Source organism: Nuphar pumila, chromosome 8, assembly GCF_984573655.1.
Source record: "Nuphar pumila chromosome 8, dmNupPumi1.hap1.1, whole genome shotgun sequence".
Lineage (NCBI taxonomy): Eukaryota > Viridiplantae > Streptophyta > Magnoliopsida > Nymphaeales > Nymphaeaceae > Nuphar > Nuphar pumila.
This window is the reverse complement of record NC_143256.1, coordinates 51,160,137-51,232,225: the sequence shown is the minus strand read 5'-3', so window position 1 is coordinate 51,232,225 and position 72,089 is coordinate 51,160,137. Positions and strand designations below refer to the sequence as shown.

Sequence of the window (72,089 nt, the reverse complement as noted above, 5' to 3'; positions counted from 1 at the left end):
TTGAATATGTGAATATAGCATGCTCATATGTGCTCTAAGGCAGGCAAAGCCAAAAATTTTATATGTGATTCTATCATAAATGATATATAACATGTTCATATGTGTTCTAAGGCAGTTAAAAAACTCTATATGTTATTATAGCATGTTCATATGTGTGCTAAGGCAGTCAAAAAACAGAATATGTGATTATAATATGCTCATATGTGTTCTTAGGCAGTAAAAAAACTGAATATGTGATTATAGCATGCTTATGTGTTCTAATGCAATCAAAAAAACTTTATATGTGATTCTATCATGCTCATATGTGCTCTAAGACAGACAAAAAGTTAAATATATATATATGTGATTCTATCATGCTCATATGTGTGCTAAGGCAGTAAAAAAATTGAATATGTGATTATAGCATGTTCATATGTGTTCTAAGGCATCTAGAAAAACTCTATATGTGATTCTACCATGCTCAGATGTGCTTTAAGATAGTCAAAAAAACTATATATATGATTATACTTGAGAGGGACCTGGAATCGAAGATCCCCTATCCTGAACAGCGGCCTTGATCTCATTTCGGAGAAAGGGGGCGACGGTGTATTGGAAGTAGTTATTCAGTGATTCATTAATGATCTCGCGTACATCATCACCGGAAAGAATAGTCGGCTGCTTGGAGCTTATGTCGGCGCAAGAAGTTGGTGAGCCGTAACTGGAAGAACCAATAACTGGTGAAGTGTTCATATTACTCCCAAACCCGAACACGCGACCTTTTTTGGGTTCACCTGCTGCAGTCACCCATGCTGTAGGATCAAATGATGGATGCTGAGTAGCGTCTTCACCATATCGCTCTACCATTTGTTGCTCATATGCCTCCTACAAAATAATGTTTAAAGTATTCATTAATAATTAATGATAACATTATGATGACTTGCATATATATTGCAATGATTATTAATAGAATTAATACATACCGTTGTCGTTCTCGCCTTCTCTGATACGAAGACTCCCGTGGTCTTCCGTTTATGTGTTTCTACAAACACATCCTTATATGGTACACTGCCTCCTTTTTCTGCTTCCTGCGAAGTTAAATGACAAAAGATTTAGTACACAAATTTGCAACTATACTTATAAAATTAATATTATATATTGATGAGTTACCATTTTCTTTAGGTGGCTCCCAAATGTCTTAGATCCACCTGTGTGTAGATGGGCTTCGGGCATCTTCGATCGATTTTGTGAAGCCTTCGCAGAGCGATTTTTAAATGCATCTCCCGCCCACATATCGCACATTTCATCCCAGTAATCTCTCCTGATAGTAATAGGACCATGGCCCTTCCACAGTAATGGATCATCTACTACGCCAGATGCTTTTTTTGCTGCAGTCTTCATAGTGTGCAGCATGTCTGCAAATCGATTGGCAGCCACCTTCTGCCACACCTTCCTTGCATCATTTTCTTCCACCGTAGTTGCAAAGCGATTCGAAGCCTACAAATATTTTCAGAAAGTTAGTAGACATTGCTTAAATAAATTAAATATGAAACACATTAACTATGAGGAACAACTGTATACCATGAATGAGGACCACAATCTGTCTAATACCTCCTTTGGGTACTCTTTCCATTGAGCAACTGGTCCTGGTAGATGTTGAAGAAGTGAATTCCTAATCTCCCGTACTACTTCTTGTGGCTCAAACCTCGTGCTGCACATGAATTGTTACACAGTAAATATCAATATAAAATATTTAAAAGATATGCAATAATTGAAAACAAAATACTTACGGTCGATTATCGATATACACTATTCGAATGAGTCTTCTTGTGCCAGCCTGTGAAGACCCTGTTTCCTGTGTTGGCTGTTGACTTGTGCGATCAACTGGTGTAGGTGGGTCGTATACAGGCGCAACATCATCTGTAAAAAAATACACACCAAGTTCTCAGAATGTGCATTTGAACTAATCAAGCATCTAATTAGTTATATGATATACCTATCACAGGAGCCCGTGAAGATGAAGGTTGAGCCTGGCTACTACTGGATGAGCGACCACTATAACCTCCACGAACCATATTCTAACAAATAACATATGTCATACAATACATTCAAATAATTCACATCAAGTATTACAATGCATTCAAGTCATTCACATCAAGCATTGCAATGCATTCAAATAATTCAAATCATTGACATCAAGTATTGCACTAATTCAAATCATTCGTTAATTGCATAAATTATAATACATTCAGATAAATTACAATGCATTCGAATCATTCGTATCAAGTATTACAATACATTGAAATAAAATTTTTAATCATTCACACCAAGTATTGCAATACAACTCACATCAAGTATTACAATGCATTTAAATAGAGGTTTGTAGTATAAGATTTTTTTCACTAGCTTGAGAATTCTTCCTCGTCACTAGTTTGACTTTCTTCTTCTTCTTCTTCTTCTTCTTCTTCTTCTTCTTCTTCTTCTTCTTCTTCTTCTTCTTCATTGTTTGCCCATCCACTTGGTACATCATTTGGATCACATTCCTCTATGAATGTTTCATCAGCCAATGGAGATATGACATGCATATCATGCGCAACATCGTGACCATAAGCGAAGTCACAGACATCATCTGATTGATAGTAATCACTGTCTTCAGCTAACTCATCTTCTTGTAACTGATCATACTCGGGGTATAGTTTGGATTTCACCTTGCAAACTGCCCACCATTCATTTCTATCTGACTTTTTTATACTCGGATATGAAGTATAATAAACTTGTTGAGCTTGCGAGGCTAATATGAATGGTTCATATGTTCCAAACCTGGATTTATGATTCACCTCCACAATGCCTGAAGCTTTGTCGAGTCTTGTTGCAGTTGGATCAAACCAATGACACTTGAATACCGTAACCCTGTTATTCATGCCTAAGTAAGTCAACTCCATTATTTCCTCTATAACACCGTAGTAATCATGTTCATTTTCACCGTAGCTGCTACCCTTGACACACACGCCACTATTTATCGTTGATTTGTTTATACCGTAGTCTTTTGTATGGAATCGATAACCATTTACGATATACCCGTTGTAGCATTGCACAACTTTGGTCGGACCATTTTCTAAATCACATATTCCTTGATCTTTAACATCACCATGGCGAACCTACGCACAGACATAAACAATTATTGTGATCACGATCAATTAAGTAACTTAGTGTTGTTTATAAGTACAAAATTTATGTTAGCTTCTTTACCAACTGTTTCAACCACTCCACAAACTTAGTTTCACGTTCTTTTTGTACTTCTGCATTAGTGAGATGTGAAACTTTGCTTTGCAACTCCAGATCAAATCGTCTGCAAACCACAAATACTTATATTACCGAGCCATGTATCCACATATAGAACATAAAAGGATTTATAATTGAGTTGCATATACATATACTTACTCGATGTATGGGTCGATCGCTGAACAATTAAAAAGAATATAGATGTGTGCTGCATCTTGCTCTCGATCTGTCAATAGCCTTGATCGGCAACTACCAAATGCATGCCCAAGTCGTTGAAATATCAACAGCTTGTCAGCTACAGTTACTTGTTCTCCATCATCGTTACGGGGCGGGCATGTGTAACGTGTTGAAATATGAGGTTCGAAGTACATAGATGAGAAATTTGAAATCTCTTCTAAAGTGTACGCCTCACAAATAGAGCCTTCTACTCTTGCTTTATTACGAACCTTTTTTTTTAGGTCGAACATGCATCTGACAAGAATATACATTTCAAATTTTAAATATCTGTCATTAAAGAGACAAATATAAAAAAACATATACCTTTCAAATGGGTACATCCATCGATATTGCACAGGGCCACCAACCCTTAGTTCATATGGCAGATGTATGATCAAATGTTCCATAACATCGAAAAATGCTGGCGTAAATATCTTTTCTAACAGACAAACAGTGGTGATGACAGAGTCCTCGAGATTCTTTACATCTGATACAATGACCTCCGATGCGCACAATGTTCTGAAAAATCCGCTCAACTCAGACAATACCCCCCATATAGGTTTGTCTAACATATCATGGAATGCTAGGGGTATCAATCGTTGCATAAAGATATGACAATCATGGCTCTTCAACCCATATAACTGTCCATCGTCAATCTTCACAGCCCGAGCAATGTTAGAGACATATCCATCTGGAAATCTCAGTTGTCTCAACCATTGACATACATGTTTTATTTGATCAGGTCCGAGCACGTACTTCGCCTTTGGTTTCAGTACTTTGCCATTATACTCTTTGAGTTCCAATTCTGGTCTTTTACATATTAATTTTAAATCCATACGGGCCTTCGGATTATCCTTCGTTTTTCCTTTAATATTCATTACTGTATTGAACACATTATCAAACACATTTTTCTCTACATGCATCACATCCAAATTATGTCGTATCAATAGGAACGGCCAATACGGTAGTTCCCAAAAAATAGATTTTTTCGTCCAATTGTGTTCCTTCCCAAATCCACGGAAGGGTGTAGGACTGCGGGCATCTGTTAATACATCTGGAAAGTATCGCAATCTTCTTAAAATCTCTATGCCAGACAATCTTGAGGATGGACCTTCCATTTCAGTTGTGCCTGCTGTAAATGCATTCTTTTGACGTCGGAACGGATGATCGCTGGGTAGAAATCGACGATGGCAATCAAACCAGCAAGGCTTCCTTCCATGCCTCAATCTAAAAGCTTTGGAATCCTCCATGCAGTACGGACAAGCCAACCTCCCATGTGTGCTCCAACCAGATAACATACCATATGCAGGGAAGTCACTGATTGTCCATAGAACAGCGGCCTTCATGTTGAAATTTTGTTTTTTGTGGGCATCATACGTGGTAACACCGTCATCCCACAGTACTTTTAATTCATCAATCAATGGCCTTAGATATACATCAAGATTTTGGCCAGGTGAGGTCGGACCAGGGATCAACAGAGACAAGAAAAGATTTGGACGTTTCATACACAAGCTTGGTGGAAGGTTGTATGGAGTTACAAATACTGGCCAGCATGAGTATGGAGTTGATCTACCCCCAAATGGATTAAATCCATCTGTACATAGACCGAGTCTAACATTTCGCACTTCCATTGCGAAGTTCTGATGAGTACGATCAAAGTGCTTCCAAGCTTCAGCGTCAACAGGATGCGTGATCTTGTTTTCATCGTGTCGAACTTTATTTGCATGCCATCTCATGTGTTTAGCTGTCTTTGAAGACATATACAATCGCTGCAATCTAGGAGTGATAGGAAAGTAGCGGAGCGACTTGTATGAAACTTCCTTTGATCTCGTGCTACCATTGCCTCTTGTCTTTGGCTTGAACCGAGGATGCCCACATGACGGGCATGATATATCGTTTTCCTGCTCCTTGAAATACAACATGCAGTGATTTGGACAAGCATCAATCTTTTTGTAACCCATACCTAGAGCGTTGACCATAACTTTCGCACGATAGAAATTTTGTGGCAATTTCTCATCTTTAGGCAACATACTCTTCACAATCATGCACAAACGGTCAAAACATGATTGACTCAAATTATACTCGGACTTCAAATTCATTAGTTGAAGAACTGCAGACAAGATAGTGTGACTCTCACAACCGTTCCAAAGTGGCTCATCAGCATCTCTAAGTAAATCATAAAATCTACTAGCTGCATCGTTTGGTGATTCTTCATCTACGACAGTTCTTACATCACTAGAACTCATAGCAGAACCCAGTTCTGTTCCTGCAGCATCAAATATCAAATTCGTATATGGATTATCGTGCACCACATTCACCCGTGCATCAAAATCGTTTCTAAATTCTTCTCCATGAAACGTCCAGTTCTGATAATCACTCACAAAACCCTTCCTGTATAGGTGATGTCTAACGCCATGAGGTTCTACAAATCGATTATTCTTACAAATCTTGCAGGGACACCTAATCCGACCTGTGGGATCTACCGTACTGACACTTGCCGTTGCAAATTCAATAAAACTGTCGACACCATCCATATATTCATGCGATAACTCATTGTCTACTATCCTACGGTACATCCATTCACGGTTTGCAGTCATTCTGTCGTATGATGTTACGAATAGTATCCTAACCAGTTAAAAGAGAACCATCAGAATACTATGATGAAGAAAATATCAAATTTATCATGCAATATATGATGTCATACAATCACAAGAATTATGATGCATGCATTGATAACTTAATATTTTCATGTGCAAACTATTCATGACACGATACATTCATTTGAAGCATGCTTTCAGTATACAATTTCACATGGAAGACATAATCAAATTGAAAGTAACTACATGTAAGCATGGATACAATCACATCAAACATTGCAATACATCGAAATAATTCATATCAAACAAATATCAAACATGTACCTGCAGCAAACACACTTCAATATCCCACTAACTACTACCATGCATAGCATGGACTCCGTACTCCAAAAATAAGAACACTTCCATATTCATACATTAAAATCATGCTCAGCATGATCTCCGAACTCCAACAAAGTAGTCATAGATATCAACAACTAAGTGAGTGTGTGAACAATAAAGTGTTATATTCAATAAATTAAATAACATGTGATGCGCTTGCATCACTTACTCACCACGGGTATTTACCCGATTTGCATTGTTTTTGTCACTTACTTACCACGGGTGGCGGGGCACAAGCAAGTTCTGTTGAGAAATCTGCAAAAAAAAATGATGTTTTAAAATGAAGTCACCATGAAATTATTCGACCATATTAAATCATAAAACCTTAAAATACAAGAAAATAAATTATAAATAAACCAAAACATCATAAACTATAAGAAAAATAAACCATAAAATTAAATAAAAAAGCCACAATTTAAACCTTAATCAAACAAGGAAAAAACCTGCCCAAATCAAATACAAAAAAATCCTTAATCAAATTAACTAAAAAGTATTAATTAAAAAAATGTGATTTAAATCCCTAATTATAGAAAATAAAAATAAAAACTCTAAATAAATAAAAAAAACCTAATCAAATTAACTATAAAAGCCTTAATTAAAAAATTTTGATTTAAAGTCCTAACCAAATTAACTAAAAATCCTTAATTAAAAAAATTATGATTCAAATCCCTAATCATAGAAAATAAAAATAAAAGCTCTAATCAAATCCAAGAAAACCCTAATCAAATTAACTATAAAATGCCCTAATTTTTAAATTTTGATTCAAAGCCCTAATAAAACAAAATCAAATAAAAAACCCTAATTAAATTAACTACAAATAGCCTTAATTTAAGAAATTTGATTCAATTGCTTAATAAATGAAAATCAAAATAAAAAATCCTAATCAATGAAAATCAAAGAAAACTAAACAATAAAAATAAAATAAAAACCCTAATTTCTGAAAAAAGAAAAAAAAGAGCAAGAAACCAGGGGGTCGACCCCCGGCCGGACATCAAAAGGGGTTGACCCCCTGCCGGACAAGGCAGGGGGTTGACCCCTGGCCGGAGACGGCAAGGGGGTCGACCCCGGCCGGACAAGGCAGGGGGTTGACCCCCTGCCGGACATCAAAAGGGGTTGACCCCCTGCCGGGGTTGACCCCCTGCCGGACACGGCGGGGGGTCGACCCCCGGCCGGACATGGCGGGGGGTCGACCCCCCCCCCCCCCCCCCGGCCGGACACGGCAGGGGGTCGACCCCCTACCAGGGTTGACCCCCGGCCGGACACGGCAGAGGGTCGACCACCTACCGGGGTCGACCGCCTGGCAGAGTCGACCCCCTGCCGGAAAACGCAGGGGGTCGACCGCCTGGCAGAGTCGACCCCCTGCCGGAAAAAGCAGGGGGTCGACCTCCAATCCATTTACGTACCTGCGGTTGCTCCGGGCAGCGACGGCGGCAGCGGAAGGTTGACGGAAGGAAGAGGGCGGCAGGAGGGAGAGGGTGGCGGGCGGGAGCAGCGAAAGGAGAAAGGAAAAAGAGGGCTGGGATTAGGGGTAATGCGACATATAGCGACGGCTTAGCGACGGATTAATTCCGTCGCTAAGCCATCGTAATTCAAAAAACAAAAAAGGCGACAGAAAATATTTCGTCGCCTAGGCCGTCGCTATGTTGCGACGGAATCTTAGCCGTCGCTAACTGTCGTATTTATTGCGACAAAACATTCTCTCGCAAAATCCGTCGCTACTTAGCGACGGATTTTGCGAGGGAATGTTTTCTGTCGCTAGTTTCGTAAAATTCTACAAATATAGCGATGGATTCATTTCTCTCGTTAATCTGTCGCTAAGTAGCGACGATATAACTCCGTCGCTAAATTCCGTCGCTAATCAACTATTTTTTTGTAGTGGCAGGAAGGCTGAGGGTTGCTGTTCGTTGGGGCTGAGATGCTATGGCTGGAGTGAGAGTGATGGCTGTCAGGGAAAAGAAACAGTTGCAGCAAGGAGGGGAGGAGAAAGGGAGAGAGAGAGAGAGGCGTGAAGGGATGGGAGTTAGATAGCAGCCGTTGTGTTCCTTTTTATTTTTTTTTTGCTAACTTAGGTTTTGATAAAATTAAAACCTAAGTTTCCTCCACTATGTCATGGGTAGCCATACGTAAATGGCTGCAGCCTTGTGCCTTTGAAAGAAAGGGAAAGGAGGTAAGGAAGAAAGGGGAAAGAAGGAAGGGAAGGAAAAGGAAAGAAGAGGGGAAGAAGGAAAAGAAAAGAAAGGAGAGGGAAAGGAAGGAAGGCTGGAGAATGCCATACGTGAGTGGAGGGGGAGGAAAGAAAGGAGTAAAGAAAGAAAGAAAAAGAAAGAAGAAAGAAAGAAAAGAAAGAAAGAAGGAAAGAAAAGAAATAAAATAAAATAAAATGGAGGAAAAAGAAGAAAGGAAGTGGGCTGGAAGGTGGGCTAGGGTGGTCGACCGCCTTGTGGGTCCCACCTTAGGAAGAATAAAATAATTAAAAATAAAATAAAATAAAATAAAATAAAATAAAACAAACGAAAAATAAAGAAAAAGATTTTTTTTTCTTTTCTTATAAATTAAAACAAGAAAATTCAAATGGATGGGCCATCTCAGAGCGGGTCCAAATTACACTTTTGAAATTCATTTTGATGATTAAAGGAGTAAAATAGTCTTTTTAGAAAAAATTCCAGACGAAATAAGCTATTTTTGGCAGTTTTTGAAACGAGCTCGGATTTTGAAGTTCAATACCTCGTTGCGAAGCAAATCCAGTGTAGAATTTGAAAATTTAATTTTGAAAGAAATCTAGATTGATTTTCTCAAAAAAATATTTCCAAAATTTTTTTCAGACGAAACAAGCTATTTTTGGCAGTTTTTGAAACGAGCTCGGATTCTGAAGTTCAATACCTCGTTGTGAAGCAAATCTAGTGTAGAATTTGAAAATTTAGTTTTGAAAGAAATCCAGATTGTTTTTCTCGAGAAAATATTTCCAAATTTAGACTCCCAGTGGTAAAAATGTCAATTTTGGAAATTCAGGGTTTGAAATTGATTTCTGAAAACTTTTAAAACTCAATTTGGATTGAAATTTATAAAACTGGAGTTCTGGACTTCGAAAATGAAATGAAATGTGATGAAATGTTATGAAATGCTGAGAAATGATATGAAATGATATGAAATGATTGATAAAATTGATAAAATTGTACCAATTCAAAAAGCATTAAAATTGATAAAATTTGCAAAATAGCTCAAGAAATGGTTTTCGGACTCTACTGGGTTAGAATGACACTGGAAATTAGGGTTCGAGCTGGATTGAACTGAGATGAGCTAGATTGAGCTGGGTTTTAGAGTTTTAGAACTCTAATGAGCTGACAATGATACTAACTCAACTTACCTTTTCGACTGAATTTTCAAGAAAAGCTTCCATTTTTAGAGAAATGGTACGAAATGATCATTGGAATAAACACTAGCTCAACTGACTAAACTCAGCTCAATTTCAGCTGAAAGAGCTGAAATGGACTAAAATGGGCTCCTAGACACTTAGAAATGGTTTTGAACTGAAATGGGAGCACTTGAACTTCTAGTGAGCTCAAGTTAGACTCTGGGGAGTATGACTGACTATGAATGACTGACTCAGAGACAATTGGCTTGGATTTGCACAAGAAATGAGCTCATTTCTAAAGAAATGATCCCATTTTGGCAGGAATTGTCAGAAATGAAAATGGTCTTCTCACTGTGAGCTCAAATGAGCTTGGAATGACTGATATTGTAAATGTTCTGAACTGACCAGTGAGCTTTGTTGACTCTAACTGACTGAGGTCTGGGATGACCTAGGGGTAAAATGGTAATTTTCCTAATTAAAGTTGGTAAAAGGGTGATTTTCTGAAACTGACTGGAGGGTTGACTCCTACACTGACCTAACAAGGTTGACACTGCACGAGGAGGGTTATTTGAGAATGGATGTGAAAAATTTGGGGTGTTTACAGATGCTCGTCTTTGCTACTAAGTCGGTTTAAGGCCGAGCTTAGTGGCAAAGAAAAATACACCAAATTTGGGCTATAAAAATGCCCCAGTTAGAAGGATCTGACTGGTTGTGAAGAGGTTAGCACTGATGAAAATGGTAGATATGAAATGAAGAATAAAGAAGAAGAATTTTACCTCAAATGAAGTGAGATTCAGGTTTTGCCCTTAACCTGGATGGGACAAGAAATACATCATGTAGAAACGAAGCTCAGGTTTAACCCTTAACCTGACCGGGAAATGAAATACCTCATCAAAATGAGGCTCAGGTTTAACCCTTAACCTGATCGGAAAATGAAATATCTTATCAAAGGAGGCTCAGGTTTAACCCTTAGCCTGATCGGGAAATGAAATACCTCATCAAAGGAGGCTCAGGTTTGTACCCTTATCCTGATTGGGCGGAAAATGAAATACCTCATCAAAGGAGGCTCAGGTTTGTACCCTTATCCTGATTGGGCGGAAAATGAAATACCTCATCAAAGGAGGCTCAGGTTTGTACCCTTATCCTGATTGAAAGGAAAATGAAATACCTCATCAAAGGAGTCTTAGGTTTGTACCCTTATCCTGATTGGGAGGAAAATGAATGGAATCCTCGAAGGAAGAAACCATGATGGAACCTTCGGATCTCCGCATAATGAATCCGATAGGGGTTTTGCAAAAGGATGAAATTGGGGTCCCTAAAGCTTGAAAAGGGGTTTGATTTTGGGCGCCTCATTGCTGAGACTGAATAACTTTTGAAATTGATGACCTTTTGCGAGAAAATGATTGGTGGCTTAACCTCAAGCGGAAATTGGACTGTCTTTGGTGGGACAGTGGGGACACAGGGAAGTGTACGAATCTGAGAGCCCATGCGCTCAGATTATACCAACAGAAGGGAAGGAATCTTGAAAACTCCTGTTATCAAGTCCTTAAAAGGGATAACAACTGATGTCAGGATGCGCCAAAGATGAACCTCAAGCTCGCGCTTCACATCGGAATGGCTAGAAAATATTGTCAAAATGTTGAAAATTGTTGTTGATTCAAAATAATTGAAAGTGATGCACATTGTTTTGAAAATATTCCCTCTTTTCTACCTGAAGTATTACCTCCGAGTAGGCTTAACTCCGTAGAATCAAGATTCAAATTCAAATTGCTTGTGATTGGCTTTCTTTCAAGGAAGCTATCAATTTTCTTGATATGAGCACAAAAGACAGTATTCTTGATATTGTGAAAGCAATTGGTGAAAGAATATTGATAATAGAATTTCACAAAATTTAAAGAGGATTCTTGGCAGATTCAGCAGTCTGATATCCTGGGATTCTTTTCTCATGACGATCTTTCTGCCTACTCTTTTTTTTTTGGCAGAATTAGAGCTCTCTTGGGTTTTTGGGGATTACATCATCCTTCATTTTGGAGATGTCCTGACTTTTCTCTCTCTTTTTTTGGAAGGGTACGTCACAAACTCCTTCATCTCAGAGATGCTCCGATCCTTCTTTTCTCTCAGGGATTATATTGATGATTATTGGCTCTTTGGTTGAAAATCTCTTGATGATAGCAGAAATTAAATATCCTTTAGGGTTTGTCGGGAGGCTCATCGCAGTCACCTTCATCTTGACGGTGCTCTGAACTTTCTCTGAAAGGATTCGTCACAAACTCCTTCATCTCGAAGATGATCCAAATCTTCTTTGGCCCCGGGGGTCAACTCACATAATTTGTCTTCATCTTGACGACAATTGAGAGATCCCTTTTGTAAATATTTAATTGCAGCTTAAGTAATTGAGGAGATATGGAGATTGAATGAATTTTTCTGTATCACCTAGGATATTTTGACTGCTTTATTTCCCAAGGATGATCTTTAAAAATGTGCCATTGACTGCGATCAATATCAATCACTTATGGCTTTGCAACAACATTGAATTTTCTTTGCTGGCCATATCGAAGATTTATTCTTCATCCTTTTGGTTGGCCAATAGAAAGATTTTGAATTTTGAATCCTTTTTCGCGAAAGCTTTGTCCTTTTTGAAGTAATACTGAAGGTATTCTGAGGTAATAATTTTATGCAATAAGGATTTTGAAATCAACAAATATTTAATGACAAATTGGCAAAATGTTCTTGAAATCCTTGGTGAAAGAAATTGTTTGAGGTTTAATTGACACATCCATGACCAAATTGAGTCTTGAAAAGACTCGATAAAAGATCAACTCGAAGGTTGGGTTTTATTTTGACTTACCAGCTCGAAAGCAGGATTTGGGTTGACCGACCAGCTCCAAAGCAGGATTTGTTGAATTACCAACTCAAAAGCAAGATTTGTTAACCGACCGGCTCGAAAGCAGGATTTGTTGACCGACCAGCTCGAAAGCAGGATTTGTTGACCAACCGGCTCGAAAGTAGGATTTGTTGACCGACCAGCTAGAAAACATGATTTGTTGACCGACTAGCTCGAAAGCAGGATTTGTTGACCGACCAGCTTGAAAGCAGAATTTGTTGACCGACCAGCTCGAAAGCAGGATTTGTTGACCGACCAGCTAGAAAGCAGGATTTGTTGAATTACCAGCTCGAAAGCAAGATTTGTTGACCGACCGACTCGAAAGCAGGATTTGTTGACCGACCAGCTAGAAAGCAGGATTTGTTGACCGACCAGCTAGAAAGCAGGATTTGTTGACCGACCAGCTCAAAAGCAGGATTTGTTGACCGACCAGCTAGAAAGCAGGATTTGTTGAATTACCAGCTCGAAAGCAGGATTTGTTGACCAACCAGCTAGAAAGCAGGATTTGTTGACCGACCAGCTCGAAAGCAGGATTTATTGACTGACCAGCTCAAAAGCAGGATTTGTTGACCGACCAGCTAGAAAGCAGGATTTTGATTGAGAGGTTGAATTTGATGATTTGAAATTGATTGACATTGATGAAGTTGTAACCCGAAGGCTTAGAAAGTGATAGATGTTGATAAAGTTATAACCCGAAGGCAGGAAAATGACTGATGTTGGTAAGATTGTAACCCGAAGGCTTGAATTTGGAAATTGATTGACCCGAAGGTCGAAACTAGAAATTAGTTTACTGGGAATGACATGGGTTCAATTGAGAACGACATGGGTTCATTGGGAACGGTGTGGGTTCAATAGGGATTTAGCCTAAGAACTTGGATCAGGAGGACTTCAACCTACAAATCACATTTCAGAAAAATACCAATCCAAAAGGGGTTCAACCTAAAGACTGTAAAGAATATTGGATCAGGAGGACTTCAACCTACAAATCGAATTTTTGAAAAATACCAATCCAAAAATGGTTCGACCTAAGAACCTGGGATCAGTAGGAATTCCACCTACAGATCAAATTTTTGAGAATGCGATTGATTCGAAAGGGGTTCAACCTATGAGCCGTATTGGTTTGACTGACATTCAACCTACAAATCACACTGGTTTCGCAGGGGTTCAACCTACGAACTTCCATAGGGATTTAACCTAAGGACCACATCGGTTCCGAAGGAATTCGACCTACGAACTATCAATTTCATAAGGATTTAACCTAAGGACCATAGTTTAAGAACAAAGGATTCAACTTGTGAGCTTTGAATGGACCAGATGCTAAACTGGGTTTTGAGGGAAGATTCAAATCAAAATTCAAATCTTTAAGGAAAAACTAAATGAATTGGGTTTTGAAAGAAAATTCAAGTCGAAACTTGGATCTTCTAGACCAATTACTAAATTGTAGAAAAGTTTGAGTAGGAGTTCAAACCTTTAAAGGAAAGCCAAGCGAATTGGATTTGGAAGAAAATTTGAGTTGGAACTCTAATTTTCTAGACCGATTCCAGGCATTTGAATTGGATTTGGAAGAAAATTTGAGTCGGAACTCTAATCTTCTAGACCAATTCTAAAACATTTGAATTGGATTTGGAAGAAAATTCGAGTCGGAACTCTAATTTTCTAGACCAATTCAGAAGGGAAAGAAATTTGAGTTGAAACTCGAATCCTGGAGGAAAGAAAATTTGAGTCGGAACTCGAATCCCGCAAGAAGATTAGACCAACATGGATTAGGTTCGAAAACATTAACCAGCAAAACCAGATTTTAGAAAGTTTGACCAATAAAAATTGGATTTTGAAAGTCCGACCAATAACAATTGGATTTTGAAAGATGTACCAGTGTGAATACCGGATTTTGGAAATGAACCAGTATAAGTACTGGATTTTGAAAATGGATCAGTATGAATACTGTTTTTGGAAGAATTACCAGCACGAACACTGGATTTTGAAGATTTACCAGCATGAACACTGGATTTAGAAAATTCTACCAGCACGAACACTGGATTTTAAAAATCTTACCAGCACAAACACTGAATTTTGAAAATTACCAGCACGAACATTGGATTTAAAAAATTTACCAGCACGAACACTGGATTTAGAAAATTTTACCAGCACGAACACTGGTTTTTTTGAAAATCTAACCAGCACGAACACTGGATTTTTGAAAATTTACCCAACTAATTCTGATTAGAGATTTTTAGTCTTCATCCTCACGATGACTTAGACAACTGTCGGGGTCTCAGGATTTTTCCCTTATCCTGAATGGGCAACTCAGGTTTGTCTCTTAACCTGAAGGGGAAGTGAATTTGATGCAAATGCAAAATGATGTAAATGGATGCACATGCATGCAAACTGAGAGATTTATTTGATCCTGCCTGCATATAAGATATTTTGAAGACAATTTTCAAAATAATGCCCTAGTATAACTGGAGAGTGAAATTTTGGATAAAAGGAAGATAATTGATGTTCGAAGAATGCTCTCCGACGGTAATAAAGCAATTGACTTTTGATTGATTCAGAGACTCTGAAGAGGGTCATTTCTCATGCGAGAACATTTTTGCGGAGAAGAAGAATAAGAGGTGACATTAAGTTTATGAGGAAAATTGATAATTTTATTAATGCATTGAAGGAAAGATGACAAATCAAGGAAAGACAAATGGGATTGCATTATCCCTTCAAAATAATGAAAGCAAGATGAGAAATGGGAAAATGCTAGCATTGTCAGCTTCTTGAATGATTTGAGGAAAAAGCTCAGTCAGGATGACTAGTCCTCCTTTTCATCTTCAATGAGGAGATTCTTATCAATGCAGTCTTGAACGATATTCTTGAAGACGAAACAATGCTTGGTATCGTGACCCATTGTCCGATGAAACTTGCAGAATTAATCTTTAAACCTTCCCATGGTCAAAGGAGGATCCGCTATCTTGGGGAGTCTAACCATCCCTTTGGCTATCATGTATTCCAGAACTTGCTCGAGCAACTGTTCTAAGAAAGTAAAATTGCGGTCGTATCCCCAACCGTCATGCTTTGGTCTCCCTTGGGGTTTTAATTCTAGTTGGATGCTCGAGGGAGGGCTGTCATTCTGCTTGTTGATTCTATCCTTTTGTCCTGTATGATTATCTTTGCTGAAATTTAGACTCTCTGATCTGCCGGTGTGGTTCTTTCTGCCATCTCTTTTGCTTTTGCCATTGCTGTTGCCGGGGGCATTCCCAGAGAACGTGAAGTTTGACTTCTTTTTGGTATCTAAATTGCTCTTTGAGAGTGTGAGACTCTCATATACTCCATTCTCTATTTCTATCTCGAGCCATTCAACTCGTTTTGTCAATTCGATGAAAGATCGTGCTGGGGAAGTAGAGATCAGGCCTCTCAAAGGTTGGGAGAAATTATTCAGGATGACCGACAATGCATGCCCTTCTGATATCGGATCCTTCATTTGATTGCAGGTGGATCGCCATCTATGGATAAAATTTCTCACCTTTTCATCCTCTTTCTGCTTCAGATTATAGAGATGATTGAGGGTGGGTAGCACCTCGGTATTGAACAAGAATCGCTCAATGAAAAGATTAACCACCTTGTCAAATTCTTTCAACTCAATGGGATTGATGTGCTCTAAATACCATTTGGCGGCAGTGCCCTCTAGACTACGAGGAAAGCATCTAAACAAAGCGCGATTGTCTCTCTTGAATCTATTGCATTCTGCAAAGAACATAGCCAGGTGAGCCTTGGGATTGCCAGTCCCATCAAATTTGACAAATTTGCGAGGGAGATCTTCTAGGCTGTCATCTCCTTCCAGACTATCATAGAACTCTTCGCTTGTGAAAATCCTTTTGCCCTTGTCGCGGGCCTGCAGATCTCGAACTATCCTGACCATATCTCTGAATTGTGGTTGGTCAGAATCACTGATAGACTGATCTTTGAATCTATGGGCTGACCCCTACCACTGAGTAGACTTGCGGAGTATCTGCCGAGTCTCAATTTCTTCATTCGTGTCTCCCACTGATTCCTCTTCATCAGATGTATCTTCATGCTAGACACGCTTTTTAGATATCTTCACCTGCTTCTTGACTGTGTGACCCTCAGCCTTCTGCTTGACCTAGGTATGCTCTGTACTGGCTTCAGCTTGCTCTGCCAGCACTTTGCTTTTCACTTTTTTGAACATGGCATACATTTGAGGATCAATGTCACCCTCAACCTGCTGCCCTTGATTTTTGCCTCAATGCGGGGAATCCATTTCTTCTTCTGAAGTTGTTGAATATGCGATGCCCTCAACTGGTGCAGTTTTCTTCCTTGACCTTGTCTGAACCATTGAATGTCACGAATGCTCTCTGCAAAGCAAAATTGATGATTAGGCTTTTGAAAGAGATTTTGATCGGAAGAGAATATTTGCTGAGAATTTTGGTAGACAATTGAAAGAGTATCCCATTACTAGGGATTGAGTCGTTGCTGGGATTACGACAATTGCGTTGTCATTCCTTTGCAAAGAAAATAAACAACTGAAAATTATGCCTTGTTACCTAGGCGAGGTCGTCAAACCAAGAATTAAAGAATTTGCAAGATTTTTATTTATTGAAAGAGAAACATCATTGTATCAATAATAAACTTGGGAAAGAGGGGGCGGACAAACAATTTGCCACCACTCTTTGTAACTAGCAGAGACACGAGGACCTGGAAAAAGTAGAAGAGTGACAAAAGAGTCTCAGCCATATCTGGCAGAATGGTATGTTCCGGACCACTGTGCTGATGTAAGGTCGAACTCTGGCATGACTCTTGATAGCAGTTGCATCTCTATGTGCTTCTGTCTCTGAGAAAACTGTCGAACACACCGTTTTGAATGATAGTAGGCACAAAAGAATGGACCAAGCAGCTTGAATCTCTTGCCATATGCATAGGTGTATCTGGGAGGTGATAATTCTCGATCAAAATAGTCCCATACCACTTCTTCTTCCTACAGATAATCGATTAGGAATCGGTACCGCGCAATTGGAAGGAGCTCCTTGCCGTTATATCTAAACAAACTAGCCTTGGTCGGCATATGCTGAAGAAACCAAGACTGAAGTACATAAGTACATACCTCGACTAAGATGGACTCTCCAAGCGTGAAATGGGTCAGTCCTCTGTATAGAAAGGGAAGCGCAGCCATGGCTATCGAAAGACGGCTGGTTTGTCGACTTCCCCATCTCCTCAGAAGCTGTACTATTCTGACATCCACATAATTCTGTCTGTCTGGAAAGAAAGCAAGTCCTACACTACACAGAACCATCACATGTTGAATTCTCTCTCGAGCTGTCTTGGACAATGAGTTGACTTCTGCAAATTCTCCATACTGTCGGTAGATCTCGATCAGGCTCACGTATTCATTCCTGTTTTCTTTAATCAGTGGCCAAGACTTGTGCCCTGTCATGCGAGCCACAACATCTTTAGGGTTCAGACCCTTGACATTGATCAGAAACTGCTGCTCTAATGGATCTCCAGGCTAACCGGCTGGCTCGGGCAGTCCCATAATCTCTGAAAATTCGTCCATCAGTAGTGTCATCTCGCCCCACGGGAACCAGAATGTGCAAGTGCGCGGATTCCACCGCTTTGTCAGTGCATGGATCAGATTATCGTTGACTGTCAACTTTCCCACTGCAGATGCCAATTCCAACCGGCAATTGCTCAAGTGGTCCGGAAACATACGAGAGAAGTTTTTGAACCAAACATAGTACCACCAGGGAAAGAAGGGTCCGGTGTTGAGAGTTCGATGCTTGGGAAGACTTTGTCGCACCTCGTAGGAGATGTGACCCTCAGGGAAAACAGAATCGAGCTGACTGGATGGCATTGGACTGAAAGATAGGAAGATTGGAATTAGACATTGGAAAAATACAAGAATTTTGAAAATTGCAGGCAGGATAAAAAGTTGGAAATTCGAAGTCAAGAGGAACGAAAGAATGGAAAATCGCCTAAAGTTTTGAAGAAAAAGTGGATAATTTGGAAAAATCGTCCAGGGTTTTTAATAAAAAAAGGAGATATTTCACAAAAGATGTAAAATGAGGTATTTTGGAAAAATTGTTCGATGTTTTGGAAAAATTGGGAAAAGTATGAGGAAATAAGACGAAAAAATCATACATTCAATCACAAACAATTATGTACATACAGCAATCCCTAAGAAGCTGACTCTAAATGCATTAATTTTGAAAGAGCTTTAGGACCCTAATCCTGACTCTAGGCTCAGATCAACTGTGTCCAATCATGCTATGCCGATATACTCGAGCCGAGGCTCGATGTACGTGGCAAAAAATTTATCTCCGGGTCTAGGCTTGTGTTTTCCCAACATCCTTGAGCGTCTGCCGATATACGTTGGACTATGGCCCTTGGTACGTGGCAGGGGGGCGTTTGCCCAAATAAGTGGCCCAGTTGTGAGGCTTTGTCCCAAACTATGGTTCTGGAAAAGAGCCTAGCAACGTGAAGACCGGGTAGACATAGGTGGGGTGATTTTTGAAATATGATCACATGCAGACAAACAGAGGGCTCTAAAACCTAAAGAGATAGAGATTTTGAAATTTTTTGAAGAAGCAAACATTGTTTTCATACAACTCCTAGATTAAGGAGTGTTGTATTTTAAACCTAAGTCTAAGTGAGTATGTATAATTCTCCTCAATATGGTCCTACCAAACCATGACTAGTCTATATGCAGTCCATGTCAGCTGGGTTCAAGTCTAGGCTCTTAGGTTCACATGATATCAAAAAAAAAAACTGACATTTTGTAGAGCACGATTTTGACAATTGAGCTAAGTCAAAACACATAATTGATCAAACAAAGACATGTCCCATCATGGTCACCAAACCTGTTATCATCGCATAATTTTTCCCCTCTCTTGCGAGAGAGAAACGAATTTCGCTAGTCAAACTCGACCAAAGTTTTGAAAATGGTTTTGAAAATCACTCGCCTCCGTTTTGAAAATTTGTGGGAAAATTCTGTGGAATGGGTTCCGCCTGTCTGTACGAGGTTCAACCGTTCCTGGCGCCTTTACCAAGGGTAATTGAACCAAGGACAATTATGTGCTTTAACTTGACTCAAATATCTAAATTATGCTCTATTTTTCCTAGAATGCACAGAGAATCAGGCTTGTGCTATGAAAATTTGAAAATAATGCAAGTTTGGAAAATTGAAATGCATTTGGAAAATGACTGGAAAATGCTTGAAAATGGAATTCCTGGGAAAATTATTGAATTTCATTGAAAATCAGAAATTTGCATTGGAAAGTGATTTCTCAAGAAAATTTGAATCTTGGGAAAATTGATTTTTGAAAACTTGAGATATTGAAATTTGAGAATTTTAAAACATTGGAAAATCTTGATTTGAACTTGGGAAATGCTTTGAAATGTCATTTGAAAACTCAGACTTCTGAGAAAATCCGATCTTGAGAAAGACTTAGTAAATCCTTGAGAAAATTGATTTTCTGAAATTGAAATTGGAAAATGAATTTGAAAATAATGCAATTTGAATGATATGAATGAATGAATATGAATTTGAAAGAGAATTTCAATTGAGGAATTGAGAAATCCTTTTGAAGTTTTGAAAAATGCAGTGCATTTTTGAAGTTAGCCTAAGTGTGTAGGCTGAATGTGGCTAATACGAAGATCATAAATCTTGGTTTTCTTTATATTTTGACTATGGCCATAAATACGAATCCCACCGAGTTTATAAACTCCATAAGAGCTTGTGCACGTGTCATTTGTGTAAACTATAGTGATTTTGGAATAAATGTGCATGAATCATACATCAAATATCGAAATTTGCATAAATTAAACTATATGCAATGCAGCCCTATTCTAAGCAGAAATGTAACTCTTATTACAAATATTACATTGCTTTTTACATTGAATTGAATAAAATAAAGAAATAAAATAACTAAGTCTTCTTCTTGAATGTTTCTGCAAAACTAGAAAACAGTGTTAGCACAAAAATGTAGGTTTTTCTGAATTTATCCGAAAATATGAGAAATTATCGGATATTATTCAGATATAAACCCAGAATCATACCCCCTTTGATATAAACATAATAAATAATGAATAAATTTTGAAGATAAACTTGAAAATTCGAATTTTAGGTCAAAATGACCAAAATACCCCTGATGATTTTGAAAGCAAGGTTTTCTGAAAGAAATTTTGGAAATTTGAAAATAAAATGAAATAAATCAAATACAATATGATGAAATATGATGATATGCATGAAAATTATTGAAATTAAAGATTGAAATTTCGAAATTTAGGTCAAAATGACAAAAATACCCCTGATGACAAGACTATGGCCTTGAAACCAGGGTTTTCTGAAATAAATTTTGCAAAATTGAAAAATATGAAATGCAAATGAGATTGAAATTAACCCTAATATGATTCTACATGCTCATGTACATGATAAAAACCCTAAAATGGCGAAAATATCATAAAATATCAAATTTAACCTGATTTTCGCCTGATTTTCGCTTCTGAATTTAAAGATAAACTAACACATGGAGCAAATGAACTTGGAATTAATCGAAATAACCTAAAATAACTCTAAAAACGGAATGGATCTCGAAAATATAATTTTTTGTATTTTTAAATATGGAAATTAAAATAAAAACCCTAAATTTTGTGATTTTTGCCTAAAATGTTGATTCTAAAGGGGATTTCAGATATTGAACTTCAATAAAAAAAATTCCAAATTTTATGGGGTAATATAGGACAGTAAGGCAAGGATTTTTTCATTTTACACTTTCTGGTTTTGACCTATGGTCGGAGCTGTACCACTCCGGCAAGTCAGATCGGAATCTGACGACTCTAGGATTTGGGGAAACAGACAGGTTTCGGTAGAAAATGTGGGAAAAATAGTAAACGGATGGGGAAAAGGCTTAAATTGTGATAAAATGTCCCTGACAAATAGGGAAAATTTGATATTTTTGCATCATTGGGATTCGGGTTATGGTTTGGAAAGAAGCACACTGTTATCAGAGACCCGAATCTCTGAAATTTTGGGATATTGAAATCTGTCAGACAAGAAATAAAATTTTGGGAAAAATAATGAAACAGTTCAAAAAATCTCCAAATTTGGGGAAATGACAGGAAAACATGCTAGGAACGACTTTTGTGTTGAAAGGCTTTGCAGACAGGCTACGGATTGAACAAACTTGGTGCATTAGGGTCTACCTATACCCTGACAGAAGAAAATTGAGATTTTCCCAAGAGGCTGAGAAATCCGATTTTTGACAGAGGTCAAAACGAACTAGAAAAACCTCAAAATTTCCATATGATTAGTAGATTCAATTATAAATCAACTGTGATTTTTGGAAAACAATCTGAATCTCTCACAAGGGTGGTGTCGGAGGTTTTTGTCTGCTAAAGTAGAAATTAGAACTTCAGAGAAACAGAAAACCCGATTTAGGGTTTGAGCAATTTCGATGGGTTACAAAACCCAAATTGAATCAAAGTTTTGGCAATACATCACAGATAGACAAATTTAAATACAGTAAAATTTCCAGCATTTTTGAATAAAGACATCTACATAGAATTATAGCTGGACTTAACGTAGACATGGAAATCTATGGATTTAACAATTCTACTTAACATGGACAAAACGAAAATGAAATCAATCTATAAATGACATCAAAAGAACTGCGTAGAATATGAAAATTAAATAAAAATAAAAGAAAAACACTCAAAAGGGAGCATCAATCACTCTTTTTCTTGCTTTTGACTCTCAAAGTGAGAGATCCAATCCATTAAGTGGATGGACCTCATCACTTGTTTAGTCCAAGCACATAGACATGTTTCAATTGCATAAAGAAAAGAAAGAAACTAGTGTGAGATTCCAGTTAATGCGAAGGAGGTCTCACCTTGTATCCTAGCTACAATAAAGGCGTATGCTTCCTTGATGGGCTGGGGCCTTGGAATCGGTGCTGGTTTGCTTTGAGGAAGGTAGCAGCTTGATGCTATGGTGAAACCGAAACAAGAGGTGCGGGTGGTGGCATTGAAGACTATTTGCACCTTGGAGATGGTTGCTTGTTGGAGCCGTGGTTGAAGCTGGTGGTTACAATGGATGACATCTACACTTGTTGCTGCAGCTGCGAAGAGGATGATGTGGCTGGAGCTGTGCAAGGAGGGCTGCAATGATGTGTTTTGCTGCAACCTTGATGTGCCTTGACTTGCTGCTACCTTGGTGTAGCAGCAGGAAGGCTGAGGGTTGCTGTTCGTTGGGGCTGAGATGCTATGGCTGGAGTGAGAGTGATGGCTGTCAGGGAAAAGAAAGAGTTGCAGCAAGGAGGGGAAGAGAAAGGGAGAGAGAGAGAGAGGCGTGAAGGGATGGGAGTTAGATAGCAGCCGTTGTGTTCCTTTCTTTCTTTTTTTTTGCTAACTTAGGTTTTGATAAAATCAAAACCTAAGTTTCCTCCAATATGTCATGGGTAGCCCATACATAAATGGCTGCACCCTTGTGCCTTTGAAAGAAAGGGAAAGGAGGTAAGGAAGAAAGGGGAAAGAAGGAAGGGAAGGAAAAGGAAAGAAGAGGGAAAGAAGGAAAAGGAAAGAAAGGGAAGAAAGGAGAGGGAAATGAATAAAGGAAGGAAGGCTGAAGAATGCCATACGTGAGTGGAGGAGGAAGAAAGAAAGGAGAAAAGAAAGAAAGAAAGAAAAAGAAAGAAGAAAGAAAGAAGAAAAGAAATAAAAAAAAAAAAATGGAGGAAAAAGAAGAAAGGAAGTGGGCTGGAAGGTGGGCTAGGGTGGTCGACCCCCTTTTGGGTCCCACCTTAGGAAGAATAAAATAATTAAAAATAAAATAAAATAAAATAAAATAAAATAAAATAAAATAAAACAAACGAAAAATAAAGAAAAAGAATTTTTTCTTTTCTTATAAATTAAAACAAGAAAATGCAAATGGATGGGCCATTTCAAAGCGGGTCCAAATTACACTTTTGAAATTCATTTTAACGATTAAAGGGGTAAAATAGTATTTTCAGAAAATTTCCAGACGAAACAAGCTATTTTTGGCAGTTTTTGAAACGAGCTCGGATTTTGAAGTTCAATACCTCGCTGCGAAGCAAATTCAGTGCAGAATTTGAAAATTTAATTTTGAAAGAAATCTAGATTGTTTTTCTCGAGAAAATATTTCCAAAAAAAATTCCAAACGAAACGAGCTATTTTTGGCAGTTTTTGAAACAAGCTCGGATTCTGAAGTTCAATACCTCGTTTCGAAGCAAATCTAGTGTAGAATTTGAAAATTTAATTTTGAAAGAAATCCAGATTGTTTTTCTGGAGAAAATATTTCCAAATTTAGACTCCCGGGGGTAAAAATGTCAATTTTGGAAACCCAGTGTTTGAAATTGATTTCTGAAAACTTTTAAAACTCAATTTGGATTGAAATTTATAAAACTGGAGTTCTGGACTTCGAAAATGAAATGAAATGTGATAAAATGTTATGAAATGCTGAGAATTGATATGAAATGATGAGAAATGACATGAAATGACATGCGAAATGCTAACTCTGAATGAAGAATTTTGGATTTTAAACCCCGATTAACACTTGTACCAGTTCAAAAAACATTAAAATTGATAAAATTTGCAAAATAACTCAAGAAATGGTATTCAGACTCTACTGGGTTAGAATCACACTAGAAATTAGGGTTCGAGCTGAATTGGACTGAGATAAGCTAGATTGAGCTGGGTTTTAGAGTTTCAGAACTCCAATGAGCTGACAATGATATTAACTCAACTGACCTTTCCGACTGAATTTTCAAGAAAAGCTGCCATTTTTAGAGAAATGGTACGGAATGATCATTGGAATGAAGTGAATTACGAACCTGAACTGGGTTTGAGCTAAAACAAAGGTCAGTTATACTGAGATGAACTAAAATTTTGGCTCAAACACTAGCTCAACTGACTGAACTCAGCTCAATTTCAGCTGAAAGAGCTGAAATGGACTAAAATGGGCTCCTAGACACTTAAAAATGGTTTTGAACTGAAACGGGAGCACTTGAACTCTTAGTGACCTCAAGTTAGACTCTGGGGAGTATGAATGACTATGAATGACTGACTCGGAGACAATTGGCTTGGATTTGAGCAAGAAATGAGCTCATTTCTGAAGAAATGATCCCATTTTGGCAGGAATTGTCAGAAATAAAAATGGTCTTCTCACTGTGAGCTCAGATGAGCTTGGTATGACTGATATTGTAAATGTTCTGAACTGACCAGTGAGCTTTGTTGACTTCGACTGACTGAGGTCTGGGATGACCTAAGGGTAAAATTGTAATTTTCTTAATAAAAGTTGGTAAAATGGTGATTTTCTGAAACTGACTGGGGGTTTGACTCCTACACTGACCTAACAGGGTTGACACTGCACGAGGAGGGTTATTTGAGAATGGATGTGAAAAATTTGGGGTGTTTACAGGGTAATAACGGATTGTTCAGAAAAGGTGCGGTGGTAGGGTGAAAACGGGTGGATCTGAGGGTTTGCCTTTGCAGATTCTTAAAGAAGAGGAAGAAGAATCTCGAAGGGAGGTTTGCTGGGGATCAAGGGTGGATGAAAGGTGAAGGCCGTTGGTGATGGAGGGCGGAGAAAGAGAGGGTGTGGCCATGGAGAGGCTCGATGGGGGCGTGCGATGAGGGTTCTTCCCAAAGAGGGAGAAGGCGCAGTAACCCTTTTTTACGAAGAGTCTTCACCGAAAGCCTAAAAACAAATTCAAAGGGGGCCCCTTTATTTTCAGGTTTTTTACACAGAGGGGGCTCCCTAACAAACTTTGCAAAAAGGGTGTTTTCACAAAAACTTGATTTTCAAAAAGGTGTTTTCAAAAGGTTATTTTTGTGTTCTTCTTTTTCTATTTTCTTATTTTTTTGTTTTTTTCTTGACATTTTCTATTTTTTTGTATTTTTTTGAAAAAAAAACTCTAAAAACTAAGGAATTTAAGCTAATTTTACAAAATTTCAAAATATTTACAAAAGAAGGGTTTTCCTGAAAAGTCAGGGTTATTTTGGGGAAATTTCTTCAAAAAATGGGTTTGGACCCAAGTTTTGAGAAAATATTCGAGTTTTAAACCTCGAATCGAGGAATATAACATGATGGATCCAAACGGATGTCGGATGGACTGTCCGAGCTATTTAAAAATTGTTTTTGGTATTTTTTGTAATTTTAATTTAAAAGTTGGGCAACGAGGCTCAAATTTGGATCTTGACAATGGATCCGGATCCGAAATCGAGTCAGATATATAAAATGAATTTAGTTTCAGTAAAACTTGAGAAATGAACTGGAATTTAGATTTAAAAGTGACTCATTTGCTCAGCAAATGAAATCAGGGGCAAAAAGGGAATATTTAAAAGATTTTGAAAAATTTGGGGTGTTCACAGATGCCCCTATTTGCTATTAAGCCGGTTGAAAGTCGAGCTTAGTGGCAAAGATAACACTCCAAATTTTGAAAATGCCCCAGTCAACAGATCTGAGCTGGGTGTAGAAGAATTCATTTGGAAAGGCATGATTTCAGGCTTTTAAAACCTTATCCTGAATGACTTTGGGGAGACAAAATCCTCGAAAATGATATGACTGAATAACAGAAATGAGGAAATCATGATGGGACTTTGGGTGAAGATCCTGAAATGATGAAATATAAGAATTTTGATCAAGTCTCATGGGTGAGACAAGATCAACCTTTTGGAATGAGTCAGGTTTAGCCCTTAACCTGGATGGGACGAAGATATCTCAAAATAACCTGAATGGGGAAAGGAATATATGATGACCTTGATGGGACATTTTTTGGAAAATGCCTTATGAGATGAAGCTCAAGTAGAAATCCTATCTTGGATGGATATACAAAGTATGGGTTCCTCGATGGAAAGAACCATGATGGGACTTGGAAGAAAACACCTCATCAAAACGAGAAACCTTGTCAGAACGAGACTCAGGTTTAACCTAAACTTAAAAAACGAAGATACCTCATGGGACGAGGTTCAGGCTTAACCCTTAACCTGAAAAGGGATGACCAAATGAAATCCTCGAATAAAGAAACCATGATGGGACCTTCGGAGTTTGGACAAACAAATCCGAAAGGGGTTTTGTGAAAGGAGGAAAATAGGGTTTCTTAAAGCTTTGAAAAAAGGATGATCTTGGGCGTCTCATGGCTGATACTGAAATCAAATTTTAAAATTGATGACCTCTCGCAGAAAATACAAGTTTTGACCCTTAACCTGAGTGGGAACGACCATACAGAATTCTCAAATGGAGAAAACATGATGGGACATGAAAAGACACTTCAACTGAATAAGGCAACTCTTCCTGGAAGATATAAACAACGCTAGGTTGCATCAAAATGGATATTGAATATTTATTTCATTTTTGGAATAGCTAAAAAATTTTGCCAATAAGATAAATTTATAGTTGACTTCAACGCTTGAAAATGTGCACATGTGTGCAAAGATATTTCCCCCAACGAGTCTAACTTTTCGGTCTTAAGAGTCAAATTCAAAATTTTAGTGCTGATGATTTTTTTCAAGGAAGCTATTAATTTCCTTGATATGAGAAGAGAAGAAATATTCTTAATCTCATAAAAGCAAATAGTGAAAATATATTGATAAAAGAATTTCGCATGAGAAAAGATGGCTTCTGGCGATTTTGGCAGTTTGATATCTGAGTGTTTTCCCATGATGATCTTCTTGCACTCTTTTTGAGTCATTGGGCTTTCTTGGGCTTTTTACATCATCCTTCATTTGGATGTGTCCTGATTTTTCTCTCTTTTTTTGGGGAAGGGTACGTCACAAACTCCTTCATCTTGGAGATGTTCCAATCTATCTTTTATCTTAGGGATTATATTGATGATATTGGCTCAAAGGGTCTTTAGATGATAGCAGCAATCAAATATCTTTTAGGGTTTGTCGGTAGGTTCATCACACTCGCCTTCATCTCGACGGTGATCTGAACTTTCCCTGGAAGAATCCTTCACAAACTTCTTCATCTCGGAGATGATCCAAATCTTCTTTGGCCCCGGGGGTCCAGCTCGCCTATTCGTCTTCATCTTGACGACAATTGAGGGATCCCTTTTGCAGATATTTGATTGCAACTTTAAATGAATGTGATGACATGGATTGGGTGGATTCTTTTTATCGCTCAGGATATTTCCACTGCCTGATTGCGAGAAAGTCCTCTTTAAACATGTGCCATAGCCATGATCAATATCAATTCGTTTCTGGCTTTTCAACATCATTGAATACTTCTTTCGCTAATCATATCGAGGATATTTCTTACATCCTTTGGGTTGATCAACAGGAAAAGATTTGAATTTTACCTCTTTCTCGCAAAAAGTTTCACCTTTTTGGAAAGAATACTAGAGGTAATCTGAGGTAATTCTTTTGTGCAGTAAGAATTTTGGAATCAACACATGCTTTTAGCAAATTGGCAAAGTTTTCGAGAATTCTTTGTGAAATTATTACTCAATATAGATTTTGATGAGACCTTGAATTGAATCTATGATTTTGGATATTCTGACTAGTGAAACTAGGACCTTTTATTTAACAACCAGCGAAGGAGCTGGAACCTTACATTTAACGACTAGTGAAAACTGGGATCTTTCATTTAACGACCAGCGAAGTAGCTAGGACCTTTCATTTAACGACCAGTGAAAACTAGGACATTTCATTTAACGACCAGCGAAGTAGCTGGGACTTTTCATTTAACGACCAATGAAGTAGCTGGGACATTTCATTTAACGACCAACAAAGTAGCTGGGACATTTCATTTAACGACCAGCGAAGTAGATCAGACATTTCATTTAACGACAAACGAAGTAGCTGGGACATTTCATTTAACGACCAGCGAAGTAGTTGGGACATTTCATTTAACGACCAACGAAGTAGCTGGGACATTTCATTTAACGACCAACGAAGTAGCTGGGACATTTCATTTAACGACCAACGAAGTAGCTAGGACATTTCATTTAACGACCAACGAAGTAGCTGAGACATTTCATTTAACAACCAGCGAAGTAGCTGGGACATTTCATTTAACGACCAGTGAAGTAGCTGGGACATTTCATTTAACGACCAACGAAGTAGCTAGGACATTTCATTTAACGACCAGCGAAGTAGCTGGGACATTTCATTTAACGACCAGCGAAGTAGCTGGGATATTTCATTTAACAACCTTTGATTTAATGATTTGATCTAAGATTGAGACTTTTTGAGAGACAAACAGTACGAGGACTGAACTTGATCTTTAAATTTTTGAAGATTTTGACAAGTAACCCGTGCGAGGACTGGGTTTTTCAAATGAACTTGGTCTTTAGATTTGAAAATTTTGAGAGGTAATCATGTGCGAGGACTGGGTTTTTCAAAGGATTCAACTTATAAATCAAATTTGGAATAATGAAGATTCTTGACAAAGATTTAGAATTTAATAGACCATCCTAACTAATTGTATGTGGTCTGCTTTCAGGATTATCCCCTTATCCTGAATGGGCAATAGAATAGACATTTGATGAGAATTTAGGAGAAAATGATTCAGTTTTATCCCTTAACCTGAAGGGAAAATAGATGATTTGGTGAAGAGATAACCTGAGACTTGAATTTAGAAGGGATATGACAAAATTAAGAATTTAGGATCAATGATTTAGATGGACCATGTATGCGGTCCAATTTTCAGGATTAACCCCTTATCCTGAATGGGGAGAAAAAAGAATAAAATTTGAGAAGACAGGAGGAGATATAATTTGATAAAAGATTTAATAACAATGAAGAAAATTTGAGGGAATTGATGAAAATTTTATTTTTTAAAAGAATTCTCATAAGTAACATTGTTGCTCCTATGAGTGATCTCGGGATTATCCTTATCCTGAGTGGGAAAAGAATAAAATTTATAAGAGTAGATAAAATTGAATAAATTTATGAAAATTGGATTTTGAAAAGAATTCTCATAGGTAGCCTTGTGGCTTCTGTGAGAGGTCTCAGGATTATCCCTTATCCTGAATGGGAATAGAATAAAATTTTAAGGAGAATTTAATGAAGAGAAAAATTGATATAAATTTAGAAAATCAAATAAAGATTGGTAAAACTTGTGTTTGCAAAAGAATTCTCATAGGTAGCATTATTGCTCCTATGAGGGGTTTCAGGATTATCCCTTATCCTAAATGGAAAAATAGAATAGACATTTGATGAGAATTTAGAAAAAAATGATTCAGGTTTTATCCCTTAACCTGAAGGGGGAATAAAATGGACATTGGAAGAGAATTTAGGAAAAATGATTCAGGTTTTATCCCTTAACCTGAAGGGGAAATAGAAAATTTTGTGAAGAGATGACTTGAGACTTGAATTTAGAAGGGATATGACAAGATTTATGATTTATGATTTAGATGGACCAACACTTTCAGCTGTATGCGGTCCAATTTTCAGGATTAACCCCTTATCCTGAACATGAAAAAGAAAGAATTAAAATTTAAGTAGATAGAAGGAAATAGAATTTTGATGAAATATTGACAAAAATGGAGAAAATTTGAGAAAATTGATTTATTTTGTAAAAAGAATTCTCACAAGCAGCATTGTCGCTCCTATGAGTGATCTCAGGACTATCCCTTATCCTGAGTGGGAAAAAGAATACCTCGAATGTCGAGGTTCAGGTTTATCCCTTAACATGAAAGGGGGAAAATAATAAAATTTATAAAAAGTGGGGAAAATCAAATAAACTTATGAAAATTTTATTTTTTGAAAAGAATTCTCACAGGTAGCCTTGTGGCTTCTGTGAGGGATCTCAGGATTATCCCTTATCCTAAACGGGAAAAGAATAGAATTTAAGAAAAATTAATGAAGAGAAATTGATATAAATAAAAATTGAGGAAACTTGTATTTGCAAAAGAATTTTCATAGGTGGCATTATTGCTCCTACGAGGGGTCTTAGGATTATCCCTTATCCTGAATGGGAACACCTCGGACAACGAGGGGCACGTTTATCCCTTAACCTGAGCGGGAACACCTCGGACAACGAGGGTCAGGTTTATCCCTTAACTTGAAAAGGTACACCTCGGAGAATGAGGGTCAGGTTTATCCCTTAACCTGAAAGGGTAAAAGAATAAAAATTTACAAAAGTGGAGAAAAATTGAATAAATTTATGAAAATTTTGTTTTTGAAAAGAATTCCCACAGGTAGCATTGTTGCTCCTGTGAGGGGTCTCAGGATTATCCCTTATCCTGAATGGAAAAAAAATAGAATTTAAGGAGAATTTAATGAAGAGAAATTGATATAAATTTAGAAAATCAAATAAAGATTTGTGTTGCAAAAGAATTCTCGTAAGTAGCTTTATGGCTCCTACGAGGGGTTTCAGGATTATCCCTTATCCTGAATGGGAAAAGAATTTAATTTAAGGAATTTTAATGAAGAGAAATTGATATAAATTTAGAAAATCAATAAAGATTGATAAAACTTGTATTTGCAAAAGAATTCTCATAGGTAGCATTATTGCTCCTACGAGAGGTCTCAGGATTTTCCCTTATCCTGAATGGGAACACCTCGGACAACGAGGGTCAGGTTTATCCCTTATCCTGAGCAGGAACACCTCGAACAACGATGGGTCAGGTTTATCCTATAACCTGAAAGGGTACACCTCGAACAACGAGGGTCAGATTTATCCCTTAACCTGAAAGGGTAAAAGAAGAAAAAAGAAAATACCTCATGGGAAAGAGGCATCAGGTTTATCCCTTAACCTGAAAGGGTAAAGATTCGATAAAATTTAATAAAATTGAGGGAAATTTGATAAAACTTGATAAAATTTGATAAAATTGAGGAAAACCTGATAAAAATATGAATAAAATGAATGAAGGTAATAAGATTTAACTGAAAATTTATAAGTTTTGAAAAAAATGAGTTTTGTTGATCCTGCCTGCATATGGGATCTTCAATGTGAAAGAAAAATGTTCTTTTGAAAGATAGTGAGAAATCATTTTTGGAGAAAATCAACCACGAGAAGAATGATTAGCACGAGAGTTGATCCTTAAAAGGGGAATCATCATGAGATGCCTACAAAATGTCTCCAAAAGTTTAAAACACAAGCATCCCAAAATATGACAAAGACAAACATGCAAAATAAAGTGGCTAACTTGACTGAGTACCAATGACAAGCCTACATTAGTTTTCCTAATAAGGACATATGCACACCTGCTGAATTCTTCTTGATAAACCTATGTTAGCCTGGAGGCCAATTCACCTGTGTTCTACCCAAGAGATGAACACGAAGATGATAGGCAGATTGACATTCACTTGGCCCATTGTTAATGACAGCCCTGAAGCCATTTTGAAGACCTTCCTGTTTGGTACTAACTATGACAATGTATAGCAGGTAGCCAAGAATTTACTCAGAAAACTATATCAATTGGTTGCTAAAGGATGAGCAAGACATTTCGAGAGACTCAAAACTCTCATAACCTTATTACCGAGGTGAATAGGAAATTACCCAGGGCGTGGAGGTTAGAATTAATCTTTACCTGCCTTCAGGGTCCTGCTGAATTAAAAGCACAGAGACAAAAATACATCTACATAATATAAAGGTGAATGCAATGGTGTGAAAATGGTGATTCCAATGAATCAAATGCACCAAATGACATAGTGTAATAAAAATTTTATTAAACCAGGATACTAAAATGAATGTATAAGAGAACAATCAGGGACCATGGATGAAATGGAATGCATCAGCAGGCTGCCAATGCACTTGAATGTACCACAGATGAAAAAGCTGAAATATAACGAGGATATGAAACCTAACGCCTGGTCAATGCCATGGGTATTAATGCAGTGATCTTAACAATGATGGTTAAAGCATAGGATTGCAATAATTCATTATAATCATTGATGATATTTATGGTCAATAATAAGATACAAATGAAAAATCGATAGTGAAAGGAAAAGACCAAAGTAATAAAATAAAAAGAAAAGAAAATGGAAAAATCCATATGATAAATATAAGACATAGAACATAACACTGAATGAATAAAACCTGTTGCTCACAAACTGTAATGGTAAATGGGGTCTTCAGAGACAGGTTGGTAATGAATCTCATCCACAGAGGGCTCATGTATTTCCACTTTAGCGTGGAAAATATTGTTTGAGTCAATGTGACCATCAATAACACTACAGATAAGTACCACTATTAAGGTAAATCCTGTCCATATGGCATCTTCATATCATCTGCAATACTGTAGATCATACCTCATGAGAAACTTTTGATAAGCTCTATAAAGCTAAGCATGTGTATGTTACTACCCTTGAGTTTGTACATTACTCAATATAAAGCCTCCATCTTGTGCAGTCTTGAATGATTCTTCTTGAACAAATCCAGCCTGAAAAATTCAATAACAAATAAGTTTCACTGCATAGAATGAAAAATAAGATATATTATCACGAGAAATTACCTGATCGAGGTATAGCCAAGACCGATATTTTGGGACTATGTGCCACATTAGAACTATCAGACCATCATTATAGAATTTTATGAAAAGGAGAAATAAACGAGAAGGATTGTATTCACTGTAAGCAGAATGTGGCTAACATATGCAAAATAACCTACCTTTGTTAAGAAATGAAATATGAATAACCTGATCTTGTTGTGAAACCAATTCACAATACTGGGTGTTAGTGACGTAAATTGCAGGGAACACAAGTATGTATAGAAAAGAAAAGGTGTTGATGTAACTTTGAGAACATTACCTAACGGTCATGCAACTTCAACCAATGAATCCTCATACCTCAATTGCTTTATCAATATAATCTTTTCCAATGGATCAAATTCATCAAGAAGCAGTGTGTAGTTTGGCTGCATAGTCTATGGGTGTTACCCCTTTGCAATTGGATTCCTGTAATTTACAAAACCTTTCTGTATGGAGAATGCAGAGTCAGATTTTGACAAACACAAAAGATATAGTGTACTTGAAAAGATGTACGTTGCCTGAAAATAAAAATAAAAAATTACAGAATACCACCTCCACAGCCCTATCATAGAAAAGAGATCCTTCTGACCATCTTCCCACCACCATTCCATATGCTACCAAACGTGCCTTTGAGATGAGTACAAGTGGATTCATTGATTCTAAAAGCTGCTATGGCAGCTGCCCTGCAATCCTCATAGCCAGACCCAGATGGCAAAGCCCCTGCCTTCATTCTAGATTCATCCTACTTATAGAATCTACCAAAGCCCTTAGCATGTGAAACGTGCCCATCTGAAAGTCTTGGAGAAGTAACAACTTCCCTTTCTGAGATGGCATATGTCATTTGGACAAATCTACCTCCAAGATCGACTATTCCAACCATATCTGAATATATATATATATATATATATATATATATATATATATATATATATATAAATGACTGAACAATGAAAATGAGGCCAAACACAAGGAATTACTGATCTATGAACCCAGGATTCTGAAATGAGTCTTCCGCATGACTCTCTTTGAATTCATTCTTATTTGATCTTTCAAGGATCACAGGGTTGCCACTTGAACATTGAACCAGCTTACCATGGGATTGTTGACGCTGAGCTTGATAAATGCTAAAATACTCGAGGATGCATAATTGAGTCAAAGGCAATTACATGATAATCACATTATGTAATATAGATAAAAGCAAAATCAGATTAGACAAAAAAAGTGTGTAGATCAAACACAGGGGCTCAAATCAATATATGAAACAAAATGAAATCAAAGGGGTGTGGTGCTGATGAGGATCTTGCAGAGCAAGCACAGATATACAGGTTCAAAGTAGCTAACTGATATACCCTTGACAACTGATCTGTAATTTTCTCATTCCATCAGCCTGATGTTGCCAGGGAAGTACTGTATGAGTGAGGTTTTCACGAGAAACCCACCACTTATGCACCGGTAATTCATTTCCTTGAGAAATCCTGCCCTTCCTAATCACTTATCATGCACCCTTACATCATTATCTACCATATGTTCAACCCACATTTTTGTTCAGATTGCCATCCAGATAGCAACAGATAAAGGAGGGCAGATCAGCACATGGGCCTTAGCAAACTCATGGGCACATCAACCCTTTTACCCAACAAATTCCTTACGTTATTGAGATGAATATCACAACATGACCTTAGTTAGCAGATTGATTTCAGCCAAAGAATCAACAAATGAAAAGCAAATTGATTTGTCAGGTGGCCTCTGCAAATTAATTTCAGAAATAGACATTAATGTAACAGGAATATACAGAGACAACTTTAGAAATTAAATGAGAATGGCAATACCTAGATACACCATCTTCATCTTTTGAATATATTTTGAATCGGGAGCATCAGCACCCATGAAAGAATTAAAACAATCGGGTTAACCCTCAACAAGATTCCAACAAATCGGAATCAACCCAGAAATTAGATTGATATCAGAGATCTTTTGATCTGCTTTTTTTTTTTTAAAAACACTTGCAGAAAATGAAACAAAAAAAAAAGTGACAGGCCGTCGTCCAACCAGCCTGTCAGATTTTTTTAAGACCCTGAACTCGTTGTAGAGAATCAGAGCATGTGAAGCAAAATGAAATAAAAATATTGAAATACTATGAAATGAGAAAGAAATATAAAAGGAAATCAGCATGTAAATGACTAGTGAAGAGGTGGAATCAAATTCAGGGAACAGAGACGACAACGTGAATGGGGAATTGGAAACTCTCAGAAAAATAATAAGCAAAATAAAAGCAGAAATCGAAGATTAGCAGGGAAAATGGAATAAGAATAAAAATTACTGAATATGATAGCATAAACAGAACAAGGATAAATAAATTACAAAAAAAATGTATCGGAACGCATCCATTTTTTTTTATGTTGCATACTTATATAGATCGGTACTGGCTATAAGCAAGACCGATACTATGTGGATGATCTAATGGGGCGGGGCAAAAATATGAAAAGTAAAGGAGGACAGGATAAGAGAAGGAGGGAGGAGATGCTTACCGTAGTTACTTGGAGCTCTGGAGGTTGAAAAGTGACTTTGGTTCAGCCGATTGGGACACAGAAGGAACCAGGGGAAGTGGCGAGTTGTTGTGTTGCTCCTGATGAGGTGGAATGGAAGAGGAAGGAGGAAGATGCGGGGGTGATAACGGATCGTTCAGAAGAGGTGCGGTGGTAGAGTGAAAACGGGTGGATCTGAGGGTTTGCCTTTGCCGATTCTTAAAGAAGAGGAAGAAGAATCTTAAAGGGAGGTTTGCTGGGGATCAAGGGTGGATGGAAGGTGAAGGACGTTGGTGATGGAGGGCGGAGAAAGAGAGGGTGTGGCCATGGAGGAGCTCGATGGGGGCGTGCGATGAGGGTTCTTCCTAGAGAGGGAGAAGCGCAATAACCCTCTTTTACGAAGAGTCTTCACCGAAACCCTAAAAGCAAATTCAATGGGGGCCCCTTTATTTTAAATTTTTTTACACAGAGGGGGCTCCCAAACAAACTTTGCAAAAAGGGTGTTTTCCCAAAAACTTGATTTTCAAAAAGGTGTTTTCAAAAGGTTATTTTTGTGTTCTTCTTTTTCTATTTTCTTTTTTTTTTTGTTTTTTTCTTGACATTTTCTATTTTTTTGTATTTTTTTGAAAATAAAACTCTAAAAGCTAAGGAATTTAAGCTAATTTTACAAAATTTCAAAATATTTACAAAAGAAGGGTTTTCCTGAAAAGTCAGGGTTATTTTGGGAGAATTTCTTCAGAAAATGAGTTTGGACCCAAGTTTTGAGAAAATATTTGAGTTTTAAACCTCGAATCGAGGAATATAACATGATGGATCCAAACGGATGTCAGATAGACTGTCCGAGCTATTTAAAAACTATTTTTGGTATTTTCTGTAATTTTAATTTAAAAGTTGGGCAACAAGGCTCAGATTTGGATCTTGACAATGGATCCGGATCCGAAATCGAGTCAGATATATAAAATGAATTTAATTTCAGTAAAACTTGAGAAATGAACTGGAATTTAGATTTAAAAGTGACTCATTTGCTCAGAAAATGAAATTAGGGGCAAAAAGGGAATATTTAAAAGATTTTGAAAATTTTGGGGTGTTCACTCTGTATTTGTCACTTTACCTTACCCGCATTATGTTCACTTCTTCATATGCATGTACTATTGTATCTGTTGCCTTTACAACTGCCTTTTACACTCCCAGCATCCATCCCACTAAAACCTATGAATCCAATTCATTGACCTCATTCAACTCAGAAAATCCCCCACTTACATGCAGGCTAGTAAACCTACCAGCAAGAAGATGTTATTTTTCATCCCTTTCAGGCAAAGGTAGTGAGAATGTTGTCAGCCAAATTACCTGGGAGGAGACGGTTGAAAGACATACGATTGCCTCATTAACAAATTTCATAGGAATGAGGCTCTTTGTTGCAATTAGTGGATCCAATGGATATTGTTGGATCTGACCTTTCAAGAATTCTAATGCTAAAGGATGCAAAGATTGAGGGAGTCTAAGATCGTTGTCTGTTTGATGTGAATGAGAGCGGATCATCAAGAATTTGAATAGGAACTATAAAGACACTTGTTAGCTTGGGACTTCTAGGTAACTCCACTTATGCTTTCAATACACCATAGGATGATTCCCCTCTATGTATATATTCTTTTGTTTATGCTAATTCATGTCTTGCAGGAAATATATGGAGATCATCATTTGTTTTCTAGAATTTAAGATTCTTATAAATTCTAGATTCCATATTTAGATATCAAATTACATCTCCAGTCTTAGATTTAGAATGAATGAGCATTATACATATCATGAACTGCTTATTTTTCATATCACTTTATCTTTTATTTCAAAAATTTCACGAATAGAAACACGAATGGCACATGCACCATTCTAATAAAAGGTGACTAAATCCTAAGTTGATGATTTACATCAATGGCCATAGTCAGGATGTGAACAAAACTTAGGATTTTCATCTTTTATGGAATAACACTGGATCCACACTGGACCCTTTTCAAAAATTGTCATATTTTTCCTTAAATATTTTCTTCTTTTATTAGAGTTTAACTTAAAATTATCTCAAAATATATATCAATGGCCATAGTCAGGATATATTGAGAGTTAACTTCATTTTAAACTCTGTAAAAGCACCAAAATATGTCTTATTCTTCACCTGAATTTAAAAATAAATTATTATATAATACATTCAATGATCATAGTCAAGGATGTATTATATTTTCAATCTTATTTTAAATTCATTTAAAGAATAAGATATGATTTTCAAATTCAATTTCAAATTCTTTAAATCCATTCATCATTAGGATAGAACAACATCATATTTTCAAGATTCTTTCTCCAAAATCCAAGTGATCTCAAATATCTTTCTTCAATCTCTATTTTAATTCATTCTTCTATCTTATTTTAAAGATTTAAATTTCGATTTCAATGTCCAATTTGACTTTGAAATTTCAAAATTCAATGTTATATTCATTCCTAAATTCAAGTCCAATTTCAAAGTTCAATTAAACTTTGAAATCTCTGATTCATATTCAAATTCAAAACCAAGTTTATCTTTTTATCTTCAAATTCAAAATCAAAGTTTGAGATTGATTCTTAATCTCAAAGCTTGCCCCTTCCTAAATTTTAAATTCAATCTGGGTTTTCAAAACCCAGATCCATCTTCAAAAGTCCCATTTGGACTTTCAAAATCCAAATCTAAAGTTAGATCCAAATTACACCTTGGATCTCAGACTTCAGATCCAAATTTCATTTAGGATCCATAATTCAATTCCATCTTGAATCTCAGACTTCAGATCCAAATTTCATTTAGGATCCAGAATTCAATTCCATCTTGAATCTTAGACTTCAGATTCAAATTTCATTTAGGATCCAGAATTCAATTCCATCTTGGACCTCACATTTCAGATCCAAATTTCATTTTAGGATCCAGAATTCAATTCCATCTTGGATTTTAGATTTCAGATCCAAATTCCATTCCAAATTTCAGATCCAATTCCATCTTGGATCTCAGATTTCAGATTCATATTCCATTTTAGGATTCAGACTATGGATTCAAATTCTATCCTGATTTTCGGATTTCAAATCCAATTCCACTTTCAAATCCCATATGGACTTCTTAAATCTATTTCTATTTTTAAATTCCATTTGGATTGCTCAAGTCCAAATTCCATCCTGATTTCCAACCTTAAAACTAGAATTCAATTCCACTTTAAATATTCATTTCCTCTCTTAAATCCAGATTCAAAGTCCAATTTTTGACTTTGAAACTTCCTTTCTTTTCTTTTATCCCAGCTTCAAAATCATTTTTTTCAAAGTCCGATTTATCTTCCCAAAACTCTGATTATTTGAAAGACTTAAAACTTTAAGTCTCAAAATTCTAAGTTAGAAATCATCTCTTCACTCTATTTCATCTAAAAAACACTTGGGGATTTCCAAAACATTTTTCAAAAAGAGCATACATCCTCGCATTGCACAAGCATGATTCTTTGTGCATTTAGATTTATGATAGATTCTTAGATAATCTTTTAACAAATCAAAAGGCATGAATTTGACCCTTGGTTCGATTACCCCTGGTAAAGGAGCCAGGAACGGTCGAACCTCGTACCGACGAGCGAATCCAGTCTCCCGATTTTTCCCGCAAATATTTCAAAACAGAGGCGAGTTATTTTCTTAAATATCTTCAAAATTAAGGTCAAGTGAGACCTTCGAAGAAGATTTCCTCTCTCTCTCTTTCTTTTCTTTTCTCTTCTCTCTTCTTTTCTGTCTTTTATTTTCTTCCTTCAAAAAGGAGGAAAATAGAGGTTGGAAAGGAAAATGAGAATGAAGAGAGAAAAACCACAAGAGAGAAAAAAATTTGCGATGATCACAGAAGTGGCGACCGTGATGGGACTCATCTCTGTCTGGTCGAATTATGCCCTTTTGCTTTGCTTTAATATTATCTAAGTCTTTATTTCTAACATATGTCAGCTTCATTTCCATGCAAACCTTAGGAGCCTAGACTTTGTCCTAAGCTGACATCATTGCATATAGGATTTAAGTATGGTTTGGTAGGACCATATTTAGGAGATTATTCCATGTTCATATTAGATCTAGGTCTGAAATACAACTCTCCTCAATTCTAGGGATTGAATGCAAACAATGTATGCAAGTGTATGCTTCTTTTCATTTAAATCTATCTTTTTAGGACTTGCATTAGAGCTTTCTGGTTTTATTGCATGTTGAGCATATTTTGAAAACATCCCTACCTATATTGTCCTGGTCTTCACGTTGCTGGGCTGTCTCACTAAACCATAGTTCAAGAGAGAGCCTCACAACTGGACCACTTATTTGGGTTCGTGCCCCCCTACCACGTACCTAAGGGCCATAGTCCGAGGTATATCGGTAGGTGCTCAAGGATGTTGGGAAGCCATTACCTTAGTACCGAAGAGATATTTTTATATGCCACGTACTTTGAGCTTCGGCTTGAGTATATCGGCGTACCTTGATTGGAATCAGATGATCTAAATCTTAGGGTTAGTATTAAGGTCCTATCAACCATTTCAAATATCGCATTTAGAGTCAGCTTTAGGGAATGCTGTTTGTGCATCCTTGTTTGTATATCTGTGATTGTATGATATTTTATATCTTCCTTATGTTTTCCAAAACCCTGGGTATATATTTCAAAATTTTTTCTTTATTTTTAAAACCCAGGTGTATTTTCCTTTCTCTTCTTCTTCTAAATTTCTTCAAATTCTTCTGATCCTGCCTGCAAATTTCTTCAAATTTTAAATCTTTATCAATTATTTTCAAATTTATTTTCCCTCCTATTTTTCCAATGTATCTTCTAAATTCTATTTTTAAATATCTTGTCATAAATAAAATCTCTTTTCGTCAAGAGATATCCTTTTTAAAATAGTATTTTCCTTCGTGTTTTAATTGGTTACTCTCCCTCGTGGAGTAACAATGCAATTGTCATAGATTTTGTTAGCGACTCAAATCCCTGGTAATGGGATGTCATTTTGTCGACCTAATTCCTTCTTTTGTCAAAATTTCTTTCAAAATTCTTTATTTTAAATATCTCATTTTTAAAGTTCTCCTATTTTTCTCAAATAAACATTCTTCAAATATTATTCTTCCTTCCTAGTTATACTGGGGCATTTTTTTTTAATATATATATATATAGACATATAAATTCATATTTCAAGAATCTGTTTGCAGGCAGGATCAGACAAATTTGTTTTCTCAAATTTTATAAATTTTTAGTTAATTCTGTTATTTTTATCAGTTTCATTCATTTTATTCATATTTTTATCAAGTTTACATCAATTTTATCAAATTTTATCAAGTTTTATCAAATTTTCCTCAAATTTTATTTTTTATCAAATCTTTACCCTTTCAGGTTAAGGGATAAATCTGACCCTCGTTGTCCGAGGTGTACCCTTTCAGGTTAAGGGATAAACCTGACCCTGGTTGTCCGAGGTGTTCCCATTCAGGATAAAGGATAATCCTGAAACCCCTCGTAGGAGCAATAATGCTACCTATAAGGATTCTTTTGTAAAGACAATTTTTCAATTTTTCTCGATTTTGTAAATGTCTATCAATTCCTCTTTATTAATTTTCCCCAAAATTCTATTCTTTCATATACCCTTTCAGGTTAAGGGATAAACCTGACCCTCGTTGTCCGAGGTATTGCCCTTTCAGGTTAAGGGATAAACCTGATACTCGTTGTCCGAGGTGCACCCTTTCAGGTTAAGGGATAAACCTGATGCCTCCTTTCCATGAGGTATTTTTTTTATAAATTTTATTCTTATTCTCCCCCTTATGTTAAGGAATAAACCTAACCCTCGTTGTCCGATGTGTACCCTTTCATGTTAAGGGATAAACCTAATGCGTCCTTTCCATGAGGTATTTTTTTATAAATTTTATTCTTCTTCTCCCCCTCAAGTTAAGGGATAAACCTGACCCTCGTTGTCCGAGGTGTTCCCATTCAGGATAAGGGATAATCTTGAGACCCCTCGTGGGAGCAATAATGCTACCTACGAGAATTCTTTTGCAAATATAAGTGTCCTCAATCTTTATTTTGTAAATTTATATCAATTTCTCTTCATTAAATTTTTCCTTAAATTCTATTCTTTTCCCATTCAGGATAAGGGATAATCCTGAGACCCCTCACAGAAGCCACAAGGCTACCTGTGAGAATTCTTTTCAAAATCAAATTTTCATAAATTTATTTAATTTTCTCCAATTTTATAAATTTTATTCTTTTCCCATTTAAGATAAGGGATAATCTTGAGATCACTCATAGGAGCAATAATGCTACTTGTGAGAATTCTTTTGCAAAATAATTTTTCATCAATTCCCTCAAATTTTCTTCATTTTTGTTAATCTTTAAATCAAATTCTATCTCCTTCTATCTTCTTAAATTTTATTCTTTCTTTTCCTCGTTCAGGATAAGGGGCTAATCCTGAAAATTGGACCGCATACAGCTAATTGTGCTGGTCTATCTAAATCATAAATCATAAATCTTGTCATATCCCTTCTAAATTCAAGTCCCAGGTTATCTCTTCACAAAATCTTCTATTTCTGCTTAAGGTTAAGGGATAAACCTGAATCACTTTCCCTAAATTCTCATCAAATGTCTATTCTATTTCCCCTTCACGTTAAGGGATAAACCTGAATCATTCTTTCTAAAATTCTCATCAAATGTCTATTCTATTTCCCCTTCAGGATAAGGGATAATCCTGAAACCCCAACAATCATTCCTGCTTCGATCTCTAAATATCTTAAGAATGTCGGTCTCCTTCCCGACTCTCAGTTGGAAAACCCAGTCCTCGCACAGGGTTACCTCTCAAAATCTTCAAATCTAAAGATCAAGTTCATTCACAAAACTCAGTCATCGTATTGTTTGTCTCTCAAAAAGTCTCAATCTTAGATCAGGTCATTAAATGAAAAGTCCCAGCTACTTCGTTGGTCGTTAAATGAAATGTCTCAGTTTTCACTCGTAGTTAAATGAAAGGTTCCAGCTCCTTCATTGGTCGTTAAATAAAAAGTCCTAGCTACTTCGCTGGTCGTTAAATGAAATGTCTCAGTTTCCACTGGTCATTAAATGAAAGGTCCCAGCTACTTCGCTGGTCGTTAAAAGAAATGTCCCAGTTTTCACTGGTCATTAAATAAAAGGTCCCAGTTACTTCGCTGGTCGTTAAATGAAATGTCTGAGTTTCCACTGGTCATTAAATGAAAGGTCCCAGCTACTTCGCTGGTGATTAAATGAAATGTCCCAGTTTCCACTGGTCATTAAATGAAAAGTCCTAGCTACTTCGCTGGTCGTTAAATGAAATGTCCCAGTTTTCACTGGTCATTAAATGAAAGGTCCCAGCTACTTCGCTGGTCGTTAAATGAAATGTCCCAGTTTCCACTGGTCATTAAATAAAAAATCCCAGGTACTTCGCTGGTCGTTAAATGAAATGTTCCAGTTTTCACTGATCGTTAAATGAAAGGTTTCAGCTCCTTCGTTGGTCGTTAAATGAAAAGTTCCAGTTTTCACTGGTCGTTAAATAAAAGGTTCCAGCTACTTCACTAGTCGTTAAATGAAATGTCCCAGTTTTTCGCTGGTCGTTAAATGAAAGGTTCCAGCTCCTTTGCTGGTTGTTAAATGAAAGGTCCCAGTTTTCACTGGTCATTAAATGAAAGATTTCAGCTACTTCGCTGGTCGTTAAAAGAAATGTTCCAGTTTTCATTGGTCATTAAATAAAAAGTCCCAGCTACTTTGTTGGTCGTTAAATGAAAGGTCTCAGTTTTCACTGGTCATTAAATGAAAGGTTCCAGCTACTTTGCTAGTCGTTAAATGAAAGGTCCCAGTTTTCACTGGTCATTAATTGAAAGGTTCCAGCTCCTTTGCTGGTCATTAAATGAAAGGTCCCAGTTTTTACTGGTCGTTAAATGAAAGGTTCCAGCTCCTTCGTTGGTCGTTAAATGAAAGGTCCCAGTTTTTACTAGTCGTTAAATGAAAGGTTCCAGCTCCTTCGCTGGTCATTAAATAAAAGGTCCCAATTTTCACTAGTCATTAAATGAAAGGTTCCAGCTCCTTCGTTGGTCGTTAAATGAAAGGTCTCAGTTTTTACTAGTCGTTAAATGAAAGGTTTCAGCTTCTTCACTGGCCATTAAATAAAAGATCCTAGTTTTTACTGGTCAGAATTTCCAAAATCATAAGTTCAACTCAAGGTCTCATCAAAATCTATATTGAGTGACTTTTTCACAAAGAATTCATGAAAACTTTGCCAATTTGCTAAAAATATTTGTTGATTCCAATATTCTTACTACAAAAAAGAATCACCTCAAAATTACCTCTAGTATTCTTTCCAAGAAGGTGAAACTTTTTGCAAAAAAGGGATAAAATTCAGATCTTTTCCCTGTTGATCAACCAAAAGGATGAAAGAAATATCCTTAGTATGATTAGCGAAATAAATATTCAATGATATTGAAATGTCAGAAGCGAATCGATATTGATCATGGCTATGGTGCATGTTTAAAGATGGCTTCCTGGCAATTAGGCAGTGGAAATATCATGAGCGATAAAAAGAATCCACTCAACCAATGTCTCCTCAATCTAGTAAAGTTGCAATCAAATATCTGCAAAAGGGATATCTCAATTGTCGTCGAGATGAAGACGAATAGGCGAGCTAGACCCTCGGGGCCAAAGAAGATTTGGATCATCTCCGAGATGAAGGAGTTTGTGAAGGATCCTTCCAGCGAAAGTTTAGATCACCGTCGAGATGAAGGCAAGTGTGATAAACCTACTAACAAACCCTAAAAGATATTTGATTTCTACTATCATCTAAAGACCTTTTGAGCCAATATCATCAATATAATCCCTGAGATAAAATAAGGATCGAAACATCTCCAAGATGAAAGAGTTTGTGACGTACCCTTCCCCGAAAAAAGAGAGAAAAGTCAGGACATCTCCAAAATAAAGGATGATGTAAAAGCCTGAAAAGCCTAATGACTCAAAAAGAGTGCAAAAAGGCTATCATGGGAAAAGACCCAGATATCAAACTGCCAAAGTTGCCAAAAAGTCATCTTTTCTTATGTGAATATCTTTTATCAATATCTCTTCACTACTTGCTTTTATGAAATTAAGAATATTTCTTCTCTTCTCATATCAAAGAAATGAATAACTTCCTTGAAGAAAATCATCAGCGCTAAAATTTTGAATTTGACTCTTAAAGACCGAGGAGTTAACCTCGTTGGTGGAAATACTCTAGGTAAAAGAGGAAATGTCTTTTGCACACACGTGCACATTTTTAAAAGCATTTTGGGTCAACTACAATTTTATCTTATTGACAGAATTTTTTAGATATTCCAAGAATGAAATAAATATTCAATATTCATTTTGATGCAACCTAGCATTGTGTATATCTTCCAGAAGAGTTGCCTCATCCAGTTGAAATATCTCTTCCTATCCCATCACGGTTTCTTCATCCGAGGATTTCGTATGGTCGTTCCCACTCAGGTTAAGGGTCAAAACCTGTATTTTTCTTGCGAGAGGTCATCAATTTCAAAAGTTATTTCAATCTCAACAATGAGACGCTTAAGGTCATCCCCTTTTCAAGCTTGAGGGAACTCCATTTTCTTCCTTTCGCAAAACCTTCTTCGGATTTGTTCGTCCAAACTCCGAAGGTCCCATCATGGTGTCTTCGTTCGAGGATTCCATTTGAGCGTCCCCTTCAGGTTAAGGGTTAAGCCTGAACCTCGTGCCATGAGGTATCTTCCTTTTTCAGGTTTGGGTTAAACCTGAGTCTCGTTCTGACGAGGTTCCTCGTTTTAACAAGGTGTTTCCTTCCAGTCCCATCATGGTTCTTCCCATCGAGGAATCCATGCTTTATATATCTATCCAAAAAAGGATCATGCTTGAGCTTCATCTCGTGAGGCATTCCTCAAAAATGTCCCATCAAGGTCCTCATATATTCCTTCCCCATTCAGGTTATCTTGAGATATATTCGTCTCGTCCAGGTTAAGGGCTAAACCTGAGTCTTTCTAAAAAGCGGATCTCGCCTCACTCTTGAGACTTGATCTAAATTCTTATCTTTCATCACTTTGGGATCTTCACCTAAAGTCCCATCATAATTTCCTCATTTCTATTATTCAGTCATATCATTTTCAAGGATTTTGTCTCCCCAAGGCCATTTAGGATAAGGATTTAAGCCTAAAATCATCTCTTTCTAAATAAATTCTTCCACACCCAGTTTAGATCTGCTGACTGGGGCATTTTCAAAATTTGGAGTGTTATCTTTGCCACCAAGCTCGGCTTTCAACCGGCTTAGTAGCAAAGAGGGGCATCTGTGAACACCCCAAATTTTTCAAAATCTTTTAAATATTCCCTTTTTGACCCTGATTTCATTTTTGAGTAATTGAGTCACTTTTTAAATCTAAATTCCAGTTCATTTCTCAAGTTTTACTGAAATTAAATTCATTTTATATATCTGACTTGATTTCGGATCCGGATCCATTGTCAAGATCAAAATCTTAGTCTTGTTGTCCAACTTTTAAATTAAACTTACAGAAAATACCAAAAATAGTTTTTAAATAACTCGAACAATCCATCCGACATATGTTTGGATCCATCGCGTTGTATTTCTCAATTCGAGTTTTAAAAACTCGAACATTTTCTCAAAACCTGGATCTGAACCCATTTTCTGAAGAAATTTCCCCAAGATAACCCTGATTTTTCAGAAAAACTCTTCTTTTGTAAATATTTTGAAATTTTGAAAAATTAGTTTAAATTCCTTAGTTTTTAGAGTTTTGTCTTCAAAAATACAAAAAATATAGAAAATGTCAAGGAAAAAAGAAAATAGAAAAAAATACAAAAATAGCTTCTTAAAAAGCACCCTTTTTTAAAATCGAGTTTTATGAAAAGCACTTTTTAGCAAAATTTTATTAAAAACCCCCTCTTTGCAAAAACTTGAAAATAAGGGGGCACACTGCAAAATTTCTTTTTAGGGTTTTAAACGAGGAGAACAATGCCTCTCTCCACCTCTCCCTCCTTCTCAAAACATCGTGAATCTTTTTTCCCCTTTCTCTTCCGCCAAAACTTCGTGCTTCACCCGAGCCATCCATCGCTAACCTCCGCATCCGCCATCTACCTCCCCCATGTGCGACTCATCTCCGCGGATCATTAGTTTCTTCCATCGTCGATCTTCAACCGTCTTCCCTTTCACGAACCCTCCTCTTCCTCTTTAAAAGGGGAACACACAGGGGAAGCAAGTCATCGCTTTTCACCTCCCCATTTCTTCCTTCACGAACCGCATTTTACCCCTCCATCTTCCCTCTTTCTTCTTCTCATCCATCTTCTATCTCACCATTGGCCTCCTCCTTCACGATCATCTTTTCCCTCTTCTATCTTTTTTTTATCGACTGAAGAAGGAAGTCGACCTCATCCTGTAGCGACAGATAGAAATCAAACCCTCTTCCTCCGAATTGAAGCCGGCTACGGTAAGCTCCCTTACTCTTCTATCATTTTCTTTGTTGTTCCTGATCTCTTCCATTTCTTTCATCCAAGCACCTAAGTGGGGATGACTTGCGTATAGCAAGATCGGCCCATATACGTGCGACTTTAACAGGAATGTCTCCATTCCGACATTTTTTTTTATTTTCTTTCTCTTTCTCCCTTTTGCAATTTACTTCTGAATCTCTCTGATTCTCACATTTTTTTTTGTTTTGTTGTTTAATCAGATTTCTGATTCGTATTCGATTTCTTGATCCTTAATTATTTTAGTCTGATTACGATTTCTATTTTGTTATAACTTTTGTTTGTCCTGATCTTTGCTTGCATTTCATTTGGCATTGTTTGATTTATGTCATCTGTTTGGCTCTCGATTCCCATTTTCTTTTGTTTCGAAGCATAGTGACTCCTGGCGTTTGGTTGTTTCATTGTCGACCAAATAAATTCCAGCGATCAAATGCGTGGAAGCATTTTCTTCATCCACTTTTAATTGACCTCCGGTAAAAACATCCTTTGACAAGTCTATTTGGATGCCGGGATCAGAGTTGAATGCCATTAATGGAGTCCTATCGAGTTTGACAAGGAAGGTTAACAAGGCATTTTACTGATTTCATTTTTTGTTCTTCTTATTTTTTTTTTGTTTTTTTGTTTTTTTCTTTTCTTTATTTATTAATTATCGATTTCCATTATGAATTTTGTTATTGATTAAATGATGGGTTTCCATCTTGTGTCTATATATTTACTTCGTTTCTAGTTTTTAACTTCTTGTTTGCTTTTCTGATATATCTTATGATGTTCGATTTCATTACCTACCTGTGCCTTGTTTCATTTTGATTTCTTATGCTCATGCCGACTTCCTGTTCGTGTCTAAATTTCTTATTCCTCTTATTTTTTTATATATAATCGGCATGTATTTTTCCCCTTTGGTTTGCGATCTGGAGTTGTGTTGTTGTAAATAACGATTCAAATGTATCGTTCATCTTTTCTTCTCAATCACTTCTTAAGTGTCATAATCTGGGAATGCACCTTTTGTTATATTCCTGCAGCCCTTCATTTAAATATTATATTATTATACATTTTCAGTTCATCCGATCACTAGTGAGTTGTTGTATCCATTTAAACCCATTGAATCCCTATTTTGAGTAAACCCATCTTTATTTAGCGTTTTGCCTGTCCCCAGTTTCTTGATCGAGGTCTCACATTTCATTTCAGTTTTATTATATTTTTAACGTGACAATGTGACATAAGCCTGCCAAGATATTGATAACTGCTGTCAAAATGATTCTGTGTTGGAATAATGTTCTTTGTTATGATCTTATCCTTCTTATATTATTTAATACTGTCTTACATTAATCAAACCATCCATCATGATCTGCTGGAACATGCGTTGAAGCTTCTGTAAGACTGAGGTGTCTCTTGCTTTGGAGTTTTGCTACATGAGAAATTGGAAATTCGGCAGTACAGAATGAGCTGTAACTGAATTTCTTTTTGTTGTTTTGGTTCTCTACATGCCAGCTTGATAACCAAGGGAGTCACCGCGGAGATCATCTTGTACCAAGAAAAGAAGTGATGAGTATTTTGATTTTGAATTACTTGTTTGTCAACTAGACAATGTATCTGCTATATCTGTTCTGCTTTCTCACAGGGAAAAGATCAAAATTCAGGAAATGTGACTTTTCAATGGTAATATATGAGCGTGAAGATGGTTTACCCAAAGTGACTGTCTACAATCTTTCGGCTGCTGGAAAAGTGACAGAATGACTTCAAGATGGTCCAGTCATTGAATTTATAGATTAAATATATGGCATGGATTCTATAGACTTACAGTATAATTATCACATATTAAGGTCTTTGTCATTCCTTTTCACTGGAGTACGTCTATAAAAATTGAAGGGTCTTCCCCAGCAAAATTTGGAGACTCGGAACCAGAATCCTGTAAATTGCCGAATTTCTCAGTCAGGAACAACACCTCCATCATGTTCTAATGTGCATGAGAAAACCTCAAAGAAGGGTGTTGGAAGTTGTGAGGAAACATATTGCATCATGCTTGTCAGAACTTACATCTATGCGTGAATCATCAGGGTTCCTTGTCAGTAATGCATATGGGTCATCTCAAGTGGATGTTGAAGATAGAACAACAACATCTGGTGGTCAGCCTGTTGGTTTTGATGCTAACTTAAATACTAAATTATCAGCTCTCACACCTCCACGTGCTATAAATATTCTCAGCTGGAAAAAGGCTCTTGAGTACTTTGAAAGGCTACTACAAGATCTAGATGTAATATGTTCTTTCTCTTTAGATCCACATAGTGAAGACGTTCTTCGATTTGTGGTCCAATTCCAAAAGTCTCAGCCTGATTTGGTTGCAAGAGCTCATCTACAGCTTCTGCTGGTTCATGATGGGAAGTTATATGGGCGAGATCCTTTCCATGAAGTGATCTCTCGGGCTACAGCATTGCCTCACATAACGAGGAGTATAGAGTTGCAAAAGCATGAATTTGTACAACGTTTGGGACAGCTGCTAGTCAGCTTGCTCAAGATTCTTTGCACAAATGTTGCATGGCAAAGGCGTAAGCTTGGAAAGATCTTGCAAGATTGGAGTATCTTTTTGGGACAGCTGGAGAGGAGTGCTTCAAGAGAATCTGTAGATACTTTGAATGCGCCAATTGAGGAGAATTCATGCATGGACCTAGCAGCAAGTCTTGCTAATTGGAATGAAGAACATATTTACTGGATTGTTGCCTGTTTCCTTATGCTTGGATTTGAGCTGGAACTCTATTCTCCTAGTGAATACTGCATGATTTATTGGCATCTTTACATTATATTCATCAAACTGATGGAGAAAGTTCAACTCAGAATATCTCAAAACACTGATGCATGTGAGTGTTGTCTGTATTAAGTATTTATTTAAAATTTTCTTTCACCACCCTGTACCTACCCTGATGCAGTTATTGTTTTAAACATGCATGGACTTCTTGTGCTGATTGTTCCCATTATCTGTATTTTTTTTTCATTTATGCAACTTATGTTAAGCTCTGGAGGCCATGCCTTGCAACAAACATGAGCCTTTTGTGTTAGTTGTAAGTTTTTTTTTTGGATCTATCTTGTTGCTTTCCAACAACATGATTTTCATCCCTTTATATTATGAGCTAAGATCAAATGAAATTGTTGGATTTTATGGTTGATCACTTTTAGCCAACGATGGATGTTTAGGTTTGAATCCGAGATGGGTCTATCCCCAGATTAACCGGTAGAAAGAAAAGGCAAATGATTGAAGTCATGGGTTTGGCTGATATGTGCATAAGGATATAAATTTTTTATGTTTTGCTAACAATTTTGTTTTTTTTTTATTACATCTGCATGTTGTGGGGACTTTTTTTTGAACCATATTTTTTGGGAATTTTAGTAGCATGGATGTACCAGCTGCATTTGGTTTATATGGTTCACCTGCTTTGGTCCATACATGATGTTTGGATATTAAAGTTGCTCCGTCATAGCTGGAATCTTTTGGGTTTGAATCTAACATTGAGCTGTCTCCCAGATTGATCGTTAAAAAGGAAAAACAAGAATGAAGCCATGCATGTATTTGAAAATTATGTTAAGTATATGCATTTTTTGTTTTTTATATTGATTGCTAAATATTCTTTTTTTTGCATCAGCTTGAGAAGACTCATTACCTCTATTTGAGTTGGTTTTGAGCTTTTTAGTTGATCTTTTCTCCTTAGGCATATTCCCTTAAGAACTCTAATGATAAGAAACTTGAACTGTTGTCATTACCTATTTGTTTTCTATTCATGAAGAGTAATGTGACTGTATAGGATTGTTTTTGTAAAGAGAGTAGAACCACCAAACGAGAGCAAATGTCCACCAAAGTATCCAAATGGATAAACACAAACACCTGTATCTATCACTTTACCTTACCCACATTATGTTCACTTCTTCATATGCATGTACTATTGTATTTGTTGCCTTTACAACTGCCTTTTACACTCTCAGCATCCATCCCACTAAAACCTATGAATCCAATTCATTGACCTCATTCAACTCAGAAAATCCCCCACTTACATGTAGGCTAGTAAACCTACCAGCAAGAAGATGTTATTTTTCATCCTTTTCAGGCAAAGGTAATGAGAATGTTGTCAGCCAAATTACCTAGGAGGAGACGGTTGAAAGACATACGATTGCCTCATTAACAAATTTCATAGGAATCAGGCTCTCTGTTGCAATTAGTGGATCCAATGGATATTGTTGGATCTGACCTTTCAAGAATTCAAATGCTAAAGGATGCAAAGATTGAGGGAGTCTAAGATCATTGTCTGTTTGATGTGAATGACAGCGGATCATCAAGAATTTGAATAGGAACTATAAAGACACTTGTTAGCTTGGGACTTCTAGGTAACTCCACTTATGCTTTCAATACACCATAGGATGATTCCCCTCCTTGTATATATTCTTTTGTTTATGCTAATTCATGTCTTGCAGGAAATATATGGAGATCATCATTTGTTTTCTAGAATTTAAGATTCTTATAAATTCTAGATTCCATATTTAGATATCAAATTACATCTCCAGTCTTAGATTTAGAATGAATGAGCATTATACATATCATGAACTGCTTATTTTTCATATCACTTTATCTTTTATTTCAAAAATTTCACAAATGGAAACACGAATGGCACGTGCACCATTCTAATAAAAGGTGACTAAATCCTAAGTTGATAATTTACATCAATGGCCATAGTCAGGATGTGAACAAAACTTAGGATTTTCATCTTTTATGGAATAACACTATATCCACACTGGACCCTTTTCAAAAATTGTCATATTTTTCCTTAAATATTTTCTTCTTTTATCAGAGTTTAACTTAAAATTAACTCAAAATATATATCAATGGTCATAGTCAGGATATATTGAGAGTTAACTTCATTTTAAACTCTATAAAAGCACCAAAATATGTCTTATTCTTCACCTGAATTTAAAAATAAATTATTATATAATAGATTCAATGACCATAGTCAAGGATGTATTATATTTTCAATCTTATTTTAAATTCATTTAAAGAATAAGATATGATTTTCAAATTCAATTTCAAAATTTTTAAATTCATTCATCATTTAGGATAGAACAACATCATATTTTCAAGATTCTTTCTCCAAAATCCAAGTGATCTCAAATATCTTTCTTCAATCTCTATTTTAATTCATTCTTCTATCTTATTTTAAAGATTTAAATTTCGATTTCAATGTCCAATTTGACTTTGAAATTTCAAAATTCAATGTTATATTCATTCCTAAATTCAAGTCCAATTTCAAAGTTCAATTAAACTTTGAAATCTCTGATTCATATTCAAATTCAAAACCAAGTTTATCTTTTTATCTTCAAATTCAAAATCAAAGTTTGAGATTGATTCTTAATCTCAAAGCTTGCCCCTTCCTAAATTTTAAATTCAATCTGGGTTTTCAAAACCCAGATCCATCTTCAAAAGTCCCATTTGCACTTTCAAAATCCAAATCCAAAGTTAGATCCAAATTACACTTTGGATTTCAGACTTCAGATCCAAATTTCATTTAGGATCCATAATTCAATTCCATCTTGAATCTCAGACTTCAGATCCAAATTTCATTTAGGATCCAGAATTCAATTCCATCATGAATCTCAGACTTCATATCCAAATTTCATTTAGGATCCAGAATTCAATTTCATCTTGGACCTCAGATTTCAAATCCAAATTCCATTTTAGGATCTAAAATTCAATTCCATCTTGGATTTTAGATTTTAGATCCAAATTCCATTCCAAATTTCGGATCCAATTCCATCTTGGATCTCAGATTTCAGATTCATATTCCATTTTAGGATTCAGACTGTGGATTCAAATTCTATCCTGATTTTTGGATTTCAAATCCAATTCCACTTTCAAATCCCATATGGACTTCTTAAATCTATTTCTATTTTTACCATTTGGATTGCTCAAGTCCAAATTCCATCCTGATTTCCAACCTTAAATCTAGAATTCAATTCCACTTTAAATATTCATTTCCTCTCTTAAATCCAGATTCAAAGTCCAATTTTTTACTTTGAAACTTCCTTTCTTTTCTTTTATCCCAGCTTCAAAATCATTTTTTTCAAAGTCCGATTTATCTTCTCAAAACTCTGATTATTTGAAAGACTTAGAACTTTAAGTCTCAAAATTCTAAGGTAGAAATCATCTCTTCACTCTATTTCATCTAAAAAACACTTGGGGATTTCAAAAACATTTTTCAAAAAGAGCATACATCCTCGCATTGCATAAGCATGATTCTTTGTGCATTTAGATTTAGAATAGATTCTTAGATAATCTTTTAGCAAAGCAAAAGGCATGAATTTGACCCTTGGTTCGATTACCCCTGGTAAAGGAGCCAGGAACGGTCGAACCTCGTACCGACGAGCGAATCCCGTCTCCCGATTTTTCCTGCAAATATTTCAAAACGGAGGCGAGTTATTTTCTTAAATATCTTCAAAATTAAGGTCAAGTGAGACCTTCGAAGAAGATTTCCTCTCTCTCTTTCTTTTCTTTTCTCTTCTCTCTTCTTTTCTGTCTTTTATTTTCTTCCTTCAAAAAGGAGGAAAATAGAGGTTGGAAAGGAAAAGGAGAAGGAAGAGAGAGAAACCACAAGAGAGGAAAAATTTTGCAATGATCACACAGACCTTGGGTGCCAAAGTGCAGTCTGAACCCACTTGGTTAGACTGAGACAAAGACCGAGGGAGAGACGATGGGTTTGGGCTATGTGCGAGCCCAAACAATCACACAACTCACCAACAAGGAAAGGGGGCAGGGTCACTGTCGGCCCTTTCACCAACAGTGGGTGTTGCAACTGAGCAGACCACACCCATCCCCAAAACGCCAAATGAAGAGAACGAGAATCCAACTTCTAAAATGATGAAAGCGAAAAAGATGCTTATTCCAAAAATCGTAAATCAAACATGCAATACGAGTTATTGTACATCTAATCCACCAAATGAAAAACCTATATGCATGTAAACACCCCAAATTTTTCAAAAGTTTGTAAATATTCCCTTTTTACCCTTTATCTTCATTTTTGGGTAATTGAGTCACTTTTAAATATAAATCCCATTTTATTTCTCAAGTTTTCTGAAATTAAATTCATTTTGTATATCTGACTCAATTTCAGATCTGGATCCAGATAAAAGATCCAAATCTGAGCTTCGTTGTCCAATATTTAAAATCAAATTTTTGAAATTTCCAAACCAACTTTTTGAAAAGCTCAGACAGTTCATCCGGTATCCGTTTGGATCCATCGTGTTGTATTCCTCAAATTCAAGGTTTAAAACTCAAATATTTTCTCAAAACTCGGGTCCAAACTCATTTTCTTCCAAAATTGCTCAGAAAACCTTCCCTGTGTAAATCTTTTTGAAACTTTTGCAAAATTATTTTTAAAATCCTTAGTTTTTAGAATTTCATATTAAAATTCAAGAAAAGAACAAAAAAATAAAAAATAATGAAAGAAAAAAAAAGAAAAAAAAGAAATGGTTTTTAAGAGAAACCCGTTTTTGAAAAATCTTTTTATAGAAGACCTCTTTTTGGAAAATGTAAAACCCTTGCAAAACTAAATAGTTGAGTTAGGGTTTTGAGGGGGGACCCTTTCGAGTTTTCTCTATGGCCGACTCCCTCAGCCGCCTTCTCCCTTTCTCACTCTCGAACCCCCATGGCCAACCCCACCGATGGACCTTCCTCTCTTCTCCACCCTTTGATCCTCCATGGCCATCTTCCACCTTCGATCTCCACCGGCCCCTTCTCGAACCTTCGTCCCCCTCCTTAAGAAGGGCACGATGAGAAAACCCTAACCACCACGTTTCACCCCCGCACCCCTCTTCTTCCAAGCAGCAGACCCGTTTTAACCCCTCCATTTTACACTCTTCTCCTGGCTTCTTTTCCGATTTCTCGATCGATTGAAGAGAACTCTGCACGGAGCCAAGCAAGCCTGGTGCTCTCCTCTGATCGGCTGAAGGAATCATCCATCTTCAATCTTCCCCTTTCGACCATTTTCCACGCCTCTGTTTCTCCCTCTTCCCCTCTTTGCGTTTACTTTCTTCCTCTTCCCAGTTCTTTTCCTCCTTTCTTTTCAACTTAGTTGCTTACTTCTGATCGATAGAAGGAGTATCACATTATACTTGCATACGAGGCGTCGACACTCCTTCCTTGATTAATGAATCAACGAAATCAGGTGAAAAACTTCTTTTCTTTGTCAAATTTCTATTCACAACCTTCCTTGTTGATTTACCTTTTTATTTTTTTTTTCTATTATTTACTTTGAGCATAACTCGTAAGATCGGCCTGCATATAGTAGTGCCGATCTACGTTTTGCAACATTAACGGAATAATCCCATTCCGACAAATTCCTTCCCTCTCTTGCAATTTAGTCTTAATTTATTTTCAGTTACCTTTGTTTTACGCTCTTCGTTTTTTCTTTTCCTTTTTTTATTTTTATTTTTGTATGTTCGTCTCATTCACTATATTGCTTCATTACATTACTTTCTGTTGCATCTCGTTTTGGAGAAATAATTGCTTATTGCAAAACAGAAAAAGTTGCCTGAAAATGCTTTGATTAAGCCCTCTTTGTAATTAGGCCTACTATTGTTTTTTTTTTATCATACAACAACCTCGTTTTGTCCTCATCTTTATAAATAGCAGTTCTACAATCTCTCGGTCCCCTTTTCCACTATTAATTTCCATAACATAGTTACATCCAACGCTTGTAATTGAAGCTAACCTCATCCCTTTGCATTAGTTTATCTCTGCATTTATTCTCTTAATATCGGCATGTTTTAATGGGATATCATCCTGTATCATTGATTCAACCAAGTGCGTTGCTGAATCATCCTTGTTTTATATCCCTCATTTGTGTATGTTATATACCATTATAACAGGTGGTTTTACTCTGTATCATAGCATATCTGATTTTTTTTTCTTCTGCTTTTCTGTTCATCTTCACCATAGCACGCAAAAGAGCGTGGGTCTCTCTTGGATTTGCTAAAAGGGCTAAAACAACAGATTTTGACCGACCGTGCATCACTTGTGGCACGCCACTTCCTCTCTACAGTCCAGCACATTACCCTTGCACTACCTGCACTGCATCCCACAACACTGCCATGTAGTTGTAGTATTATATTGTTGCACACTGTATGATTTTCCCTTTGTACAAATATTATCTGATATGGTTGCACCCTCATTATAATTAGTATCCCATTCGTCATACACTTATATGACTTGATTGACAGCTGCTGCTTCGGAGATACTTACATCCGACATAGGGTGTACATATAAATATACAATCCCTTCTGTTTCTGTGTGTGCGCTATTGCTTTAATGCAGGCATATGTTCCGATCATTCCGATAGTGATATTTTTTTCCAACAAGTATGGTTGTTCAGCAGCATCAGCAAGTCTATAAAGTATGGTTCTTTTGTTGGGTGCATGAATGGTGCTTCCTTACATCACTGGCGAATAGTTGTTCTAATGGAAATTTGGAGTTGTATAAAATGCTTGGCAACTCATGTTCTTACCCTTTCACCTACCGAGTTGCTGCGTCTTCCCGAGGAGCTTATCAATATGTTCAGAACTCATGATGGACCAGTTGGTCTGATGACACTGGAAATGGATAGTTTTTATGGGAAGTTCACTTGCCAACTCTGCTGCAAATTCACATAAGGGTCAAAAATCCCTAACCCAGCCTCACTGGGAACTGACTCATAGAGGGAGTTGTCTTGTGTGATTTAACGTGTTGTGCCATCTGTATCTTTTAATGACTTTGTATATTTGTCAGAACACTAATCCTATCCTTTGTATTACAGGCTTCACTCTTCAGTCTTCTGCAACTACGAAGTCCTTCATCCTGTATGATTTCTTTTTCTTTTTTTTTACTAATTTTTTTTTATTGTTGGTTGGCATTACTGTTCAATTCCTCTAGTCATCGATATAGCATAGAAGTTACTTCCCTCATCCGCGGCAAGATATGCTCTTAACAATCCCGGGATCTATAAAACTTAGCATGATAACATTAATGTTACTAAATTTACAGTAGTTTGATTCTTACGCAATTGGAATTTCTTTTCATAAAACCCATCATATTAATGCTCATGTTATCTGTATTTTACAGCAGCTTAATCTTTCTTTTCATACAGTTTGGATTTCCCCAACAGTTGGCGTTAATGCTGGTTTTGATTTTAGCAGCTCGATGTCCATTGCAAGACTGGATATATATCAGTATATACAGTAATTTTATCTTTATTTGTGGGTGTTGGTTTTGGTCATAACAGAGTATATAACTGTCTGATATTAGCTTATAAGCTTATTTTGATCATAATAGAATACATATATGACTGGACACAACTGATTTCTTTTTGGGTTTACCTGCTTCATATCATAACTCAGCAGTGTTGATTTTATTCAGAGACACTAGATTGATTCATCATCACATTTTCATTGTTTAAATGGTCCCCCCTGTATGGTGAAAGCATGTTACTAATAAATTATACATTGATTCATGAAATAGAGGTCAAGTCACACCCCTGTCATTGGTCGTTTGCTGTTAATAACATCCCTTTCTGCAGAAACCAGTTTGCACTTGCAGGAATTAATGCACAGGAATAATAATTTTTTCTGTTTCTTTCACTACCAAGAGAAAATTGAGGATTGTTTGAGTTACAAGAACTGAGTCTCATTGGCTATTTCACATTTCCATGGGTCGTCTTATCATCTTAAACACTCATCGTGCATAGCATTTGCCGCAACATGTCACCAGTCCAACCCCGGTTCCATCCTCATCATCTCCTGCAAGATCCTATAACTCCACTCTAACCCATCGTAACCCCTTTGTTTTTTTTGTTTTTTTTTTATTAACATTGCATCTATTCGTTGCTCAAACAACTTCATACCTTCACTTGTATACAGATTTTTGTTGTCATTGTCACCTGCACCCAGCTGTAAACACCCCAAATTTTCCTCACTCATTCTCAAACAATCCTCCTCAGGCAATGCCAACCCTGTCAGGTCAGTGTAGGAGTCAAACCCCGAGTCAGTTTCAGAAAATCACCATTTTACCCATTTTCATTAGGAAAATTACCATTTTACCCCTAGGTCATCCCGGACCCCAGTCAGTTGGAGTCAACCAAGCTCATTGGTCAGTTCAAGACAATTAGAATATCAGTCATCTCAAGCTCATCTGAGCTCACAATGAACAAACCATTTTCATTTCTGACCATTCCTGCCAAAATGGGATCATTTCTTCAAAAATGAGCTCATTTCTCACTTGAATCCAAGCCAATTGTCTCTAAGTCAGTCATTCTCAGTCAGTCATGTTCCCCAGAGTCTAACTTGAGCTCACCAGGAGTTCAAGTGCTCCAGTTTCAGTTCAAAACCATTTCCAAGTGTCTAGGAGCCCATTTTAGTCCATTTTAGCTCTTTCAGCTGAAATTGAGCTGCGTTCAGTCAATTGAGCTAGTGTTCAAGCTTTGATTTTAGTTCATATCAGTATTACTGACCTTTGTTCTAGCTCAAACCCAGTTCAGGTTCGTAATTCACTTCACTCTAGTGATCATTCCGTACCATTTCTCTAAAAATGGCAGCTTTTCTTGAAAATTCAGTCGGAAAGGTCAGTTGAGTCAGTGCCTGGTCTGTTCATTTGAGTTCTAAAACTCTAAAACCCAGCTCAATCCAGTTCATTTCAGTTTAATCTAGCTCAAACCCTAATTTCTAGTGTCACTCTAGCTTGGCAGAGCTCGAAAATCATTTCTTCAACCATTTTTGCAAATTTTGTCAATTTTAACACTTTTTGAACTGATACAAGTGTCAATCGGGGTCTGACATCCAAAATTCTTCATTCAGAGTTAGCATTTCGCATAGCATTTCATGTCATTTCTCATCATTTCTCAGCATTTCATAACATTTCATCACATTTCAATCCATTTTCGAAGTCCAGAACTCCAGTTTTATAAATTTCAATCCAGATCGAGTTTTAAAAGCTTTTAGAAATCAATTTGAAACCCTGGGTTTCCAAAATTGACATTTTTACCCCCGGGAGTCTAAATTTGGAAATATTTTCTCACAAGAAAAATAATCTGGATTTCTTTCAAAATCAAATTTTCAAATTCTACATTGGATTTGCTTCGCAATGGGGTATTGAACTTCAAAATCCGAGCTTGTTTCAAAAACTGCCAAAAATAGCTCGTTTCGGTTGGAAGCATTTTCTCGAGAAAAACAATATGGATTTCTTTCAAAATTACATTTTTAAATTCTACTCTGGATTTGCTTCGCAACGGGGTATTGAACTTCAAAATCCGAGCTCGTTTAAAAAACTGCCAAAAATAGCTCGTTTCGTCTAGAAACTTTTTAAAAAGACTATTTTACCCCTCTAATCGTCAAAATGAATTTCAAATGTGGAATTTGGACCCGCTCTGAGATGGCCCATTCATTTACTTTTCTATTTTATATAAAAAAAAATGCTTCTTTTTATTTGTTTATTTTTATTTTTATTGATTTTTATTTATTTTTTTATTTTTATTTTTTTAGAGAGGAGGTGGGACCCACAAGGTGGTCACCCAAGCCTCCAGCCCCACTTTCCATTTTCTCATTTTTTTCTTTCCCTTTTCCTTTTTCCCTCCTTTTCTTTCTTTCCTTTCTTTTTCCCTTTTCTTTCTTTTTCTTCTTCTTCCCTTTCTTTTCTTCTTCCCTTTCCTTCCCTTCCTTCCTTTCCCTTCTCCAGCCCATTCACGTACACTCTTTCCCTCTCTTTTCATTAACCCCTAAAAACCCTAAGTTGAGGCTGATTAAAGACCTAAGTTGGGTTTGGTTAAAGAAAAAGAGAAAAGGAAGCCACTTACGGCTCCTCTCCCATCTCACGCCTCTCTCCTATTCTCTCCTATTCTCTCTCTTTACCTCCCTTCTTCTCTCCTTAGCTGCTACAGCCACAGCAGCCTTCCAACCTCTCTACAGCCACCTCTTTGGATGCCCAGCCATCGAACAAAAGCTGTAACCACCAATAGAACGGTTCAGCCATCTTCTTCCTTGCAGCCAGCAGCACCTATTTGAAGCTCCATGCCCAGCAGCTCCAGATCATCTTCAACCTCCGACATCCTCTTTGCAGCTGCAGCAACATTCAGCCATCTTCTTCAAATACTCTAGCTTCAGCCAGCTCTCCATTCCAGCCACCATCCTTGCTGCAGCCCACCTCCAAGCTCCTTGCACCAGCCAACAGCCACCAGCCAACGGCTTCTTCCACCGGTTCCACGCTCACTGCTCCAGCCAACAGCCACCAGCCACCAGCCAGTTCACCTCTTCTACACAGCACCCAACAGTGCCACCAGCAGCTGCCATCCACAGCCTTTCATTACAGCTACAGCAGCAAGCTATTACAGCAGCCTCTTTGACGCTGCAACCTCCTCCTTCAACCTTCAAACGGCTGCAGCCTTGTTCCAGCCTTCTTCACCGTGCAGTCTCCTCTATTCCCTTTTGTTTTCCCCAAGAGCTCCAACCATCTTTACTGGTGACATCACTTGTGGCAGCCAACCATCGTTCCACTCCTCCATTGCCGTAACTGCCCCTTAAGGTAAGACATATTGTATGTCTTGTTGATCTTATTAAGTACCACATGTTGGGTTTCTTGGTTGATCGTCGAAATGAGACCCTTACATATGGCTTTCATGAAAATGATGAGGAATTTGGGGTTGAAATTATTGCAAGGTAAGGCTTTCTTTATGGTGTTAGAAGGTAGGAAACCTTAAGTTTCTGTTTTTTTTTTACTTTTCATGACAAAGCATGCGTAAATGAGAGGGTTCATCTAGCCGATGGATTGAACCCCTCATTTCAATGGCTATATCAAATAAATATTTCACCTCTTTCCTTTGTTTTGATTTTATATAGATTGTATAATTTAGGTATTTTTTTTTTTTAATTGATTTCATTAGATACATTTCACTTGTTTCATTAATGCATGTCCTATTAGTTTATACATTTTCCATTTAGCCATCCAGTCTAGTCATCATTTTATGCTCAATTTTTTGTCGATAAATCTCAAAAATTTTGTTATGTCTGTCTCTGTTTGTCTATGATTGTATGTCAAAAATATGGATCAGTTAGGATTTTAGAACCTTGTTAAATAAATCGAAAACCAAACTGAATTTTGGACCCTCCAGAAATTTCAATTTCTGCTTTAGCAGAAAAGAACCTCCGGCGCCACCCTTGTGGGAGATTCGGATTGTCCTCCAAAAATCACAGTGTATTCATAATCGAATCTACTGATGATCTGGAAATTTTGAAGTTTTTCCAGTTAGTTTTGTTCTCTGTCAAAAATCAGATTTCCCAGCCGCCTGGGAAAATCTTGATTTTCCTTCGTCAGGGTATAGACAGACCCTAATGCACCGAGTCCACCCAATCCGTAGCTCATCTACAAAAACTTTCAACATGAAAGTTGTTCCTAACATGTTTTACTGTCATTTTCCAAAATTTGGGGATTTTTGGAACTGTTTCAGTATTTTTCCCGAAATTTTATTTTCTGTCTGACAGATTCCAATATCCAGAAATTTCAGAGATTTGGGTCTCTGATAACAGTGTGCCCTTTTTCAAACCGTAACCTGAATCCCAATGTTGTCAAAATATCAAATCTTCATCTGTTTTTCAGGGACATTTTACCATAATTTCAGCCTTTTTCCCATCTGTGTTTCATTTTTCCCATGTTTTCTACCGAAACCTGTCTGTTTCTCCTAAATCCTAGAGTCGCCGGATTCCGATCCGACTTGCCGGAGTGGCACAGCTCCGACCATAGGTCAAAACCAAAAAGTGTAAAATGCAAAAATCCTTTCCTTACTGTCCTCTGTCATCCCATAAAATTTGGGAAATTTTTATGGAAGTTTGATATCCTAAATCCCCTTTAGAATCAATATTTTAGGCAAAAATCATAAAATTTAGGGTTTTTATTTGAATTTTCATATTTAAAAGTACAAAAAAAATTAAATTTTCGAGCTCCATTCTGTTTTTAGGGTTATTTTAGGTGTTCATGCCAAATTTGGTTTAATTCCAAGTTCATTTGCTCCATGTGTTAGTTTATCTTTAAATTCAGAAGCGAAAATCAGGTTAAATTTGATATTTTATGATATTTTCGCCATTTTAGGGTTTGTATCATGTACATAAGCATGTATAATCATATTAGGGTTAATTTTAATCTCATTTGCATTTCATATTTTTCAATTTTGCAAAATTTATTTCAGAAAACCCTGGTTTCAATGCCATAGTCTTGTTATCAAGGGTATTTTGGTCATTTTGACCTAAATTTCGAAATTTCAATTTCTAATTCTCCAAAATTTCATGCATATCATCATATTTTATCATATTATGTTTGATTTATTTCATTTGATTTTCAAAATTCCAAAATTTACAAAAATTCTTTCATAAAACCCTGATTTCAAAGTCATCAGGGGTATTTTGGTCATTTTGAACCCCAATTTCGAATTTTCAAGTTTATTTTCCAAATTTATTCATTATTTATTATGTTTATATCAAAGGGGGGTATGAATTTGGGTTTATATCTGAATAATATCTGATAATTTCTCATATTTTCGGATAAATTCAGAATAACCTACATTTTTGTGCTAACCTTGTTTTCTAGTTTTGCAGGAACATTCAAGAAGAAGACTTAGATTTTTTTTTTTTTTTTTCAATTCAATGTAATCTCAAATGTAATAATTTGGAATAAGAGTTACTTTTCTGCTTAGAATAGGGCTGCATTGCATATAGTTTAATTTATGCAAATTTCGATATTTGATGTATGATTCATGTGCATTTATTTCAAATCCACTATGGTTTACACGAATGGCACATACACAAGCTTTTATGGAGTTTATAAACTCGGTGGGATTCGTATTTATGGCCATAGTCAGAATACGAAGAAAACCAAGATTTATGATCTTTATATCAGCCACATTCAGCCTACACATTTAGGCTAACTTCAAAATGCACTGCATTTTTCAAAGTTTTAAAAGGATTTCCCAATTCCTCAATTGAAATTCTCTTTTAAACTCATATTCATTCATTCATATCATTCAAATTGCATTATTTTCAAATTCATTTTCCAATTTCAATTTTAGATAAATCAGTTTTCCCAAAAATTTCCAAGTTTCTCAGGATTGGATTTTCTCAGAATTCCAAATTTTCAAATGAGATTTCAAGGCATTTCCCAAGTTCAAATCAAGATTTTCCTATGTTTTCAAATTCTCAAATTTCAAAATCCCAAGTTTTCAGAAATCGATTTTCTCATATTTTCCAGTTTTCCTGAGAATTCATTTTCCATTTCAAAAGTCATTTTCCAATGAATTTCTTAGATTTTCTCAGAATTCTCAAATCCATTTTCTCAGAAAAGCAATTCCAAATTTCAAAATCTATTTTCCAAAGTTCAAGTTTTCCTGAGAAATCACTTTCCAATGCAAATTTCTGATTTTCAATGAACTTCAATGATTTTCCCAGGAATCCCAATTTCAAGTACTTTTCCAATCATTTTTCCAGCATATTTCAATTTTCCAAAGCAAACATCATGTTTCTCAAACTTGCATTATTTTTAAAATTTCATAGCACAAGCCTGATTCTTTGTGCATTCTAGGAAAAATAGAGCATAATTTAGATATTTGAGTCGAGTTAAAGCACATAATTGGTCCTTGGTTTAATTACCCCTGGTAAAGGCGCCAGGAACGGTTGAACCTCGTACCGACAGGCGGATCCCATTCCACGGAATTTTCCCACAAATTTTCAAAACGGAGGCGAGTAAATTTTCAAAATCAATTTCAAAACTTTGGTCGAGTTTGACTCGCGAAATTCGTTTCTCTCTCGCAAGGGAGGGAAAAAATTTTGCGATGATAACAGGTTTGGCGACCGTGATGGGACTTGTCTTCGTCTGATCAATTATGTGCTTTGACTTAGCTCAATTATCAAAATCATGCTCTTTGAACTGTCAGCTTTTAATTTCTGATATCATGTGAACCTAGGAGCCTAGACTTGAACCCAGCTGACATGGATTGCATGTAGACTAGGCATGGTTTGATAGGACCATATTGAGGAGAATTATGCATGCTCACTTAGACTTAGGTCTGAAATACAACACTCCTCAATCTAGGACTTGTATGAAAACAATGTTTGCTTCTTCAAAAAATTTCAAAATTCTATCTCTTTAGGACTTAGAGCCCTCTGTTTGCCTGCATGTGATCATATTTCAAAAACCACCCCACCTATGTCTACCCGGTCTTCACGTTGCTGGGCTCTCTTCCAGAACCATAGTTCGGGACAGAGCCTCACAACTGGGCCACTTATTTAGGCTAACGCCCCCCTGCCACGTACCAAGGGCCATAGTCCAACGTATATCGGCAGGCGCTCAAGGATGTTGGGAAAACACAAGCCTAGACCCGGAGATGAGTTTTATGCCACGTACATCGAGCCTCGGCTCGAGTATATCGGCATAGCATGATTGGACACAGTTGATCTGAGCCTAGAGTCAGGATTAGGGTCCTAAAGCTCTTTCAAAATCAATGCATTTAGAGTTGGCTTCTTAGGGATTGCTGTATGTGCATAATTGTTTATAATTGAATGTATGATATTCATTTTCGCCTTATTTTTTCAGTTTTTCCAAAATACCGAACAATTTTCCAAAATACCTCATTTTTCATCTTTTATGAAATATCTCCTTTTTCTCAAAAACCATGGGCAATTTTTCCAAATCATCCACCTTTTTTTCAAAACTCCAGGAGATTTTCCATTCTTTCGTTCCTCTGGACTTCGAATTTCCAGCTTTCATTTTATCCTGCCTGCAATTTTCAAATTTCTTGTATTTTTCCAAAGTCTAATTTCAGTCTTCTTATCTTTCAGTCCAATGGCATCCAGTCAGCTCGATTCTGTTTTTCCTGAGGGTCACATCTCCTATGAGGTGCGGCAAAGTCTTCCTGAGCATCGATCTCTTAGCACCGGACCCTTCTTCCCCCGGTGGTACTATGTCTGGTTCAAAAACTTCTCTCGTATGTTTCCGGACCACTTGAGCGATTGCGGGTTGGAATTGGCATCTGCAGTGGGAAAGTTAACAGTCAACGGCAATCTGATTCATGCACTGGCAGAGCGGTGGAATCCGCGCACTTGCACGTTCTGGTTCCCGTGGGGCGAGATGACACTACTGATGGATGAATTTTCAGAGATTATGGGACTGCCTGAGCCAACCGATCAGCCTGGAGATCCGTTAGAGCAGCAGTTTCTGATCAATGTCAAGGGTCTGGACCCCAAAGATGCCGTAGCTCGCGTGACAGGGCGCAAGTCTTGGCCGCTGATTGAAGAAAATGGGAATGAGTACGTGAGTCTGATCGAGATCTACCGACAGTATGGAGAATTCGCAAAAGTCAGCTCGTTGTCCAGGACAGCTCGAGAGAGGATTCAGCATGCGATGGTTTTGTGTATTGTGGGACTTGCTTTCTTTCCAGATGGACAGAATTATGTGGATGTCAGAATAGTTCAACTTTTGAGAAGATGGGGAAGTCGATAGACCAGCCGTCTCTCGATAGCCATGGCCGCGCTTGCTTTTCTATACAGAGGACTGACCCGCTTCACACTTGGAGAGTCCATCTTAGTCGAGGGATGTACTTATGCTCTTCAATCTTGGTTCCTTCAGCATGTACCGACCAGAGCTAGTTCATTCAGATACAACGGCAAGGAGCTCCTTCCAGTTGCGCGGTACCGATTCCTGATCGACTATCTGCAGGAAGAAGAAGTGGTGTGGGACTATTTTGATCGAGAATTATCGCCTCCCAGATACACCTATGCATATGGCAAAAGATTCAAGTTGCTTGGTCCATTCTTCTGTGCTTACTATCATCCGGAGCGGTGTGTTCGACAGTTTTCTCAGAGACAGAAACACATAGAGATGCGGCTGCTATCAGGAGTCGTGCCAGAGTTCGACCTTACATCAGCACAGTGGTCCGGAGCATACCATTCTGCCAGATATGGCTGGGACTCTTTTGTTACTCTTCCGCTTTTTCCCGGTCCTCGTGTCTCTGCTAGTTATAAAGAGTGGTGGCAAATTGTCTGTCCGCCCCCTCTTTCTCAAGTTTATTATTGATGCAATCATGTTTTCTTTCAATAAATAAAAATCTTGCAAATTCTTCAATTCTTGGTTTGACGACCTCGCCTAGGTAACAAGGCTTAATTTTCAGTTGTTTATTTTCTTTGCAAAGGAATGACAACGCAATTGTCGTAATCCCAGCGACGACTCAATCCCTAGTAATGGGATATTCTTTTAAATTGTCTACCAAAATTCTCAACGAATATTTTCTTCTAATCAAAATCTCTCTCAAAAGCCTAACCATCGATTTTGCTCTGTAGAGAGCATTCGTGACAGTCAATGGTTCAAACAAGGTCAGGGAAGAAGACTGCACCAGTCGAGAGAATCGCATATTCGACAGCTTCAGACGAAGAAATGGATTCCCCGCGCTCAGGCAAAAATCAGGGGCAACAGGTTGAGGATACATTGATCCTCAAATGTATGCCATGTTTAAGAAGATGATGACTAAGATGCTGGCAGAACAAGCTGAAGCCAGTACAGAGAAAGCACAGGTGAAGCAAAAGACAAAAGGCCGGGCAGTCAAGAAAGCCTTGAAGATATCCAAGAAGCCTGCCCAGCATGTTGATGCAACTGATGAAGAGGAATCAGTGGAAGATTCAGATGAAGAGTTTGAGACCCATCAGGCATTCCGCAAGTCTACCCAGGGGCAGGGGTCAGCCCACAAATTCAAAGAGCAGTCTGTCAATGACTCTGACCAGCCGCAGTTCAAAGATGTGGTCAGAATGCTTCGAGACCTGCAGGCCCGCGACAAGGGCAAGAAAGTCTTCACCAGTGAAGACTTCTATGATGGTTTGGATGGGGACGACAATCTCGAGAATCTCCCCAGAAAGTTTATCAAATTCGATGGTTCTGGCGATCCCAAAGCTCATCTCGCCATGTTCTTCGCTGAATGCTCCAGATTCAAGCGAGACAACCGTGCACTTTTCCTATGTTTCCCTCGCAGTCTGGAGGGAACCGCAGCTAAATGGTACTCGGAGCATGTAAATCCAATTGAGTTGAAAGAATTTGACAAAGTGGTAAACATGTTCATTGAGCGATTTCTCTTCAATGCTGAGGCACTTCCCACCCTCAGCCATCTTTGCGGCCTTAAACAAAGAGAAAATGAGAAGGCCAGAGATTTTATCCACCGATGGAGGTCAGCTTGCAACAAGATGAGGGACCCCATATCAGAGGGACATGCTTTGTCCCTAATTCTGAGTAACTTCTCACAGCCTCTAAGGGGCCTCATCTCTACTGCACCATCAAGGACATTCATTGAACTGACAGAGCGAGCCGAATGGCTCGAGTTGAGCATGGAAAATGGCTTCTACGAAGGCTTCACTTTCACCAAGAACAACGGCCAGAATGAGCAGAAGAAGAAGACTCACTTCACTCATTCTGTCAGAAATAATAATTGGAACCACTGTAAGGGGCAGAACAAAGATTTCTGTTATGGGGTAGGAAGTTCCAACAAGAACGATCAGAAAGGCAAGTCAGTCCCTCAATTCAATAAGCCACTTCAATTAGAACAGGGACCGAAGCCCCGAGAAAAAGTAAAGCATGAAGGGTGGAGTTATGACAGGAAATTCACTCCACTAGACCAATCCCTCGAGACTGTGCTCGAGTATATGTTGACCAAGGAGATTGTCAAACTGCCTAGGTTGGTTGATCCCCCTATTCCCATGGGGAAATTCAAAGATCAATTTTGTAAATTTCACAGAACAGTGGGGCACAATACTGAGAACTGCTTCGTTCTCAAGAATATTGTTCAGGATCTCATCGACAAGAATCTTCTGGTAGAGGGTGCCGAAGATGAAAATATGGATATTCTAAAGAAACCCTTTCCCCATCATTCTACGACGGTCGTCTCTGAACAGCCTTTTCAGCCGCAGGAGCATATTAGGCCATGCTCTAAAAGGGATATGCAAGTCCAACATCAGGTCCTTGTGCTGCAGCAGGCTCAGTCCAAAGCTCAGAAAATGGATCTCATTGCAGCTTTTGGTAAAATGAAAGTATCTGATAAACCCGCTGGGGTATCTCCTGAGGTGGCTAAAAGAATGCCATGGCTCCCCAAGCACTTTATTAAGCCCGCTCCGGAGAAAGGTGAGACATCGGCACCAAAGCCGATTACTGCATTATCCCATGTCTCAATCTTGGATTTAGCCCAAGCTTCCGCCAAGCACCTGCAAGTGTTGAATGATCTGTTGCGGAAAATCAAAGTGAAACCGAGCATAACTCCTGAAGACATGGCCCAGATAGTCAATCAGGCCATGACAAATGCTCCAATCACTTTCTCAGATGAAGATCTTTCTAAGCCGCATGTGTTTCACAACAACGCTTTGTATGTTGTGATTCGAGCCAGAGGAATGACTGTTCCTCATGTGCTGATAGATGGAGGCAGCAGCCTCAATATATGCCCAGAAATGACAGCCAAAGCTTTGGGCATTAGAGAAGAGGAATATATCCCGGACCCGATCACCATCTACGGGTTTGATAATCATGGCCAGACAGCTAAAGGGAAAATTTTCTTGGAAATTTTCATTGACTACTCGGTCCACTCTGTCCTCTTTCATGTGGTCAATGTACCCCCAACGTATAATCTGTTGTTGGGACGACCGTGGATTCACAACACGAACGCGGTTCCGTCTACTCTGCATCAGTGTGTCAAGTGGTCAAAAGGTGGAATGATCACAACAGTCTTGGGCGAGGATCCGGAGAAGAGGCTTGCACAACCCATGGTTCCTAGGCCCACTTTCACTACAGATATCCCTAGCATTAGGGGCATTGATGAGGTCAGCTTTGAAGAAAATTCGGGAATACTGCAGACCGCTGAACAGCCAGCACATACAGTGGCCATGACTCGATGGAGAGGCCCACAGTTTTTCAAGATTAGAGGACGAATTGACTATAGTACATTCAAAGATCATCCACTGTTCTCCCAATTTATGAAGGCCAAAAAGGGATTCGATCTGTTAGTAAAGCATGGTTATCAGCCTTTTCAAGGCCTGGGAAAAAATGGGAATGGTCGTCTCGAGCCAGTAATTCCTCAGCACTATCCTCAGAGAGTCGGATTGGGCTTTAGTGGCAGAAGATCTCAGAAGGGCACTATCTTTATCAAAGGGACGCACTAAGGGCATCTGCTTGTCTTTCATTTCTATTCTTTTGTTTTCACATTTAGGATGATATCCCGTTTCATTTCAATCATTGTCCTCAATTCAATCTTTCAATAAAGTTGCAAATTTCCTTTGTCTATCTGGATGCCATTTGTCTCTTTACTTCTCGTTATCAAATCTTTGAAAATTTGCCATTATTCTTCTCTTTTATCTTTCAAATTATTTTCTTAACAAAAGTAATTTGTTTTATGATAGGAGATTTTCCTGAATCGATTTATTCTCCAATTTTCAGAATGTCTTCCCAATCTATCAAGAAGCTCGTTCTTAATCCAGAGGCCTTTTCAAAGCCAACAGTGATTCATCAGGTTAAAATAAGAGCAGAATGTAGTCAGATTACAAAGCAGTCAGAAGAACCTGCAGAATTTGATTCAGCTCTTCAAGAATTACCAGAATTTGCAGCAATTCAGAAACAAGATGAGCCATCATCCTTAGTTCAGGATCCGACTGAGGATATCAATATTGGATCAGAAGACGATCCTAAAATTCTCAAGATTGGCAACAGTTTGAGCCCGGAAGAGAAAGAAAGGCTCACCCGTTTTCTCAAGCAACATGAAGAAGTGTTCGCGTGGACATATGAGGACATGCCAGGTCTAGATACCAAATTGGTTGAACATCGTCTCATCCTAAAACCAAATGTCAAGCCGGTTAAGCAGAAACTGAGAAAGATGGATCCTCGAGTGGAACAACAAGTTAAGGAAGGTCTAGAAGACCTACTCAAAGCAGGGTTCATTCGAACCATTGACTATCCAGATTGGCTAGCAAATATTGTTGTTGTTCCCAAGAAAAATGGTAAAGTTCGAATTTGCATCGACTTCAGAGATCTCAATAAAGTGACTCCTAAGGATGATTATCCACTTCCTAATATTGATCTTTTGATTGATAGCACAGCAGGTCACGCTATGTTCTCTTTTATGGATGGATATTCCGGATATAATCAGATCAAGTTGGCCGCTCGTGATCAGTCCAAGACATCTTTCACTACTCCTTGGGGCACTTTTTGTTATACAGTCATGCCATTTGGGCTTAAGAATGCTGGAGCCACTTATCAGCGTGCTATGGCCGTCATTTTCCATGATCAGATGCACAAAATCATGGATGCCTATGTCGATAATATTCTGGTAAAATCCAAAGAAGAAGAAGATCACATCGAAACTCTCAATCAAGTTTTCAAGCGGCTCATTCTTTACAAGCTAAGACTCAATCCACAAAAATGTGTTTTTGGAGTCGAATCTGGCAAATTGTTAGGCTTTCTAGTCAGTAAAAAGGGGATAGAAGTTGATCCCGCTAAGGCCAAAGCTATCATTGACATGTCTCCCCCGACTAATTTGAAAGAATTACGTAGCCTTCAGGGACGTATGCAATCAATTCGGCGATTCATATCCAATTTGGTCATGAGATGTGAGCCTTTCAATCATTTGCTCAGAAAAGGAGTGAAATTCGAATGGGGACCAGAGTGTCAGTAATCGTTTGAACGCATCAAGAAATATTTGCTCAATCCTCCTGTGTTAAAGCCGCCAGAATTAGGGAAACCCCTACTGCTATACATTTCAGTTAATCAAGTGGCTTGTGGCGGATTCTTGGCGCAATACGAAAAAGGCAGTCTGGTAGAGCATGCCATTTACTATGTGAGTAAAACCTTCATTGATTATGAGAAGAAATACTCTCAGATAGAGAAGACATGTCTAGCTCTGGTTTGGATGTGTCAGAAATTGAGACACTATCTGTTGACATCTGAAGTCAAGATCCTATCCAAATTAAATCCTCTCAAGTATATTCTAGAGCAACCCTTCCTCAGTGGACGGATTGCCAAATGGCAGGTTTTATTGATGCAATACAATTTGGAATATGTCTCTCAGCAATCTATCAAGGGCCAAGCAATTGCAGATCAATTAGCAGATTTTCCTCTAGCAGAAGATGTTGAAGTCGAGGATGATTTCCCCGATGAGCGGATCTGCAATATTCAACAATCCCCAATTTGGAATTTATTCTTTGACGGTTCCAAGAATATGGCAGGCATAGGAATCGGGATTCTGTTGATCACACCTGAGAAGGAGATGATCCCCTTTTCTCTCAAATTAGATTTTCAGTGCACTCATAATATGGCCGAGTATGAAGCTTTGATACAAGGTCTGAAAATTCTACAAGACTTCAATGTCAAAAGAGTGCATGCTTATGGCGACTCTTTGCTCGTCGTCAATCAAGTCTTAGCTGAATGGCAAGTGAAGGATCAGAAGTTACTTCCTTATCAGAAGATCGTCTCAGCTCTTGTTAGCAATTTCGAAGAATTCCAGCTTTTCCATGTCAAGAGAGACTTCAATCAAATTGCAGACAGCTTAGCCAATCTGGGATCCATCATGTCTTTCAAGGGTGGAGAATCTTGTCGCTCATTTGAAATTGGCAGACTTGATCAACCCGCTTTCGTCCTAGTAGAGCAGATAAACCAGGCTGAGCAAAAGAAGAAGCCTTGGTATCATGATATCAAGAATTTCATTAAAACTGGCGAATTTCCTCCCGAATTATCAAAGAGAGAGCGGCGAGCAATTCAGCTCATGTCTGCTCGATATTTTATTCTTGCTGACATCCTTTATCGTCGTGGATTCAGCTCTGAATATTCCAGATGTTTGGACGAAAAAGAAGCCAAAGAAGTTGTGCAAGAAGCACATGAAGGT

General features: G+C 37.4%; 1 protein-coding gene across 1 annotated transcript; it reads left to right on the top strand.

Moving 5' to 3' along the window:
* Window positions 1-49,198: 49,198 nt before the first annotated feature.
* On the top strand, window positions 49,199-50,032 carry LOC149829932 (uncharacterized). Its single transcript, XM_090015343.1, has one exon. The coding sequence runs from the start codon at window positions 49,199-49,201 to the stop codon at window positions 50,030-50,032; it is 834 nt and encodes a 277-aa protein (XP_089871469.1).
* Window positions 50,033-72,089: the final 22,057 nt, after the last annotated feature.

Bases quoted from the DNA above. Each gene is read 5' to 3' on its own strand.
- LOC149829932 (XM_090015343.1), top strand. From the start codon at position 49,199: ATGCGTGAATCATCAGGGTTCCTTGTCAGTAATGCATATGGGTCATCT.